The sequence below is a fragment of the Hakea prostrata genome, chromosome 1 (assembly GCF_041222555.1).
Source record: "Hakea prostrata isolate BN-2017 chromosome 1, UWA_Hpros_2, whole genome shotgun sequence".
In the NCBI taxonomy this organism is placed as follows: Eukaryota; Viridiplantae; Streptophyta; class Magnoliopsida; order Proteales; family Proteaceae; genus Hakea; species Hakea prostrata.
In genome coordinates, this window is record NC_142600.1 from 37568296 (window position 1) to 37640384 (window position 72089).

Here is a 72089-nt window from a genome sequence, read left to right on the forward strand (position 1 = left end):
GTTGTTGTCAAGAACAACTTTGGTCGATGGTATCGACCAAAAGGATCGACCAAAATTGTCCTCGGGGCAGAATAGTGGATTTTGGGGATTTTGGTCCGAAATGAGTCTTCCAGTGTTCGGATCAATCTGAAACTTGGAGGCATACTTAACAACAGTAGTAGGACACTATAAATCAAGGAATTAACCCAATCCAATGGTCTAATTAAAAAGCCCCAATTTGAGCTATCAAGTTCAAGTGATAAACATCATGGCATGAGTTGGAATTGATTGCATTGATGAGGAATAGCATGCAATAGTTAGAGGAACTAATAGAAATTCGATTGGAATCATATGGCAATGTTAAACATGAACATAATACACTCTATAGCTCAGCTTGATATCAAATGGTATGATGTTAATAGGTAAATCATGGAATACATATGCTAGGCATGAGATATGAGCATAGCCTCAATGAATAGCTAAGGAAATCATGGATTGAGCATGAGTAGGAACTTGGAGTGGTGGTTGCAAGGTTGCAGCCCCATTCCAAATGTCTCATCAGCAAGGTGACAATAGAAAAGAGTAGAAAATGGTAGGGTAGAGAGTGGAATGAGGAGTCATACCATAGTGTGGAAGATGAAGACAAGAATCAATGATAAACTAAGTGTCTTTGATGAGATACCCTTCACACTAACCAAGGAGCTGCTTTGGCAGGCTCTCCCCACGTTCCCAGGTGAGAAAAATGATTGCAAAAGGCTCAAGGCTCGAGGTCATATTAAATAGAAAAGGAATATTCAATGGAATCGTTAACTTGGCAGACTGGGATATTTTGGTCGATGGTATCGACCAAAATATTTTCAGCAGAAAACTCAGGTTTAGAACAGCAACTTCAAGTAGGGATTTGAAAGGCTATACAAGGTCAAATTGAGTGAGGTTTTCTTTCACAATTCAATCAAGTAGTCTTGTTTCGGGGAATACCTTCGGATTGTGTACAGGAGGTCATTTGGTACATTTACCATATCAATCTTCTCCGATGCGCAGACTTTCCTTAAACACTGACAATGCATTTAAGCAAGGGGTATCATTGTCAATGTCCATGGGCTCGGTCTCCGAATCATGATCATCAATTAGAATGGTCCACAAATCTCTTCTTCCACCGCTTCGGGTCTTCTGACCTGAATACAACAGTGGATCCGGGTCAGGGTCAAGGTTAGAATAGGGCTGGATATTACAGATTGGCTGCTTCAAATGAACACCAAAATCTTGAAGGAGCGAAGTTAGCCAAATTAGCTCGCAAGTGGCCATTGCCATGGCTCGGTATTCCGCCTCGGCAAAGGATCGAGAAACTGTATGTTGTTTCTTCGTCTTCCAAGAGATAGGGCTAAAACCAAGAAAAACACAGTAACTGGTGGTGGAGCGGTGAGTCATGGGACAACTAGCCCAATCAGAGTCGCAAAAAGCACGAAGTGATAAGGTGCTATTAGTTGGAAGTAAAATACCCTTGTCAGGTGAGTTGTGAAGGTATCAGAGAAGGCGAGTTGCAGCGTCCATATGTGGTTTGCGAGGTTGGTGCATAAACTGGCTAAGAATGTTGACAGTGTGCACAATATCTGGACGAGTGATGGTGAGAACCGTGAATAAATTAACCGTCCAATCAAACGATGATAAGATGCAGGTTCAGGAAGGATATCACCATCGGAGTCCGTAAGCTTGAGGTTTTGTTCCATTGGAAATGAAGTTGGGTGAGCACCAGTGAGGCCGACATCCGATAATATATCCAAAGTTTATTTTCGCTGATTGAGGAAAATACCTTTTTTCGAGCGAGCCAGTTCAAGACCAAGAAAATATTTCATGGGTCCAAGATCTTTGATATGAAATTGTTGGTGAAGGAAACTCTTTAAGGTGGAAATCGCCAAAGCGTCAGAACCAGCAATAAGGGTGTCATCCACATATACTAATACAAAGATGGTTGAATTCCCGTAGCCCTTAGAAAAGAGAAAATAATCTGCAGTCGATTGAATGAAGCCCACAATCATTAAGGCAGTGGAAAATTTGGCGAACCAATTACAAGAAGCCTGCTTTAAACCATAGAGAGATTTGTGGAGGCGGCAAACAACATTCTCCCCCTTACGATGATAACCAGGAGGTAGTCATATATACTTCTTTGTCAAGATCGCCATGTAAGAAGGCGTCATTAACGTCAAGTTGATGAAGTGACCAATTTTTTATTGAGACAAGAGCAAGCAAGACGCGTACAGTAACAAATTTGGCCACAGGAGCAAAAGTCTCATGAAAATCAACAACTTTAGTTTGGGTGTACCCCTTGGCCACCAAACGTGCTTTGTACCGTTCAATAGAACCATCAGAGTGTCGTTTAATTTTGTAGACCCATTTACAACCAATGGTTTTCTTTTGAGGTGGCAAAGGAACAAGTGACCAAGTGTTATTGGTTTCAAGAGCCTCAATCTCTGACTGCATGGCATCTTTCCAGTCAGGTGACAACATTGCTTTGGCAAAGCTAGTGGGTTCTTCAGAAGAGGAAAGAGACCTGATAAACTTAAGATGAGAAGGTAAGACCTTTTTATAAGATATAGAAGAATCAAGAGGAAAGAGTTTACCGGCATTCGAAGAAGATGATGTGGCGTGAGTAGCCGAGCATATGTAGTCCTTCAAATGGGAGGGGGGATTATGCGACCGGGCAGAGCGACGTGGCAACAACACAACTGGAGGTGGGGAAGGGTTGTGTGGTGGGGTTGGCGGGTCCAATGGTGGAGATGGGAAAACTGGGTTGGTTGGGATGGAGGAGGATTCAAAATCAGGAACTAGAACAAGGAGGGTAGGGTTAATAGATGAAGGGGAAGCCTTAAGGTGGTAAGGAAAAATATGTTTAATAAAAACAACGTCTCTAATTGTGTAAACCTTCTGAGAAGTGAGATCAAAAATTTTATAACCTTTTTGAGCAAAAGGGTACCCAATGAAATTCCTGGAGAAGCACGGGGGTCAAATTTGTGCTTGATGGTGGAATGGTTGTGTCCATAACACAAACAACCAAAAGTACGAAGATGAACATATGTGGGGGTTTTATTAAAAAGAAGTTCAAAAGGAGTTTTCTCTTTTTAAAGTTTGGTAGGCAACCTATTAATAATGTGTGTGGCCATAAGAATGCAATCACCCCAAAAATCTTGTGGAAGATTGGCCTGAAATAAAAGGGCCCGACCAACATTGAGTAGGTGCTGATGTTTGCGTTCAACAACACCATTTTGTTGTGGGGTGTCAACACAACTATGTTCATGGATAACTCCATGGTTGGAAAAAAATGAGGTTGTGGAGTGATTAAAAAATTCATGAGCATTATCAATGCGAATTTTTTGTATTTGAAAATTGAATTGAGTTTTAACCATTGCAAAAAAATCATGCAAATAAGACCAAGTGTCAGATTTAAAGTTCATTAGAAAAAACCCAAGTATAGCAAGAATAGTCATCCACAATAGTCAAAAAATATTTAACACCACATATAGAAGGAATATAATAAGGACCCCAAACATCGCAATGTATTAAATCAAAAGAAGATGAAGTGGATATGGAGCTAGATGGGAAAGGTAGCCGGGTTTGTTTTGCCAAAGGGCAAATAGTGCAAACACATTTATTAGAAAATGAAAAGCAAGAATTAAAACGTGATAAAGAATTAATAATGTTGCGAGATGGGTGGCCTAAGCGTCAATGCCACACATCAAATGAGTGGGAATGAGTGGATGAGGCTTCAATAATGGAGGGAAGCAACTCCAAATAATATAAGCCATTATGCTCTTTACCCAATCCTATCATCTTCTTCGTTGGTAAGTCCTGAAAGACACAATGATGAGGAAAAAATGTTATTGAACAATTGAGAGCTTTAGTGTGAAATCCAGCCCAAACCTAGCCAGGACACCCTATCTATTTTGGGTAAAGAAAGGTTAGTTTAATGTTACACCTTGAAGTTGGACCTTGATTTCAGTGTTCTATCTCCTTCTTCTCTCTTTTCTTCTTCGTACTGTTCTATCTTGATGTTTTGATTGTGGAGAAGGTGTTACACTACTGTAACTACCTATTCTCTAATCTCCTTATGTCTCAGAGTGAACCCCCAATCACTCTATGCATTCCTTGAAACTACATGGTGAATCTCCTCAATTCTTCACTAATTTTGATTGAAATTTGGACAGCATGACCATTCTACTATAGCTTCTTTTCTAATTAATGTTTAACATGTTTGATCTTAGCCTTTACTGCTGTTCTAATGTATTTCATCTATTCGAATCAATCCCCTTTCTTTCTAGCCATTTTAACCATTGATATAAGCATTCTAGTAAGTTTCTATTTTTGATTCCTCTCATTCTAGGATTAGTATTCTTTTGATTTTCTATTTAGTTATTCTTGCCTCTGATATGTTCTTGATATTCCATTAGAGTGAAGCCTTGTTCTCTCTAATTCTTCCCTTGAATCCATGGTGAGTTTGCTATGAAAACCATTTTGTTTCCAATTTAGAAACTCATGTTCCCAATTTATAAAGTACTGATTTTTTTTTACCATGGATGATGTCCAATTCATGCTAGATAGTCTTAGTATGTTTTTTTGAAGTTCCCTTTCGAATTTCAGATCAATCGGACTTCAAACGAAGAAGTTATGACCAAAACAGTGCATTTCTGTACTTTGCTGTCTCCATTGGTCGACTGATTGGTCGATTGGGGCCAGTAGACCAATCAATCGACCAATGAGATCTGTTTTGCAGATTTAGGTCTTTTCTTGCTCTATTTAAGTCCAATCTTGGGATTACTTCGTCTCCTCTGCCTCCTAAGCCTCTGGAAGGAGTCAGAGCTCCATTCCAATCAATTTCCTTGCATCCTTGGTTGATTTCTCACAAGACTTCAAGTAATCTTCTTCCTCTTGCATCAAAGGTATGTCTACACTCTCTTCTTCTTCTCCATCTCTGATTTTCTTTCTTTTTGGGTTGAGACAGTAGAGAAGATACTGCATTCTCTGTTGCAAGCATCCCTCTACTCATCTCTCATGATTTCCTAAGGATTAATGGCTGATGCAATGATCTTAATCATGATCATTGCAAGCTTTTGAAGGAATCATGATCTAAATCATGATCTTGTCTTCGTTCATCTTTTGATTCTTATCTTCTTAGATTTGTTTTATTGATCATATTAGTAGTCAATCGCTGTGTTTTCTTTACAAGAGTTGTAACCTATCAATCTCTAGTTCTTTCTTCTTGATCATACCATGCTTTCTTCGAAAACCATGACTGATACATTTATGGATAGTTTTGTTTCCTTATTTATGTCTTTATATTTTTGATCAATGATAGTGTTAGGTTTGTTCCTTAGCACTAGAATACTATCATGATGATTCCTTTCTTGTTTGGTGGCGATTCGAATCACAAAATTCGGATTTCGGACCAGAAATCCCTGTTTTCGTTTGTCACTGACCCTGTTGGTCGACTGATTGGTCAACTGGGTCAGTAGACCAATTAATCGACCAATGAGGACAGCAGCCTCATATTTTGTCTATTTTGGATGATCTGATTTCTTTCCTTTTAGGTATCTTTCCTAATATGTTATATATACTTGTTTAGGACTTTCTTTCCAAGTTTAGACAAGATCTTACTTGATTCCCCCAAGATCTTTTGCTAGTTATATAAGGTAAGGATATTTATTTCCTTAATTACATAGATTGCATGATTTAGTTTCCATACTGGAATCTCTTTGATTTACTTCTATAAATAGGTTCTTATATCGGCTGAATACTGATGCAACTACTTTGATTACAGTAGCATTACTTGTTTATGCTAATTAATTCATTTATGATTTACTTACCAATTATATACAAGATGGATGTTGTTATTGATTTCTTTCCATATAATAAGTTACCATATATGTGATATGATGGATTTATGTTTGTGAATGATTAACTATGGTTTGGAAAGGGGAGGTGTCCTTTTGACACTTCTGTCCTTGGACAACTACGGGAATATTATGGGATGTTTCCGGAGATGCCCTTTGGACACCTTCCTAAACTGTTGGATGACATATTTAGGGTTGTCTAGTAGTGTTTGGCTAGGATGTCCTGTTATGTCAGACCCTAAGCGGAGGGGTATTGAGACCAAATGACTCGTGGTAGCAATGGGGATTCATGGGCACTCAAGACAGGTAACCAACCCGTGAGAGGACAAGAATCACATTGTGGGGGCCATTTATTGGTAGGGTTGCATATGGATAGACTTGGGCGCATGGGTGCTCAAGACCGGTAACCAACCCGTGAGGGGACGTGAGAGCTTCCCGTTTGCCATATGTGGATAACCAATAGGGTTGATGAGTCCGTAGTTAGGGAGTATGAGGACTCTAGTGTGAAGGATACCGGAAAGGATCGCCAGGGGAGAGGAATGGACGTATCTGGAACTGAGTTTATATGACTAAGTAGATGGCTTGCATTTGGCTAGGCTTTACCCTGACATGCGCTAATACTTAGACCAATGGTGATGTGAGAGAGCGGTGACCTATACCCCCAACCATAAAATGTCCTGAGGAATGCCGGACCCACTACCAATCGGCGTTGTGTGATGAGACCTTCCCAAAGAAGTATGGTGCTATGACTTAAAGCATGTCTGCCAATAAAGACCAGAATACCTAGAGTTAGATTCATACATTCATTGTTTGTCTCATAACATATTGCATTCATGTTTTGCTTTGAAATCCAGCTATTTATGTTATTATGGATTAACTGCCTTACTGGGTTTCTTTCGAAACTCACTCCTTTTGTACCATATCTTTTGTTAGACTTCTCTACAGGTTTGGAATACTATAACGGTACATATGAGGAAGTGCAAGGTGAAGAAGAAGAAGAAGAGCCGACTGAAGATGTGGATTAAATTTCTCTTGTTTCTTCTAGACTTATCTTTTACTATACTTGTATTAGCTTAGAGCTTTACTTAGATTTCGATCTACCTTCCGCATATGTTGTGGAGTATATTTCCGCTACTCTACAGTTGTCTTTTGATTTGGTATCTTGTTATTCCGCACTCTGATATTCTTTTGTGATCATTTCTTGACTTTTATTATAAATTACTTGAACATTATGATTTGTTCTTGCTTTTTATTATGTTATTGTGCTAAATGGATATGATCGTTCCTAAACTTGATCTTTTGGGTTGTGGATCACTTCCCCGGGTAATCCAAATAGGGTACTGGCTGAGGGGATGTGACATTTAGTGATTTAACTAATGGATAATAAATTAAAACGGAATGAAGGAACATATAAGACATTATTAAGAGAGATGGAAGGGGTGGGGGAGCAAGTCCCTAAATGGGATACAGGGGTTGTTTCACCATTGGGTAATGTAATCGGAGATGTATAAGGAACCACCGTATCAGTGTTAAAGAGTTGTAACTTAGAAACCATATGAAAATTTGCCCCAGAATCAATAACCCATGGGGAAGGGGAATTACCTGCAGCATTTGCTAATGGAGTGGGATTACCCGATTCGATCAATGCCAATAATTGATGATACTACGCCGAAGTAAAGGAGGGGGCAAAATTTGTTCATGGGTTGATGGCAGCAAAGGACGAGCAGAGAGTCCAGGTGATGTTGATTTAATGTGTGTATTGTTGCTCTTGGGAGGATAACTGTGTTTCTTAAAACAACGGGGAGGATAACTGTGTTTCTTAAAACAACGGGAATCTGAATGGTCGTCCATGCCACAAAAATCACAGTGATACATAGGCTTGTTACCATTTCTAGAATGTGTACAAGGAGCAGTGGCTGTAAGGGCAAATTTATGCAATGATGGATTTGGTAACTCATGGAGGGAGCGATGACGCTCCTCTTGCAATAGAAGAGAATAAGCACAATTGTTGTTAGGCAAGGGTTCCATCAAAAGGAGTTGACTCCGAACAGAAGAATAAGAATCATTAAGGCCCATTAAAAATTCAAGTAAGCGATCTTGTCGTTGAAGATCAGTGTGTTTTGACAAAAGACCACATGTGCAGGGCGAGAACGAGTTGCATGAGTCGACTTCATCCCAAAAACCCTTGAGAACAGTATAATAAGATGCCAAAGAAGAGGTTCCTTGACGATGATTAGAAATACTACATCAGATCTCAAAAATTCGAGGAGCATTTTTTTGAGAAAAACGATCATGAAGATCATCCCAAACCTCGTGGGAAGTAGAGATGTAAAGAATGCTATTAGCAATATCAGGTGAGAGAGCATTTAGCAACCAAGAAAGGACCATGATGTTGCATCATGTCCATGCGTGAAGCTCCAAATAATCAACGGCGGGTTTAGGCAAGGAGCCATCGATAAATGCAAGCTTATGTTTGGCCTCAAGAGCCATCCACATTGCACAATTCCAAGTGGGATAATTATCGCCGCATATAACCTGCGTGACAAGTAGAGCACCAGGATTATCTGAATGGTGTAGAAAATATGGAGAAGAACCATCAAAGTTGATGGAAACAGCATTATTGGAAGCAACAACAGCTGTAGCAAGAGCATTGATAGATAGATCCATCATTGTAAAGGCAGCGGAAAGAAAACAACAGCGTAGGGATCGTTTAGTGCTCTTGAAAAAAAATTAGCATCACTTGAAAAGGTTTGGATCGTCCTAAACTGATACCATGTTAAGATGATTTTGTGTAGGAGTGATTTTGTATTACCTCTTCATGTGTATATATAATACAATCAAGTAAAGAATAAAATAAATGTAACATGCTATACATAAGGAAAGAAATTATTTGCAATGGTCATATTACCCAAGATCTCCAACGATCATATTATCTCCAACGATCATATTTTCCAAAGATCTCCAACGGTCATATTATGGCTAATAGGTAGCACTCTAGTTCACTCCCAATGGTAGATAGTGCAGCAAGTTTCTTAGAATTCCAAAATTTCGACAAAGCATACTTTCGAACACTTTCTTTTCATTTATCGTCGTCTTCTGTCTGGCTAAAGCGAAAGAATCTTTTAATTCACATGCAGAGTCTCAATGCCTTAGTTCACATGAAGTCAATCAATGAGAATTTAGCTTAGCACTGAAGCACAACTCCTATCCTAGTCAGGTTTACTTGAGCCTCGCGGCAAAGAAAAGTCTTTGATAGGTCCACTTGCCGAGTTGCAGGTTGAGCAAAAGTTTCCACGAAGCCACTGTCGTAAAAATATTTAACCCAACAAAACTGAAGAAGAATGAAGCAACGAAAATCAAGTGAAACCCTAACTGTATAGGGTACTTGTGTAGCTAGCAATGGAGGAAAATCTGGTGAAGAGAGCTTCCTCATTGGCCACACAAGCTCAATCTAAACCCAATCTTTCTTACCTCATCGATACTCAACCGGAGTATATTACCATCGCCTTTCCCGGCACCGATACTCTCAAAGAATGGTATTTTGTTGGTGAAAGCCCTTTCGGAGATGTACAGGTTGACTTGAAACTTTTCCCTTCACTGAAAAACATCGACAATGATGAAGTTGCAACCATTAATGGCAAATTTCTACCAGCAATTTCGGAATCTCTTAAAGGAAGATCTTCTGGCCGACATCGATGCTTGTCGCTTCGAGGATCTACTTAAAGACTCAAATCTCAAAACTGCGGTAGGATCCTTTTGTTTTCTCTTCCAATTAGGTTTATTGTTTTATGATCTAATTTTTAGGTGACTCGTTTCAAAATTTCAGGTACCCAAAGCTGTGAAGAAAAATAAGAGAGTGGTATTTACAGGATATTCATCTGGAAGTTCAATTGCCATATTAGCGACAGTGTTGTTTCTGCAACAAAATCGAATTCCTGCTTGGTGTGTTACGTTCGGGTCTGCCCTTGTGGGTGACAAAATCATTGGCAATGCCCTCAGACTAGAAGTTATTTTGAACATTTTGTCAATAGATATGATCTTATCCCTCGGGGCTTACTGTCTCCTGCTTTTTCTATTGAAGGTGAAGGATCTTTGCAAACCCGTCTCCCTTGCTTCGATCCAAATGAACTACAAGACATCTCTGGTCTTCAGGGAGCATCATTGTTCTTCAATAATGTCCTAAGCGATGCTTCTTCCCTTGCAAGTCGCCTCGCTTGCTCATTTATGGGGTGTACTAATTCTTTGCTGTAGACAATTGCAAGCTTCATCAAGCTCAGCCCATATAGGCCTTTCGATACTTTTTCTTTTTGCACTGAGAAAGGAAGAATATTCATTGTCAAGAACCCATATGCTATTTTACAATTACTGCTTCATAGTCTTGTGGATAATCGAAAAATAGACATAGATATTGTTCTTCGAAGTTTTCAGGATCATCTCCAATATGGAAAGACCGATTTCTCAAGCAGTTTGGGGATTGAAAATCTGGTTGATCTAGAGGATCTTCTGCTGCAACTTCCTCTATCTTCTGGAATAATCGAAACCTTCATCAATGAGCTTGGACTGGTGAGTTTTGATGTTCCTTAGTTAGTTTCCCTATTTCTTATTTATTTATTCATGTAGCTGGGGGGGTGCTAATAGCTCGCATGGTTATGGTATTTGCCAGAGTCAAAGAGCCATGTTGTGTCTAATTGCAGCAAGAGAGTCAGAAAAGAAAAAGGAGAGAAACCAAGAGAGGATTGATAACAACTGTGAGAGGATTAGACAAGGACTTTCGAAACTTTAAGAATACAAGACCAGGTGTGAGGTGGGTTAACTATGATGCCTTCAAGCAACAATTAGGAGGAGCAGACTTCGAAGCAAACGTAACAAGGCTAGAGCTTGCAGGTATTTGGGATGAGATCATCCAGATGCAAAAAAGGTATGAATGTTGGAATTTATTAATATAAATAATAAATTAAATGCCCAAGGGCAAATCTGGAAACTCACTATTAAGGCGGTTACAAAATAGGGTTATATATTTTGGTAACCACCGCATAATTGAGAGTGATTGCATTACGTAAGTTTTCTATAAACGGCGGCTCCCATCTCTCTCTCCCTCTCTCCAAGAAACACAGGAAGGAGAACCCATTGGAGGTTTCCTTCCTTTGCTTTAGATCACTCTTCCATCTTCTTTTCACACGACATTTGGGTTGTAGAAATAATTCCCTTTCCTAGTGATTGTGGAATCACCCCGGTAGAACTTTGGTGGTGGAACGAGAATGTGGATCCAGATTTACTTCCGCTGCGTATACTTCATTATTTAGGAAGCGAATCCAGGATAAGGATCTTTCCCTTGTCAATTAATTAAATTGATATACTTTGAGTATTACCTACATTGGTATCAGAGCCAGGTTCTCATGATTCTTGATTCCTCCCCATTGTTTATTTTCATTGTATGGATCCAATGAGAGGATCAAGGGTTTATGAAAACCCACGGAGAATCCAAGGTTTAATACGAAACCCATGGGAGAATTGATAGAGTTTTTGGAAACCCTTATGTTTTGGGTTCAGATCCGAATAGAAGGATCCTTGTAAATTTTCCTTATGAATTTTTGCATGAATTGATTATCAATGATAATAATTTTTGTTTAATATTTATTGCTGGATTTTTTTCATGTATTTTTTGGATGATTTTTTGGGAGAAAAAACATATTTTTCCGATTTTTGAAGAAAAAAATTTGAAAAAAAAAACCGTTTTTGGTCATTGTGGACCAAACGGACGTCCGTCTATTGTCAGACTGATCATAGTGACCCAGATGGAATTTTCGTCTGCGTAGACTGCAGTCCGTCTGGGCATAAAAGGAAGACGGACGACCATTTGGCTGCAGAAATCCAGACGGAGAGCCATCTCAGAATCCGTCTGATTTTTTGTCCAATTTTGAATGTGTTTCTATTTACTGGACATCAATGGCTCACAATCTATGTGATGTTTGAGCATTAAGGGCCTAGTGGGGCCTAGTGGGAGCTAATGAGGTAGAAGTGTTCTGTGTGAACCACCTCATAGCATTAACATGATTGCATGTTTTATTTTAGTTAAACTGTTTTAATTATGGGTCTATCAATCATGTTTCTTGCACAGAATGAAACTAGTATATAAGTCTATGTGGGTTTGCATGTGAATTTGATTGAATGTTTGTTAGCATCTCTTTTGGTTTAAATGCATATCCCGTAGGTTGACTATGCTAGTATGATTTGCTGTCGCATGAGTTGTGTTTTATGCTAGAATAGTTGAACTCATCCTTGTATGTAATGTTTCTAGAATAAATGGCTGCTACAAAGAGCATAGTTGCTGACCTTACTAAAGGAGATAAGCTGAATGAGAGGAACTATAACCTCTAGCACCAAAAGGTGCAATATCTCCTGGAAGAGCAGGATATGTTGGAAACCATAAACCAGACCATGAACTGTCACATCCACCCAGCCGGTACCCTATCTGGCATACCCGAGTCTGTGATCCACAGTCCACAAGATCCAGTAGTTAGTGAAATCATCCTCCCACATTCACAACAATATAATCAAGAACAAGACTAAATCAATGTTAACAATATTATTCAAATGAATCATAGATAAGTAACGAGATAATCATCAGAGTGCGGAAAAGATATCAATAGATATATAAATCAAAAGTAGAGTGAGGCAGAATCTCACTCCACGAGTACAGCGGAATGTAGTTCGAAAATCAAATGGGATTACAACTGATTCTAAAGATAGGAAAGAAAGATATAATCTAACTAAACTAGAGTCTTTTCTACTTTATAAAGGATGTCCTCATAAACGTAGACTTCATCGATGATGCTCAGACGCTCCCACTCCACAGTAGGGCTAATCCTGGTAATAAGAGAGACCACTCGAGGGATCCTCACAATAATCTTCATAATCGCCAACACTTTGCATATGGTACGCTTCTTCATCTTGCGCTTCCTCATATTGCGCTTCATAGCCATCAAAACCTGTAGAATAGTCTAACAAAAGATATTGTACAAAAGGAGTGAGTTTCAAAAGAGACTCAGCAAGGCAAGTTATTCCATAATAGCATAAATAACATAGTATCACAAACAAAGCATAAAGTGATATGATATGAGACAACAATGCATGTATGAGTCTAACTCTATGTATGTTGGTCTCTATAGGCAGACATGCTTTAAGTCATAGCACCATACTTCTTTGGGTAGGTCTCATCACACAATGCCGGTTGGTAGTGGGTCATTCATCCATCTTGGACAATCCATGGTTAGCGGTTAAGTCACCTCTCTCTCACATCACCGTTTGGTCTAAGTATTGGCGCATGTCAAGGTAAAGCCTAGCCCAATGCAAGTCTTCTACTTAGTCATATCAACTTAGATCCAGATACGTCCATTCCTCGCCCCTGGCGATCCTTTCCGGTATCCTTCACACTAGAGTCAGCGTATCCGACTCTCTCAAATACGGACTCATCAACCCTATAGGTCATCCACATATAGTAAACGGGAAGCTCTCATGTCCTCTCACGGGTTGGTTACCGGTCTTGAACGCCCATGAGCCCAAGTCTATCCATATGCAACTCTACCCATAAATGGTCCCCACAATGTGATTCATGTCCCCTCACGGATATAACTCACCGGTCTTGAGCACCCATGAATCCCCATTGCTACCACGGGTCGTTCGGTCTCAATACCCTTCCGATTCGGGTCTGATATAACAAGGGTATAACCTAGCCAAACACTGCTAGACAAGTCCTAGGTATGAAAACCAATAATCAGGGAAAGTGTCAAAGGGCAACATTGAAAATATCCCATACTACTCCCAATGAGGTCCAAGGACAGAAATGTCAAAAGGACATTCCCCAATCCCAAATCATAGCTAAGCAATCACAATCATAATTCAGTCATATCATCCACGACAGATATCTCATCATATGAAAGAGTAGAATAAGACAAAATTAAATAAATAAGAAAACATACATGAGTAAGTATTCATACATAATCAAGTACATAAAGTAAATAAGGAAATAAAATTATAATGTACTTGTAGCATTCATATCATAATAGAAACTAACATAACAGTAGCAAATCTAAGTAGTTCCCAAATTAGAAACTAAATCTATGCAAATCTATGTTAATATGGTAACAACTTGCCTTACCTTAAATAGATTCGATAATATTCCGGACGGACAAGAGGATGAATCCAAAGTTAGCAAATAAACCCTAGAATAGCATCACACAATCATTAGGAAGTAGTCCTAAAAGAATAAGCATGAATCGAATCAAATCGGACGAAGAAAACAGATTCTGCTGTTGCGGGTTGATTGGCTGGGTAGCATTGGCCAGTCGACCTAGGCAATCTGCCCAAGAGCAAATCCGAAAATAAAAAGGGAATCTTGATCCGAAACGTATGCTACACAAACCGGAATGCGACGATACTTGGAGGGATTGTCTAACACAGTAGTCTAAGACTAAAAAGCATAATTTAGACATCAAACCACCATTAAAACATTACTTACTAATTTAGAATCATAGTTTTTATTTTGGTAAAATCATAATTTTCATTGGAAACATGCTATGAATGAAAGAGATGAACTAGAGATGATTAGATCTCATTCTAGTACAAGAACACAGTAGATCAGAGGTATGAATAATCATAGAGAAGCATCTATAATGCTAGAATGAATCAAAATAGGAAATATTATCATAGTTTAAGAAGAAATCATAAGAATCATGTCAAGAATGGATGAGATGATCATAGTACAAGAGAATGAAAAGAGATTGTAAAGATATGACTACAAGGTTGCAGCATCTTCATCATAATCCCAGTTCAGAGATGAGAGTGATCATAGAAAGAATAAATCATTAACATAAAAGATAGATTACTAACCTTTAATTGAAGAACAAGAGAGAGAGTTTGCAAGATTGCAAGATTTGGTCTTCTTCTTCACTCTTGGAGGCTTGGAGATGGTTTCCCTTCGTTCTCTAAGTGTTATGGAGGCTAGGGATACTAAAATCACGAAGTCATGGGGTATATATAGCAAGATCTCAAAACAGAAGATTCTGTTCGAGTTCACCAACTTTGGGTCGATTGGCTGGGTAGCATTGGCCAGTCAACCCAAGCACTCGACCCAGGCTGATAGCAAAGCCAAAAATAGGGATTTGAGGGTCTTCCACTACTCGGAATCAAACGAAACTTTAAACACATATTCTATAACATACCTAGCATGGAAAAATGGCTTTAAAACATATCCCACCAAGCTCTATGGTCATCAACTAATCTTCTATTCATCAAGGTGCACTCTCTTCTCTATATCCAACACTGTCTTCAAGTATGGGGCATCATCTTCATTCTCCATAGGTTCGGAGTTGCACACTATATCTTCTGCCAATATGGCCCATAGTTGACTTTCACTTCTACTTTGGGTCGTCGGACCTACAATCAAAGAGTATCCGGGTTAAGGTTAGGGTCGGGTTTCACATTCCCCCCTCCTTAAAAGAAATTTCGTCCTCGAAATTGAAAGTATACCTGAACTTCCAAAAAGATGAGGAAACTTCTCCTTCATGTCTTCCTCCTTCTCCCAAGATGCTTCTTCAGGGGTATGGTTCTTCCACTGAATCTTCACCAAAGGGATAGTTCGATTCCTTAACTGTTTGTCCTTTCTATCCAAGATTTTAACCGGTTCTTCCTTATAAGATAAATCAGCACAAAGTCCTTCAGGTTCTTGCTGTTGTATGTGATCTGGGTTCTCAACATACTTCCGAAGCATTGAAACATGAAATACATTATGAGTCTCAGCGAGTGACGGAGGCAAAGCCAAACGGTAAGCAACTGATCCAATCCTTTCAAGAATGTCATAAGGTCCAATATAACGAGGACTAAGCTTCCCTTTAACATTAAACCTCATTACACCCTTCATAGGCAATACCTTTAGAAAAACGTTCTCACCAACTTGAAATTCCAAATCTGACCTTCTTCTATCGGCATAAGATTTTTGTCTTGACTGAGCAGTCTTAATCCTTTCTCTTATCATATCTACCATCGCACTTGTAGTTTCAATCATTTCTGGTCCTAACACTTTCCTTTCTACAGTTTCAGTCCAATACAGAGGTGTCCTACAACTGTTTCCATACAAAGCTTTAAAAGGAGCCATGCCTATTGTAGACTGATAACTATTGTTATAGGCAAACTCCACCAAAGCTAAATGTTCATCCCAATTACCACTCATATCAACAACACACGATCTAAGCATATCTTCCAAAATCTGAATTGTCCGCTCAGACTATCCATCAGACTGAGGGTGATGAGCAGTACTCAAATTCAACTGGGTTCCCAAAGCTTTCTGCAAACTATTCCAAAATCTAGAAGTAAATCTAGGGTCACGATCAGACACAATACTCACAGGCACTCCATGCAGACGAACAACATTGTCCACATAAAGCCTAGCTAACTTATCCATAGTGTGAGTGATCTTCATAGGAATAAAATGGGCTGATTTGATCAATCTATCAACAATTACCCACACAGTGTCATTACCTCTACTTGTTCGAGGCAAACTAGTCACGAAGTCCATAGTAATGTTCTCCCATTTCCAACCAGGTAAGGGTAGGGGCTGCAATAATCCAGACGGAGGTTGTCGAACAGCTTTAACACGTTGACAAGTCTCGGACTTAGCTACAAAATTTTCTACATCAGCCTTCAATCCAATCCACCAAATATGTTCTTTCAAATTCTTATACATCTTTGTACCTCCTGGATGTACGGTAAAGTTTGACTGGCGTGCTTCCTTCAAAATTTCCTTTTTAACTCCTTCAACTGCAAGCACACAAAGTCTTCCTCTAAACAATAAGGCACCATCCATAGATATACTAAAATCAGGGTCCAAATCAGAATTTAAAGAAATCTTCTCTATCTTCTCTTTCAATTCCGGATCCGAATCTTGCAAGGCAACAATTCGATCCCTAAGGGTGGATCTTGCTGTCATGGTTAAAAGCACAACATCTGAACCTTGCGAAACAACTTCCAGTTCAAAATCTGAAATTGACTTCAACAACGACTTGCTCAAAGCATTCAAATCTAGATCCTTTTTGTTACTTTTCCTATTAAGAGCGTCCGCAACAACATTTGCTTTACCAGGATGATACTGGATATCGCAATCATAATCAGAGACTAACTCCAACCATCTTCTTTGTCTAATATTTAACTCCTTTTGGGTAAAGAAATACTTTAAGCTCTTATGATCTGTGAAAATCGCAATCTTCTCACCATATAGGTAATGTCTCCAAATCTTTAGAGCAAAAACAACGGCTGCAAGTTCCAAATCATGAGTGGGATAATTCCGCTCATATACCTTCAATTGCCTTGAAGCATAAGCTATCACCTTTCCTTGTTGCATTAGAACACAACCCAAACCAATCTTAGACGCATCAGTATAGACTGTCAGACCACCAGAATCATCGGGTATTGTCAAAACCGGGGCACTTGTCAATCTATCCTTCAATTCTTGAAAATTCTTCTCACATGCGTCAGACCAAACAAACTTCTCTTCTTTCCTAGTTAGCTTAGTCATAGGAGCAGCCAACTTAGAAAAGTTCTCAATAAATCTCCTATAATAACCAGCCAAACCTAAGAAACTTCTTATTTCAGACACCGTCTTCGGTCTTTCCCACTCGGCAACTGTCTTAACTTTGTCGGGATTGACACGAATACCTTCGGCTGAAACAACATGACCAAGAAATACCACTCTTGGAAGCCAGAAATCACACTTACTAAACTTGGCATACAACTTCTTCTCTCTTAGTCTTTGCAAAGTAATACCAAGATGCTTCCGATGCTCTTCTTCGCTCTTTGAGTAAATCAAAATGTCGTCGATAAAGACAATAACGAACTTATCTAACACATCATGAAATACTCGATTCATCAAGTCCATAAACACAACAGGAGCATTAGTCAAACCGAAAGGCATAACTCTAAACTCAAAATGACCATATCTTGTCCTAAAAGCTGTCTTACAAATGTCACTAGCTTTCACCTTCAACTGATTATATCCGGATCTCAAATCAATCTTCGAGAACACTGCTGCACCTCTTAACTGGTTGAAAAGATCATCAATCCAAGGCAGCGGATACCTATTCTTAATGGTCAATTTGTTCAACTCACGGTAATCAATGCACATACGCATAGTGGGAGCTATTGAGGTAGAAGTGTTCTGTGTGAACCACCTCATAGCATTAACATGATTGCATGTTTTATTTTATTTAAATTGTTTTAATTATGGGTCTATCAATCATGTTTCTTGCACAGAATGAAACTAGTATATAAGTCTATGTGGGTTTGCATGAGAATTTGATTGAATGTTTGTTAGCATCTCTTTTGGTTTAAATGCTTATCCCGTAGGTTGACTATGCTAGTATGATTTGCTGTCGCATGAGTTGTGTTTTATGCTAGAATAGTTGAACTCATCCTTGTATGTAATGTCTCTAGAATAAATGGCTGCTACAAAGAGCATTGTTGTTGACCTTACTAAAGGAGATAAGCTGAATGAGAGGAACTATAACCTCTAGCACCAAAAGGTGCAATATCTCCTGGAAGAGTAGGATATGTTGGAAACCATAAACCCACCTGAGGAAGGTACCACTGCACAGCATCGCAGGGACCTTGAGACATACAATGCTTGGAATAGGAAAGACCGGGTAGCTAGGATTACAATCTTGAGCTCCATGAGGGATGACTTGATGCTTCGTTTTGAGAAGCATAGGACTGCAAAGTCTTTGTGGAAGGCTATGAAGTTCCAGTACGGAGGGACTTCCACCACAAGAGGCCGCCAGCTCGGACTCACCTTTGACCATTATAGGATGCGTCAGGGTCACACCATGAGGCAACATATAACCATCATGTCTAACATGATTAGTGAGTTGATCACATGTGGGTGCCAAAAGACTGATGAGGAGCAAGTCTCCGCAATCATCAAGTCATTGCCAAAGACTTGGGAGCATATGAAGATCTTCTTGACTCATGCTGATGATGTCAATACTTTTGATCAAGCTGCCAAGCACCTTGAGCTAGATGAGGTTCGGATGTTGGCCGATGCCCCTCAAACTGAAGTATTTGCTGCTGAAGCTAGCACTAGTAAGGGTGTAGGCTTCAAGCGCAAGAGAGAGAGAGCTCAACCTCAGCGGTCTAGGCAAAGTAACAGAGGTGGGAACATAAACAAGAGTGGTTTATGAGACATGGTTTTAGAGTTGTATTTGAAAATAATTCTTTGGTTTTGTATCTAGGTGATACAGTTTATGGTTATGGTTTTCTTTAGAATGGTTTCATTGTATTGGATACAATTGATTATTCATTTAATTCTAGTAGTGCTTTTGTTTGCCAAAATACTGTGTGTATTGATTCTAATTTGTGGCATACTAGACTAGACATATTGACTTAGATAGGATGAACAGGTTGGCAAGAGAAGGTCTCTTAGGCCAAGGTTCACTATCTGATTTTCCAACCTGTGAGTCATGTCTAGCAAGAAAAGCAACTAGAAAACCATTTAAAAAGGCTTTGAGAGCCTCTCTTCTTTTAGAACTTATCCATTCAGATGTGTGTGGACCCATGAATGTGCATACTAGAAAAAGATAGGCTTATTTCATCACATTCATAGATGACTATACATGGTATGGTCACATTTATCTAATTTCTCATAAGTCAGAAGCTCTAGAATGTTTTAAGAAATTCATGAGCTTAGTTGAGAATCAGTTAGATAAAATGATTAAAACTCTTAGAACGGATAGAGGTAGAGAGTATCTCTCCGATATGTTCAAAGGGTTGTGTGATGAAAAGGGGATATCTAGACATCTTACTATTCCAGGGACTCCACAGCAAAATGGGGTTACTGAGAGGAGGAATAGAACCTTGCTAGAAATGGTGAGATCCATGATGGCGCAGGAAAATCTACCCATATCTTATTGGGGAGATGCTTTGCTGACTGCGGCCTATATCCTTAACAGAGTTCCAACCAAATCGGTTCCTTCCACACCATATGAGTTGTGGACCGGAAGGAAGCCAGATTTGAGTTACTTGCGCGCATGGGGATGTGCAGCATATGTTCACTCTACTTCTCACCAATATGGAAAGCTTGGACCCAGAGGAAGAAAGTGTATCTTTGTGAGATATTCTGAACCCTCAAAGGGCCATGTCTTCATTGGACTAGATGAGAGTGAGAGGAGAACGAAACTTGAGTCTAGGGATGCAACATTCTTGGAGAATGATTTTCCATATCTTTCAGGAGTTAACAAAGAATCATCGGAATTCTTTGAGATACAAGATAGTGGTCTTATCACTCCAGGGATTCAGATTCTGGATAATGAATATGGGGTTCATCCAGAAGATCCTAGTGGGAGTGGGAGTGCAGATGTGATAGCTACCTCAGAGGGTGAGCAATCTGACATGCACTTGCGTCGTAGTGGGTGCTGTGAGATCCCACCTAACCCTAACCTTGCTATTGTACCAAATGCATACATACCATATGCATTGTTCGATTTATTCTCTGTTGTACGAATTGCCTAGTTTCGTTTGTAGAAGACTTGCATTTGGCTAGGCTTAACCCTGACATGCGCCAATACTTATACCAAATGGTGATGTGAGAGAGCGGTGACTTAAACCCCAGCCATGGAATGTCCCGAGGGATGCCGGACCCACTACCAAAAGGCGTTGTGTGATTGACCTACCCAAAGAAGTATGGTGCTATGACTTAAAGCATGTCTGCCAATAGAGACCAGCATACATAGAGTTAGATTCATACATTCATTGTTTGTCTCATACCATATTGCATTTATGTTTGTTTTGAAATCCTGCCATTTATGTTATTATGGATTTAATTGCCTTACTGGGTTTCTTTCGAAACTCACTCCTTTTGTACCATATCTTTTGTTAGACTTCTCTACAGGTTTGAAATATGATGACGGTCCATATAAGGAAAGGCAAGGTGAAGAAGATGAAGACTGAAGATGAAGAAGAGCCGACTGAAGATGTGGATTAGATTTCTCTTGTTTCTTCTAGACTTATCTTTTACTTTACTTGTATTAGCTTAGAGCTTTACTTAGATTCGATCTACCTTCCGCATATGTTGTGGAGTATATTTCCGCTATACTCTACAGTTGTCTTTTGATTTGGTATCATGTTTTCGCACTCTGATATTCTTAGTGATTCTTTTGAGATCTTTTCTTGAATTTTATTATTAACTTATTAGAATACAATGATTTGTTCTTGCTTTTGATTATGTTATTGTGCTACATGGATATGATCGTTCCTAAACTTGATCTTTAGGGCTGTGGATCACACTCTCGGGTATGCCAGTTAGGGTACTGGCTGGGAGGATGTGACAGAATGGTATCAGAGCCCTAAGTTTTCGGACAATCATAACCATAGAACACAGTAATGGAAGCTTCCTTGAGTCATAGATCCAAAAGTGACTCAAACTTTCTTAGAAGTGAATAATAGAAAACGGATTAGAAACTTGAACAAACAAAGCATAATATACCAAGCTTGAATAATACACAATAATTAAAGTTTATGACTTGTACTTGGGTTGTAGTCATGGTTAGAGTTAAGTTGTCGGTTTTAAGTTATTGGGTATGTGTATGAGTTGTGAGTTGAGTCTTCTGAAGAAAGTTGTCGTGGTGAGTCGTCTTTGCGAGTGAGTCCTTATTGTGAAGTATTGTCAAGAGTAAGTTTTCATATGAGTTCGAGTCGTGTTGTCGTCGTGTGTTGTCATGTAAGTTTGAGTCGGGAGTTGTTGTTGGGAGTAATGGTCGTGAGTAGTCGTTATGAGTTATAGGTCATAACTAAACATTAACAACTACTAATGCAACAAAAGAGACGCATAATGCACAATAACACAAGTGAACAAACTGAATCTCATTAATCACATAGGATATTCTTACAAGTCTGAAAGGAAATACATTTAAGAAAGCATAAAAGGAAACTCCTAGTACTATCTATCTAGGTGATCGACTCCGATGATCTATCTGGTCCCTCCTAGATCTGAACTCCTTCTCCAATCGTGCAAATTTCTCTCCCAAGGTATACATATAGGACTCTATCCTCTCCTGTTGAGCCTTTATCCTCTTAAGTGTGGAAGAAATCGATGACTAATGAGAAGCCACACCTGGAACCCCAGAAGTTGTATGTGATGGACCTCTAATCTCACGGAAGCGTGGTATAGGAATCTCCTCGTGTCTCGGAATCTCACCCTGATCCTGATCCTCACCTCCCTAATCATCAATAACATCCTCATCCTGAACTGGAACCCCATCATGATCATCATTGTCTCCATGCTCATCCCCATCATCATCATCATCATCACTGTCGTCGGCATCCTCATCCTCTGTGCCATCAGCCTTGACAATGTCACCCTCATCCTCTGACCTAGCTACGTCGCGAAGCCCCTATGGTGTCCCTAGTAGTGAAACTGATCGCTCTACCTCCAACCGTAGACTCAATGACAATTTTAGTGCTATTTGTTTAGGAAATTGTTCCTGAGAATCAAGCTAACCTCTCATAGCCCGAGACTTTCATCTTAGTCGTGTTAATCGATCTTCTATAGTATATTTGTGTGCCTCCATCCTTAAAACCGTCGAGCTGTAATAGTTCCCTCCTCATCTAACTGAACTTCCTGATTCTCCTCATCATCATCTTCATCCTGATCTTGAACCTCACCTGAAGTTTGGATTGTTGTCTCCTTATCCTTGTATTATCTCCGCTTGTGGTGTAGGAATAGCACTTTGATCCTCATCTCTACCTCTCCTAACCCTAAAGCATTTTCTTCGTGGTGGTTTGAAGGGAATTTGAAGAGTCAAGTTGAGTTTTGCATTACATGAGTAAAGGATGTTAAGCAATGCAATATTTGGTGAAGAGGGGCATTTTGGTAAATTTTTGGAAAAGTTTGTTTTCGATGGAAACTGCGATTTGGACATGTTAGCATGTGTATAAGAGTTGGTTTAACATGCTAAGAAGGTTTGTTTGGTAGAAGTTTATCCCAAAGCTAATCTATTCTCTCCATGATTTCTTCTTATGCCTTACATTCCCTTTGATAGGAGGATGATCTTAAATCATTCCCATGACTAATCCTTCTATCCCTTCTGTTCTAGAGTGGATCTCCATACACTCTATAACCTTGTAAATTCTCCACATGATGATTTCGAAGAGAAATCAAGTGTGATCTTCATGATTTGTTATTCCTTCTAATTGTTTCAAGACTTCAAGCTTTTCATCTCCTATTCTTCAATCAAAGATGTGTAATCTCTCCTGTGTTGTATTGATCTACTCTTGCTATGATTTATTCTTTGAGATTGAGATTATGAAGAAGATGCCGCATCCTTGCAACATATTGACCCTTGCAACCATCTCTTTTACAATCTCCTTTCATTCTTAGGGTTTTATGATCTTAATATTCTTCTTCGCCATGATCCTTGTGAAATCTTCATCGTGCCATGATCATACTTTCGATTTGATTTCAAAGCATGTTAGATTTATTCCTTGTTTTCTTACAAAAGACTTATTGTTATTTATTTCCGATGACATTGAGAGAAGAGAGTCAAGATAAAAGCAAAGTATCTCCATCTCCTTGGAAGCCAGGTACTCTCCCAATTTCGAGGACGAAATTATTTTAAGGAGGAGAGAATGTGAAATCCTGCCCAAACCTTGTTAGGACACCCTATCTGTTTCGGGTGAAGAAAGGTTAGTTTAATGTTACACCTTGAAGTTGGACCTTGATTTCAATGTTCTATCTCCTTATTCTCTCTTTTCTTCTTCTTACTATTCTATCTTGATGTTTTGATTGTGGAGAAGGTGTTACACTACTGTAACTACCTATTCTCTAATCTCCTTATGTCTCAGACTGAACCCCCAATCACTTTATTCATTCCTTGAAACCACATGGTGAATCTCCTCAATTCTTCACTGATTTTGGTTGAGTTTTGGACAGCATGATCATTCTACTGTAGCTTCTTTTCTAATTAATGTTTAACATGTTTGATCTTAGCCTTACTACTGTTCCAATGTATTTCATCTCCTTGAATCAATTCCCCTTTATTTCTAGCCATTTTAGCCTTCTATGTTGACCATTGATATAAGCATTCTAGTAAGTTTCTATTTTTGATTCCTCTCATTCTAGGATTAGTATTCTTTTGATTTTCTATTTAGTTATTCTTGCCTCTGATATGTTCTTGATATTCCATTAGAGAGAAGCCTTGTTCTCTCTAATTCTTCCCTTGAATCCATGGTGAGTTTGCTATGAGAACCATGTTGTTTCCAATTTAGAAACTCATGTTCCCAAGTAATAAAGTACTGATTTTTGGACCATGGATGATTCCCAATTCATGCTAGATAGTCTTATTATGTTTGTGTGAAGTTCCCTTTCGAATTTCGGATCAATCGGACTTCAAACGAAGAAGTTATGACCAAAACAGTGCATTATGTACCTTGCTGTCTCCATTGGTCGACTGATTGGTCGACTGGAGCCAGTAGACCAATCCAATCGACCAATGAGATCTGTTTTCCAGATTTAGGTCTTTCTTACTCTATTTAAGTCCAACCTCGGGATTACTTCGTCTCCTCTGCCTCCTAAGCCTCTGGAACAAGTTAGAACTCCATTCTAATCAATTTCCTTGCATCCTTGGTTGATCTCTCGCAAGAACTCAAGTAATCTTCTTCCTCTTGCATCAAAGGTATGTCTACACTCTCTTTTTCTTCTCCATCTCTGTTTTTCTTTCCTTTTTGGGCTGAGACAGTAGAGAAGATGCTGCATTCTCTGTTGCAAACATCTCTCTACTCGTCCCTCATGATATTCCTAAGGATTTATGGCTAATGCAATGATCTTAATCATGATCAATGCAAGCTTTTGAAGGAATCATGATCTAAATCATGATCTTGTCTTTGTTCATCGTTTGATTCAAATTCTGATCTTCTTAGATATGTTTTATTGATCATATTAGTAGTCAATCGCTGTGTTTTCTTTACAAGAGTTGTAACCTATCAATCTCTAGTTCTTTCTTCTTGATCATACCATGCTTTCTCCAAGAACCATGACTAATACATTTATGGTAAGTTTTGTTTCCTTATTTAGATTCATGTTCTTCAGTCTTAGATCTATTTTTCTTGAAGATCTATGCATGCTTTTCATGATTTCTTTATCACAATCAATGATCCATCATCCTATTGTTCTTGTCCATGATTTTTACTATGAATTCTTCAAGAACCATGATTGATCTAATTATGGTAACTTTTGTTTCCTAATTTGTAACTTGAAGACTTGATTTGATTAGTGTTTTGAAGTCCTCTATATACTAGGATACTTTCATAGTAGTTTCCCCCTTGTTTGGTACCCTTTTGAGCCACCAAATTCGGTTCTATATTCTACAAACTCTGATTTTGTAGGCCACTCTCTCGTTTGGTCGACTGAGACAGTAGACCAATCCAATCGACCAATGAGTACAGCAACTCCAGATTTGGTCTGTTTTGGATGTTTTATTATCTTTCCTTCTAGGTTTCTTTCCTAATATGATATATATACTTGTTTAGGACCTTCTTGCCAAGTCTGGGAAGATTCTCCTTGATCCTTGGAGATTCTCTTCAAGTTATATAAGGTAAGGATGGTTACTTCTATAATAGCATAGATTGTGTGATTTTAGTTTCTATATTAGAATCTTTTGGATTTGTTACCATAATTACATTCTTTTATGAATATATTACTGCTGTATTTACTTCAATTACAGTAGCATTATTTACTTGCTTTCTTTAGTTTATGAATGTCTTTATTTGTCAACTGTATATGAGATGAATCTTATTATGGTATATTTTCTATATACTGTAAATGTGTATGATATGATTGATTTGTAATTGTGATTGATTAAGTATGGTTCGGGAAGGAGAGGTGTCCTTTTGACGCTTCTGTCCTTGGACATTGAAGGGAATAGTATGGGATGTTCTCCGAAGATGCCCATTGACACCTTTCTGAATTATTGATTTTCATACCTAGGGCTGTCTAGCAGTGTTTGGCTAGGAATACCCCGTTATATCAGACCCGATTTGGAAGGGTATTGAGACCGAACGACCCGTGGTAGCAATGGGGATTCATGGGCGCTCAAGACCGGTAACCAACCCGTGAGAGGACGTGAGAGCTTCCCGTTTACCATATGTGGATGACCAATAGGGTTGATGAGTCCGTAGTCAGGGACTATGAGGACTCTAGTGTGAAGGATACCGGAAAGGATCGCTAGGGGCAAGGAATGGACGTATCTGGATCTGACTTGATGTAACTAAGTAGAAGACTTGCATTTGGCTAGGCTTAACCCTGACATGCGCCAATACTTATACCAAATGGTGATGTGAGAGAGCGGTGACTTAAACCCCAGCCATGGAATGTCCTGAGGGATGCCGGACCCACTACCAAAAGGAGTTGTGTGATGAGACCTTCCCAAAGAAGTATGGTGCTATGACTTAAAGCATGTCTGCCAATAGAGACCAGCATACATAGAGTTAGATTCATACATTCATTGTTTGTCTCATACCATATTGCATTTATGTTTGTTCTGAAATCCTGCCATTTATGTTATTATGGATTTAACTGCCTTACTGGGTTTCTTTCGAAACTCACTCCTTTTGTACCATATCTTTTGTTAGACTTCTCTACAGGTTTGAAATATGATGACGGTCCATACAAGGAAAGGCAAGGTGAAGAAGATGAAGACTGAAGATGAAGAAGAGTCGACTGAAGATGTGGATTAGATTTCTCTTGTTTCTTTTAGACTTATCTTTTACCTTACATGTATTAGCTTAGAGGTTTACTTAGATTTCGATCTACCTTCCGCATATGTTGTGGAGTATATTTCCGCTATACTCTACAGTTGTCTTTTGATTTGGTATCATGTTTTCGCACTCTGATATTCTTAGTGATTCTTTTGAGATCTTTTCTTGAATTTTATTATTAACTTATTAGAATACAATGATTTGTTCTTGCTTTTGATTTTTTATTGTGCTAAATGGATATGATCGTTCCTAAACTTGATATTTTGGGATGTGGATCACACTCTCGGGTATGCCAGTTAGGGTACCGGCTGGGAGGATGTGACAGATGCGGGCTAGTTCCTCGTCGACGTTTTGACATAGAGGATGAAGCCTACATGGTAACTCCTGAAGAGATCGACTGTGAGATAACTTCAGTCGATGAGCATGAACCGAAGAGCGTGCAGGAATCTCTTGCGGGGTCAAGCTCAAAGAAATGGTTGAAAGCAATAGAGGAAAAGTTGGAGTCGATGAAAGTTAATCATGTCTGGGACTGGGTTGACTTGCTGCCAGGCCGAAAGGCAATTGGGAACAAGTGGGTTCTCAAGATCAAGAGAAAGGCGGATGGATCTATTGAGAGATTCAAGGATCGTTTAGTGGCTAAGGGCTACACCCAACAAAAGGGCGTTGATTATGAGGAAACTTTTTCCCCTGTGGTTAGGTTTGCCTCAATCCGCCTCATACTAGCCATTGTTGCTCAGTTGGACTTGGAGCTTTATCAGATGGATGTAAAAACTGCTTTTCTCAATGGAAAACTTGAGGAAGAGATCTAAATGGATCAACCTCAAGGCTTTGAAGTAAATGGACTTGAGCGCAAAGCGTGCAAGCTTAAGAAGTTCATATATAGCTTAAAGCAAGCATCTAGACAGTGGAATGTGCGCTTCCACCAAGCTATGATGGAAAATGGGTTTTCCATGCTTGAGGAAGACCATTCTGTTTACACCAAGAGATCTAATGGTAATTATGTCATTCTGACACTGTACGTAGATGACATACTTATGGCTAGCAATAGCAAGCAGCTATTGGAAACCAATAAGAAATGGTTGTCCTCCGTATTTGATATGAAGGACATGGGTGAAGCAAGAGATTACTGGGTTTATCTCAAGAGACCTATATTGACAATGTCTTGACGAGATACCAGATGCACAAATGCAAACCAATTGATACTCCAGTGGAGAAGGGTTTGCATTTGAGCCTTGATATGGGTCCTAAGACTCCAGAGGAGAAAACCAAGATGGAAAGAGTTCCATATTCCAGTGCAGTGGGTAGCCTTATGTACGCTATGTGTACTAGGCCAAATATTTGTTATGCAGTGGGTTTGATTAGTCGGTACCAATCAAACCCAGGCATAGAGCACTGGAACGGGTAACTACATGTTGTGTTACCAAGGATCGGATTTGCGCTTAGTTGGCTATAGCGATGTCAACTGGGCTAGAGACATTGATGAGCGCAAATCAACCTCTGGATATGCTTTCTTTCTGAATGGCGGGGCCATTTTGTGGTGTAGGAAGAAGCAGACTTGTATATCCCTCTCGACCATGGAAGCAAAGTATATGGCAGGCTAAGCTGCGGTTCAAGAAGCTGTTTGGTTGAGGAGATTCCTTTAACATACTGGAATTGTGATGACATCCAAAGAGGCTGCCCTTGTCTACTGTGATAGTACGGCAGCTCTTAGTTATGTCAAGGACCCCAAGTATCATGGGAAGACCAAACATATACAGTTGAGGTATCACTTTGTTAGAGACATTATATCAAGAAAGAAAGTTGTACTTAAGCACATATCTACTAGTCAAATGGTAGCTAACCCTCTTACCAAACCTATAGCCAAGGATGTTTTTATTTCTCATGTAAAATCCTTGGGCTTGTGTAGATTGTGACTTACTTTTTTTACTAAGACTTTCTTATTATTGAGTAATATGAGTTCATTCCAGCATTTATTTTATTCACTTTCTGTGTGATTGTGTTTCTTCTAGCATAAAACAAGATATGTCAATAGGCAAGAGAATGGCTTACTCACACGAGCATTCGCCTCTGGCGCCTTGGAGGCGAGCAAAGATGAGACGGATTGTGAATGACTTTGTGTAGGTCAGTTCATAATCATGATGTCGCCTTGATTTGGAATCAAGATGAGTTTCTCTATTGTGAAGAGAATCGACATAAATGTTCCCACTATTCATGTTGCTTATAGGAGCCAGTGCGAGTACTTTATGTGGCGCTAGGGTGGCAACAATCAAGAAACTCGGGTTAGGCGCAAGAGGTTGCGACTAGACTAAGACCTGTATAGTGTTGAGATGGACATACGTTCTAATGTATATAGAATGCTCCACCATAGCACGTATATCATACTATGTGTGCTTAGCGATCATTGGAAATGAGAGGATGGATCCCTGCTCCTCTCATTGTGTGAGTCCTGGACTTTATGGTCCGTTAGTGTTCTTAGTGACTTTCGACAACATCATGAAACGAAGGGTTGATGTGGCTACTTTGGGGTGTTACCTATTGTGAAATCCGGCTCAAACCTAGCCAGGACACCCTATCTGTTTTGGGTGAAGAAAGGTTAGTCTAATGTTTGACCTTGAAGTTGGACCTTGATAACAGTGTTACTACCCTTTGAAAGCCTTAGGAAGTCATGTCAAACCTTTCCTTAGGTTAAATCTAAGGTCTCGAAGTGAAGGAAGAAGTCTTTGTGGGCCCTCTCTATAGAAGACATGGTGTGTGACCCAAAACCCATGGATATTGTTGATGGTGCTCCATACTTGGAAGCATTGTTAGTGTTTAGTAAGAAGCTGCGCATCGAAGAGGGGTGAATTATTTGAAGTACCTAATGAACTCCCGTGCTCAATCTGAAGTTATTTCTAGAAACTAGACTTCTCGATTGACTTGTAGGAGAAAACCCCATTCAATTTGACCCTGTATAGCCCTCCGAATCCCTGTTTGAACCTTGCTGTTTTGCTTGGTCGACTCCTTGGTCGACTGGGCCAGTCGACCAAGCACTCGACCAAGGGTTTGCTAAATCCAAGAAAATGCAATTTTAGGGTTTTTCCCTTATATTTAAACCCTACTTCTTCTTTCTTTGTTATGGCCGCCTCCAAAACAGTTTTTGAACGTGAGAAGACCTCTCCGAAACTCTCTCGGGTGATTTCGAAGACTCCTCTGCAGATCTGAAGCCTCTCATCTCTGATCTGACAATTCAAGGTTAGTACCTCTTCTGAATTTTAAATTATTCTTTCTTCGATCTTGTTCTTGATTGAGATCAGGAAGAAGATGCTGCAATCTTGCAACCATCCCTTCGTGATCTCCTTCGTTTCTTTGAGATCTATGATCATCGTCATGATCTTAACCCTAGCCTGTTTATTTTCTTGAAACCCTAACCTTGTATGATCTTTCTGGAAACCTTTGGTAACCTCCCATGCGAGGGAAACCTGATGGGCAATGTTTCTATTAATCTAAACTTGGTTTTCTATGATTTTCTTGTTATCATTGGCCAAGCATTCATTCCTTCTCATTCCGTGATCATAACCTTTTCATGGGAGCCATAAAGGTTGAAACCCTAGTATCTTGGGTCAAATCAAGAACCCATATTTTTACCATGACTTGATGATTTTACCTTCCCATATGATTCTAATACATCCTAGGAAGTTCCCCTTTGAATTTCGGATCAATCCAACTTCAAAAGAAGAAGTTATGACCAAATCAATTTTTACTTTTCCGTACTGACTCGATTGGTTGACTGGATCACTCGACCAAGCACTCGACCAAAGGAGGCAGTAGCTTCATTTTTCACTCGATTCGATTCGTTTGCTCTCTGATCTTTTAAGTATCTTTCCTAATGTTGTATCTATGCTTGTTAAAGGTTTATTTGCTAAGTTTGGAGTTGCTCTCTTTGATCTTTGGATTATCTTCGGCGATAATCAAGGTAAGGATAGTTATTTCATAATAACATAGATCGCATACTCTCTGGTTTCTACTTTAAGAAACTATGAGTTTGTTTACTGTTCTTGTATCTTATACTTCTGATATACTATTGTAAGTACAGTAGTACTTGTTTATGTATTCTTTTTCATTATTCAAGCTTATATGAAATGTTTATTACTGCTTGATCGGATTATGCTTTTACATTCTCTTTTATATGATGAATTGTTGGTTGTGTATGTCATGACTGATCTGAGAATGTGTTTGATTAGGTATGGTTTGGGATTGGAAAGTGTCCTTTTGACGCTTCTGTCCTTGGACATCGGAGGGAATAGTATGGGATGTTCTCCGAAGATGCCCATCGACGCTTTCCCGAATCATTGGTTGTCATACCTAGGGCTGTCTAGCAGTGTTTGGCTAGGATGTCCCCGTTATATCAGACCCGAATCGGAAGGGTATTGAGACCGAACGACCCGTGGTAGCAATGTGATTCACGGGCACTCAAGACCGGTAACCAACCCGTGAGAGGACGGGAATCATATTGTGGGGGCCATTTGTTGGAGGGTTGCATATGGGTAGACTTGGGCTCATGGGCGCTCAAGACCGGTAACCAACCCATGAGAGGACATGAGAGCTTCCCATTTACCATATGTGGATAACCAATAGGGTTGATGAGTCCGTAGTCTGGGACTATTAGGACTCTAGTGCGAAGGATACCGGAAAGGATCGTCAGGGACGAGGAATGGACGTATCTGGAACTGAGTTGATGTAACTGAGTAGATGACTTGCATTGGGCTAAGCTTAACCCTAACATGCACCAGTACTTAGACCAATGGTGATGTGAGAGAGCGGTGACTTAACCCCCAGCCATAGAATGTCCCGAGGGATGCCGGACCCACTACCAAAAGGTGTTGTGTGATTGACCTACCCAAAGAAGTACGGTGCTATGACTTAAAGCATGTCTGCCAATAGAGACCAACATACATAGAGTTTAGATGCATACATACATTATCTGTTTCATATTGCATTGCATCTTGTTATGTTCTGCCGCATGTTATTTATGTTGTTATGAGTTAACTTGCCTTACTGAGTTTCTTTCGAAACTCACTCCTTTTGTAACATATCTTTTGTTAGACTTCTCTACAGGTTCAGAATACCATGACGGTACGTACAAGGGAGCGCAAGGTGAAGAAGATGAAGAAAAGCCGACTGAAGATGTGGATTAGATTTCTTTTGTTTCTTCTAGACTTATCTATTACTTTACTTGTATTAGCTTAGAGCTTTACTTAGATTTCGATCTACCTTCCGCATATGTTGTGGAGTATATTTCTGCTGTACTCTACAGTTGTCTTTTGATTTGGTATCTTGTTAATTCGCACTCTGATATTCTTAATAATCCTTCTGAGATCTTTTCTTGAATTTTATTATTAACTTATTAGAATACAATGATTCGTTTTTGCTTTTGATTATGTTATTGTGCTAAATGGATATGATCGTTCCTAAACTTGATCTTTTGGGCTATGGATCACTTCCCTGGGTAACCCAAATAGGGTATAGGCTGGGGTGTATTTGGGTGGGATGTGACACCTATGGTCATGATAGATTCGACCTAAAGGGGCACTACCGAGAAAGGAGTCAATCCTAAGTGTAGTGATGGTCTGGGGTGAAAGGAAAGGTTTGATTCAACTGCACCCTAAAAGTGTTTGCTGGCGCCAACTGTATCTGTTACAGTAGTGAACATTTTAAGGACAAGAAGGTGGTCTCTCAAAGGTATCGAGATACCTTTAGTTTGGTTAATTTGAATAAACCTAGGACACTGTGGTACTAATACTTATTTGATATGTTTCTTTGAGTGAGTGCCATTCGGGCTTCTTGGGAAGGTTTCTAGTTTGGGGCTCACGCGTGCAGGTATATCACCGATCGCACAACCCATTTTTCCAGAATGACTTGTGGATGTTAGTGTTTGGGACACAGGTGGTCTATGTATCTGGGATACATAGCGAAGAAATCAATATATATGTATATCTGAGATACACATGTGTGTCTGGGACACAAGAGGTCTATGTATCTGGGATACATAGCAAATAAATCAATATATATGTGTATCTAGGATATACATGTGTGTCTGGGACACAAGAGGTCTATGTATCTGGGATACATAGCAAACAAATTGAATGTGTATATATGAGATATACATGTGTGTCTAGGACACATTGAGAGATTAACACTTGCCCTTGTGCAAGTGGGAGATGTTGGAATTTATTAATATAATTAATAAATTAAATGCCCATGGGCAAATCTGGAAACTCACTATTAGGACGGTAACAAAATAGGGTTATATATTTTGGTAACCACTGCATAATTGAGAGTGATTGCACTACGTAAGTTTTCTATAAACGGCGGCTCCCATCTCTCTCTCCCTCTCTCCAAGAAACGCAGCAAGGAGAACCCATTGGAGGTTTCCTTCCTTTGCTTTAGATCACTCTTCCATCTTCTTTCCACACGACATTTGTGTTGTCGAAATATTTTCCTTTCCTAGTGATTGTGGAATCACCCCAATAGAGCTTTGGTGGTGGAACATGGATCCAGATTTACTTCCGCTGCGTATACTTCATTATTTAGGAAAGCGAATCCAGGTAAGGATCTTTCCCTTGTCAATTAATTGGATTGATATACTTTGAGTATTACCTACACTATGATTTGCCTGATGGTTTTGAGGGGCACGAGGAATGGATAGAGTTGGGTACCGTGTTCCGACGCTTTGTGGAGCCTCTAGACATCACTAACTACTATCGTCATAACAGAGACGAGAATACTAAACATTACTTGTATCAAGAAAAGGGTAAATAACCAAGGCCAAAGCGTTACAGATACACACAGAGATGGCTAGAGTATGCTAAATGTAAGCCTGTGGGTTATTTCTCAGAATCTTGTTTCTGGGCTGAAGTGGAGTTGCTTTTTCGTAGTCCTGGACCCGATCAAGCAGAGAAAATACAGATTCTGGATGGAAATGTATCATGATGGTTGAAGGACGATGACAACCTGCTAGGAAGGGATGTGTTCGAGAAGACCAGCTTTGTCAATTGGCGGCAGCAACTTCTTTCTAAGCTTTGCAGCAATGCGGTTGGAATTGCTGCACTAATGGAAGAGGTGGAAAAGAAGCTAGTTGCTACTCAGGGAGAGTGACTTCAGTGCTGCTGCGCAATTAATGCGAGATTTTGATATTGACTGTCTGTTTTTCAAAAGTGTGAAAACACCGGTTGTGTTGTTATATTTGTACGTCGTGTGATGAATTTCACTAGTATGACAATGTCATGACCTATCACTACCAGGCCATCCTTCCGGTAGCTCTCGTGTCAATGTGTACTTGTACTTTCGTGTCTTTGGAATAAATAGAAGAGTTTTTTACGTTTGGGTCCTCTTAGTACAATATATTTCGTGTGGGTCCTAGTCAAACTAACATCAATTAGTGGCCATTAAGTATATTCAAATTTTAAATATGCATGGACCAAAATGCCCTTAAAGTTATTTAATACATTGTGTTATTATTATTTTTTCTTTTATATATATATATATATATATATATATATATATATATATATATTTTTAACAATATAATTAACGTTTATGACCAAATTTTTTTTAATCATATATTAACACAATGTATTAAATTACCTGAGGGGCATTTTAGTCCTTTTACATTCGAAATTAGAATATACTTAATGGTGTTAGTCTACTTGGGACCTACATGTAATATATTACATTAAAGGGATCAAACATTAGTTTATAGTTCACTAAAGAGACTCACACGTAAAAAATTTAAATAAAATTAACAAAATCCTCTAAACTATATTCTAATTTTAAAGGGTTAAAAAAAAAAAAAACAATGGTGGTATGAATAAAAATAATAAGAATAAGGGATAATTACTGTTGCCTCCTTGTATTTTGATTTTATTACTACTTTATCCCCTGTACTTTTTAAAATTACTATTCCAACCTTTAACTTTGTCAACAATTACTAATGCCCCTCTACCGTTAAGCTCCGTCAGTTTACTGATGATATGACATCTATATATTTTTTTCAAAATCCCAAAAATAACCCTGTAATTATATTTTTACTTATTTGCTCTTTTTTCAAGTTAGAATCCTATCCTTAATAGAAAAAAATTAATTTTAATTTCACTTTTCTTTTTTAAAAAGAAACCACCAAATAAAAGAAAGATGTGATTTTTTTTCTCTAAAAATAAATCACCAAATAAAGGAAAGATGTAATTAAATAGAAACTAAAATATTAAGAAATATCAAATTTAATTCAAAGTTGAAAATTGAAAATCACCTAATATATTCAGACCATTATGTATATTACCAAATTTTCTATCAATTAGATCTTATATGCTAATTTGTTTGTAAAACTTCCATCATGGTAATTATGAAAAATTTAAGTGGAATGTGAAAGTTTCAACAATCATAAGTATGTGGTCCCACCAAATTCAAAACTAATTCTAAAATATAAGATTTTAAGGATATAATTGACATACAATATAGTTTCTATAAATGAGGATAATGTCATATTTTTTACTTCTTAATTTTAAGGGCAAAATAGACATTTCATATTTTATGTAAACAGCCACTTAACACCTTTAGAAGTGAGGGGGCAATAGTAATTTCACAAAGAAGGGGGTTTGATTAGTAATAAAACCAAAGTATAAGGGGGCAATAGTAATTATCCATAAGAATAATAATGATAAAAAAAACCTTGGTGCGAAATATTCCTATATTATCATGTTTCATAATCTCAATCTGGTGGGGTAAAAATGTAAAATACCGTATCACATTTTTTAAACACGTTTGCTTAGTCTTGTGTAATTACTGTGCAGGATTATCCTATGGCCATTATGGTTGTCATGTGATCGGGGTTTAAATCCGGACCACATGGCCACCATCTAACAACCGTAGGACTCGGGCAAAACCCAACTAGGTTAATACATTTTTATCCAAAACATAGACGTCAATGCATTACGTTATACCAAACATTATACCACACATGAAAGAAAGATGACAATTAGGGTGTTAAAATCTCCATCTGCTAAGCTCCTCAGTTTGGCAAATTTGTGATCCTTTTCTAACTCAGCATATTTCAACGAAATTCGAAATGGGTACACAATCCTCTAAACCTGTTTCCTACTTTTTCTTCTTTTTTTTTTTGTATTTTTGTATTTCATTACTTATAATTTTTTTTGTCGAGCGGGTCCGATTTTGTTCTTTTAATTGACTCTTTTTCCAGTCTTTGTACGGGGTGCGGCTCTAGCGTCCATTTTGCTGACTGACTTTTGGCCTTTTCTTTAGTGCAGCAGGAAAAAGATTTCCTCACATAAAGGAAGCCAACACCAAAAGAAATTTAAAAAATAAAATGAAAAGTTCACCCTTTGGATAAAACCTGAAAGGCCAATTGGCTTTGTTTGATTTCACATGATGACTCTGTAATTGAATTTTGTATGTTAATATTAGTAGATGGGATTAGGGATTTCATGTTTACCGTGCTTCATGTGAACATTAGAGTTTTTTTGTTTTTTGATTAAAAAAAAACCAAAAGGAAAAGACGCCTTGTGTGTTGTTCGGCAAAAAAAAGAAAACAAATTTTTTAGAACCGTGTTACGTTCACTTTTCCTGAACGTTTTTTTTTAAAGCAATTAAAAAGAAAACAAATTTTTTTGAACCGTGTTACTTTCACTTTTCCAGAACGTTTTTTTTCTAAAGCAATTAAAAAATTAAAAAATTTTAAAAAAAAAAAATGACACAAAAAAGTATAAACTACTTTTGAGGTTAGAAGAGTAAGGCTTGAACCCCTAACCTTATAGTGAAGAACCACAAATTCAAACTATTAGAGTAGTACTAGTAATATGTTAGTTTGGAGTTGTTTATGATTGCATATTTATATGTTTTATATAAAATTTTGTTTTTGTGCAAATTCTGTGATCATTAGTTTTATTGCCATGTTAATTATATTATTTTAACATTCTTTGCTATGAGGATTGTGCAAACATTTAATTAGCAATGAAACCCTCCCATGGCGGTTTAGACTTTTGATTCGCTCCATTAGGTGGATGCAGAATCAATCTCTTCCAAAATAGACCATAAATTTTTTTATGGAAGAGATCCTGTTTGGTGTTACCATAATGATACATTTTATGTATGTACGCTAGAGTTAGTATTTGAGAGTAATGCAAAGTGTGGTATACCCTAGTAGTATTGTAGTAGAATTCTTTGAGATGTAATTTTAATTATTTTTTTGGAAGTCATGTAATAGGGTTGCCACCACACTGTGCATCACAATCTTGTACTGACTCGATGTGTCATTAGAAGTATCAAACTTTGGGTTCCTCTAGTGGGACCCATGTGCACCCATATGTATGGAGCAATTATGTGATAGGAGATGCCCATTCCTCCGATGTATACTTATTGGAATAATTTAAATTAGTTATTCTCAATACATTTTTTGTGGGGTTCGACATCAAACAATGTTAGATGATTGACACCACAGTATGGATTAAGGACAATTAATTTGAAAAAATTCCAATGGGTGGTGAAAAATATACTAACTATATCTTTTTCGCATTCTGGATGTAGTCTAGATGGCCTCTAAAAACGTGATCGCTGACCTTCTCATGGGTGGGAAACTTCTCGGTCATGGGAACTTTGAGAAGTGGCAACGGAAAGTCTAGTACTACCTTAATGACCAAGAAAGTATGGATCATCTTACCACAGAAATGATTGTACTGACCAATCTTCACTTGGGAAAAGAGACTACCCAGTCTCGTAGAGAAACAAATCTGTATGATGCTTGGGTTAAGAAAGACCAAAGTGTGCGATTTTTCATGCTAAGTGCCATGCAAGATGACCTACAAGGGGAATATGAGGTTTTCCCTACAGCTAAGTCCATGTGGAACTAGCTAAAGCGTGCTTTAGGTGGTACATCCACAACTAGACTGTGAGGTATGATCCTCAAGTTTGAGATGTACCGAATGGACCTCAAGCATAAAATGACTGAGCACATCAGAATTGTCAAGGAAATGGTTCACAAATTAAAAGATGTTGGACATGACCTTTCTGATGAGCAATAGATCCAGGCCTTGGTTAGGACCTTACCTGATTCCTGGGCACCAATGAAACAAGTATTTGTTCATCTTGAGAGCATCAAGACGTATGCTGATCTAGCTCAACACCTTGAGATGAAAGCGAAGCGCCTAGAGGCGACCCGCACAACTGCTCTTGTTGCTCAGGCAAGTACACGTAAGGGCAAATGGCCCAAACGTAAAGAACTTAAAAGAGGGAATCAGGAGGGTACCAGGAACTTGGCACCTAGGGAGGGAATGGTCAAACAGAAATATCGAAAGCGTGGGGGTAAGAAAGACATGTCCAAAATAATGTGCTACAACTGCCAAAAGAAGGGACAATTTGCTCGTGATTGCACTGAGTCAAAGAAGGTACCATATTTATCTTTTCCTTGTACCTTTGTGAGTACACATGTTTTGGTCACCTAAACACAATCAGATTGGATAGTTGATACAGGAGAAACCAGGAACGTCACACGGGAAAGAGGCAGTTTCATAAATTATCGCAAAGTGTCATTGGGAGTGCATAGAATTTACGTAGGAAACGACGCCAACATTGATGTTGTAAAACCCAGCCCTAACCTTGACCCGGAAACCTTGTTATTTGTAGGTCCGATGACCCGAAGTAAAGTAAGAAGTCAGCTTTGGGCCATCCCAGTAGAGGACTTGGTGTCTGGCTTTGAATCCATGAAAGTTGATGATGAGGTTCTATTTATGGAAACTGAATCCTGATGAAGATCTGATTAGTTGATGGACTTGGAGTGCTCTCTATCTTGGTTTGAAGGCATTTCTACCTATTAGGTAAGTCACTTGACTTGTGTGCAAAACCCCTTTAGGATTAGATTTGATCTGGACCTTCAATTCCCTGTTTTGGTCTTGCTGTCAGCATTGGTCGACTGATTGGTCGATTGGACCAGTCGACCAATCCACTCAACCAATGAGTGCTGTCTTTGGCAATTAGGTTGTTCTTGCTCTATTTAAGTCCAATCTCGAGTCCACTTCGTATTTGCTGCCTCCAAACTCTCTGGAACGAACCAAAGACCTCTGCAAGTCATCTCTCTTGCATCCTTGGTGTTTTCTTGACGGATCTTCGTCGAAACTCTTCTTTTTGCATCAAAAGGTATGTCTACTCTCTCTTCTTCTCCTCCATCTTTGTTTTTCTTTCCTTTTTGAGTTGAGACAGTAGAAGAGATGCTGCATTCTCTGTTGCAAACATCTCTGAACATGTTCTCATGATCATCCAAAGGATTTGAGGCTAGAACAATGATCTTAACCATGACCATTGCAAGCTTTTGAAGGAATCATGATCAAACCATGATCTAATCTTTGTTAAACTTCTAATCTGAATTCTGATCTCTTTGGATCTTCTATGTTGATCATGTTAGTAGTTAATTACTGTGTTTTCCTTCCATGATCCATAATCTATCAATTTCTAGTTGTTCTCTTCTACCTTACTATGTGTTCTTCATGATGCATGGTAGTTACATATATGGTAGGTTTTATTTCCTTATTTAGATTTATGCTTCTAAGCCTTATTCCATGAAGATCTATGTATGTTTTCATGATACCTTTACCTGAAGCAATGATCCATCCTCCTATTGTTCTTGTCTTTGTTTTCTATTTCAAATTCATCAAGATCCATGGTTGATTTAATTATGGTAACTTTTTGTTTCCTAATTTGGATCTTGATATCTTGATTGGATTAGTGTTTTGAGGTCCCCTATATGTTAGAATACTACTGATGTAGTCTACCCCTTGATTAGTACCCTTTTGAACCACCAAATTCGGATTTCATATCTTAAAACTCTGTTTTTTTAGGCTATCGTCTCGCATTGGTCGATCGATTGGTCGATCGGACTAGTCGACCAATCCACTCGACCAATGAGTACAAAGCAACTCCAGAATTGGTCTATGTTGGATGTTTTGGTATCTTTTCTGTTAGGGATCTTTCCTAATATGTTGTATATACTTGTTTAGGACCTTCTTCTCAAGTTTGCCGAGATCTTACTTGATTTCTTAGGATTCCTTTGCGAGTTATAAAAGGTAAGGATGGTTATTTCCTTAATTACATAGGTAGCATGAATCTAGTTTCTATATTTGAATATCATAGATATGATTCCTAAATTAGATTCTTACAATGATATACTACTGTTGCATAACTTTGATTACGGTAGCATTACTTATTCATATTAAATTGATTCATGTATGATTTACTTACCAATGTTATAAAAGTGATTGTAATTATTGATTTCTTTCCATATATGAAGTTACCATATATGTGATGATATGAATTGATGCATGTATATGCTTAAGTACGGTTTGGAAAGGAGAGGTGTCCTTTTGACACTTCTGTCCTTGGACTACTACGGGAATATTATGGGATGTTTCCGGAGATGCCCTCTGGACACCTTCCTAAACCGTTGGATGACATATCTAGGATTGTCTAGTAGTGTTTGGCTAGGATGTCCTGTTATGTCGGACCCTAATCGGAGGGGTATTGAGACCGAACGACCCGTGGTAGCAATGGGGATTCATGGGCGCTCAAGACCGGTAACCAACCCGTGAGAGGACAGGAATCACATTGTGGGGGCCATTTATTGGTAGGGTTGCATATGGTTAGACTTGGGCTCACGGGCGCTTAAGACCGGTAACCAACCCGTGAGAGGACGTGAGAGCTTCCCGTTTACCATATGTGGATGATCAATAGGGTTGATGAGTCCGTAGTCGGGGACTATGAGGACTCTAGTGTGAAGGATACCGGAAAGGATCGTCGGGGACGAGGAATGGAAGTATCCGGATCCGACTTGATGTAACTAAGTAGAAGACTTGCATTTGGCTAGGTTTTACCCCCGACATGCGCCGCAATTATACCAAATGGTTGTGAGAGACTGTGTTGACTTAACCCCCGCCAAGGTTTGTCCTGAGGGATGAAGGACCCATTACCAATCGGCTGCTCAAGACCGGTGAAATGATCCGTGAGAGAATCCAAGATATCTTAAATGGTTGAGGATGTGAGTGGACTTTCCTAAAGAAGTACGGTGCTATGACTTAAAGCATGTCTGCCAATAGAGACCAGCATACATAGAGTTAGATTCATTCATTCATTGCTTGTCTCATATCATATTGCATTTATGTTTGTTCTGGAATCCTGCCATTTATGTTATTATGGATTTTTAATCGCCTTTACCGAGTTTCTTTGAAACTCATTCCTTTATTGTACAATGTTGTTAGACTATCCCGCAGTCTCGAGTACTATGACGGTCCCTATGAAGAAGCGCAAGGTGAAGAGGCATATCTCCAGGAAGGTGATTGCGGTTACCACAATTACTTTGAAGATCCCGCGAGTGGTTATGCTCCGTACGATGCTTAGTCCGACCATTGAGTGGAAGCGTCCTTGTGCCATTTATGAGATTTACACTTACAAGGATGTTGTCTATAAAGTGGAGAACAATTTAGTTACCCAATGTACTAGCTACTGGGATTAGATTTTATTTAGTTGATTCTCTTTAGAGCTACTTTTCCGCTGGATGTAAAGTGGGATTTTTGCCTCACTTTACTTATCTGTTTGATACTCTGATTATATCTATTATTCTGATTCATTTATGATTCATTCTTTCTTTATTGGATCTATGATTTATCTTCCGCACTCTTGTTATGATTGTTCATGATTATGTTATTGTTTATGTGGGAGGTTGATCACTCGATACCTGATCTTCGGGCTGTGGATCACACTCTCGGGTATGCCAGATAGGGTACCGGCTGGGAGGGCGTGACAGATGTTCAAGGCATTGGATCAGTCCAACTTAGTTTACGACCGGGCCGCACGTTGATCCTCCATGATGTACTTTATGCATCAGACATAATGCATAATTTAGTTTCGATTTCATCACTTTTAAGTTTTGGATATTCTTTCAATTTTCCAACAGTGCTTTGGATTTGTTATTTGAAGGCGCCGTATGGGGCCACTGCATTCTTGACAATGGATTTTTTAAATTAGATTTGATTCCAATTATCTCTAATTCTTCTTCTTTAATTGTTGACAATAATATAGAATCTGTAAAATGGCATTCTAGATTAGGTCACATTGGGAAGGACAGGATATCACGGTTAGCTAGAGTTGGCCTTTTAGGCTCATTTGCTAAAGTAGACCTTCCCATATGTGAACCTTGTCTGGCTGGAAAGGCTCATCGGAAGCCTTTTGGAAAGGCACCCAGATAAACTCAACCGTTAGAGTTAGTACACTCTGACATTGTGGACCCATGAATGTTAAGGCAAGACATGAAGCCTCCTATTTTCTCACTTTCATAGATGATCATTCGCGATATAGTTACGTTTATTTGATCGCTCACCGTCATGAAGCATTAGATTGTTTCGAACTCTTTGTGACAGAGGTTGAGAATCAATTAGGCAGGAATTTAAAAATTCTACGAACTGACCGTGGACTCAAATATTTATCTGAACAATTTAAAGAGTTGTGTGAAGAAAAAGAAATTGTGAGGCAATTAACTATTCCTAACACTCCGGAACAAAATGGTGTAGTAGAAAGAAGGAATAGAACTCTATTGGACATGGTTAGGTCCATGATGGCACAAGCAAACCTCCCAATTAGTTTTTGGGGAGTTGCACTTGATCTAGCCTATATCCTGAATAGAGTACCATTTCAGCCAATATCATCTACACCCTATGAGCTATGGAAAGGTACTGATGCGTCCAAAATCTGCTCAGCCCTTAGATCTCCACGTGATGTCCTGCAAAACGAAAAGCGTCAGATGTGGCCCGACCGCTGGGGTCGAGAGTCCACCTCCGAAGGCTAAGTCAGTTGATGAACTTAATCACAAATGGCTCTGCTAGAAGCGCAGAGCTAAGGAATGAAGAACTGGGAAAGGTGATCTAGATAGCAGATCGCTGATAGTTTAGGTCTATCAGTATGTATCTAAACCTGAGTCTCAGATAGTATTCTTTTCGATCCCCTCACCTTGTATGGTAGTGAGGTTTATATAGAGTGTACCTTCGAATCTCCTTCGTTGGATGCACTTGAGCCTTCTTCGGGTAGTCGTTGGATCTTATCAGTGAGATCCGTTGAGCAATAGACTTCTACTAGTTTGGGCTAGTAGAGGACTCCTGAGATAACCTTTAGGTTATGCGATGTTTATCCCTTCGATAATGATTATCTGCAGCCGTCAATTCGAGTCTGCCATCATTAGGGTGATTACCCTAATCCATAAGTAGGATTAGGGCACGCTTGCAACCGAATAAGCTTTCTTCTTCAGCAAGCCATCTTCTGGATCCGGTTCGCTCGGGAGTGAATCGGTTCTCTCCGTCTCGACCGGGGTCGAGGGTCGGACCAGGTATGAACCCGGTCTGATCATAATCCCTCCGTATCACGAGCGCCCCAGACCAAGCGTTCGGTGGATCCCGAGGGCTTGGCTTTTAAATGGGTTCGTCGTCAGATGATAATCTCTGCGTGCTTCATTAAATGTCATATCACATTTAATGCGGTGGTCACTTTTCCTCGAGCGTTGTGAGTGTAAGGCCACATATCTCCTTGCAGTTGATCTGTCGTGGCTCACGTCATCCAAGCGACGGTTTCCTAACGCCTATTTCGGATTCGTGAGTTCAAACTTTCAAAACGTCTTTCAATCTTGATCGCTGATTTTGAATCAATCTCGATCGTTCAGATTCCCGAACACTCGTGCGGGAGTTTTAAAAGCGGTTCGTTGTCTTCGTAGGTTTCATTCTTCCTGTCTGGAATTTGAACCTTTGTTGTCTGCTTCGCGCCTTCCTGCTCTCAAGCTTCCGTCTCATCGAATCGGTAAGTTTCTTGGTCTTTTTCTTTTTGTAGTTTACTGAAACAAGTAATGGCAGACGATAGGGCTTCTTTAGTACCCAGTGTTGGTAATAGCAGTGATGCTTTTGCTTCTCCTGCTCCCGAACAGTCGGATAGTGATAACAAAACCCTAACTGTCCTCTGGCGCTAGTTCGCTGAAGTTTCTCAAAAGGGTTTTGAAAAAACCGAAACTTCTCCTGTCCTTCTCGAGTCTGGATCTTCCAAGATTGTCGAGTCTTCTAGGCAGCCTCAAACCTCCGGGTCCAATGGTGGACCTGGCTCTGTTCCCTCCATTTACAATGAGGAAACCCTTCTTTCAGCTGTCCAAGATTTTGATCTCCCTTCCTCATATTAGGTTAGGGCTCCCCACCCTGATGAGAGGGTTGATTCATCCCTTTCGGGTGAATTTTCTCTATATATAGATGCACTGGAAAGCGGGGTTCGCTTTCCCTTTTTTAATCCTTTGTTCTCCACAGTTCTGAATCATTGGAACATTTGTCCCGGAATGCTCCTCCCCAATAGCTGGCGTCTCATCGTCGGCTTCTTGGGTTTGTGTTTTGAGCTTGGCATTACGCCATCTCTTTCTCTCTTTGTACATTTTCATGTTCTTTCTATCTCCCATCCTCCCGGATGGGTTTTTCTGTCCAAACGCAATAAGGCTGAACTTGATTGGAGGGGCAGCATCCTTGTCAAAGGAACTTGCCCTTCTAACCACAAAAGATGGCGCGAACGATACTTTTTCTGTCGAGTGCCTCCATCAGATCTTAACTTCCCAACCACCTGGAGGAGGTGTACTTCTTCTTCCGAGAATAACCGAGGCCTTCCCTTATCCGAGAGAAGACGAGGCGGCCATCAGGAGATCAAATCCATTCCGTGGTATCAAGAGATACATGGATTTGAAGTGGAGTATAACTCCATCCTTCAGTTCTTGGGGCTTGGCTCATTGTGAGCTTCTAACCACCATCCTTTAATTTGACTCGAAGTGATATGTTTTGAATTCCGACTCTTGTCCTTCTTTTTGCAGTGCCTCCAAGAATGAACCCCGAAAGCTCACGGGTGAAGGCCGCTAGGGCCGTTGTGACAGCCGAGCAACGATCGCCCGGGGTCTTGACCGTAGATCAAGAGGCTTCTCTTCCCTCTCCCGACCCCTCTTATAGGGGTATCAGGAATATCAGGCTCTGTAGCTGATGCTTCGGGAAAGGGAAGAAACCGATGGTGGAGAGGTCTAATGTCTCTTCCTCCGCCCGAACCAAGAGGAGGCATGACACAATTGATGCTCCCTCCAATAAAAAATCCAAAGCTTCAACGGATGGTGAGGAGGTCTTCACCCCCCAGTGGACCCTGAAGCTAATCGACAGGGTTACTCGGGATCCCGAGAAAGCTGCGAATGGAGCTCCCTCGGTCTTGCTCCTTCGATCTCCAGGAGTTTGAAGCCCTGGATGACACCTCCCTTGTTAGTCAATCTACAAGGTACCGGTCTTCTTGCTTAGTTATTTTCTCATAATTCCTTATGACTTCTTCTGATATTTTCCGCCTTCCCAGGAATGCAGTGTTGAGCTTTTATCAACACATGGAAGCATTGAGCCGGGTTGGTCGCACCAGCTCCTTGCTGCAAACCTGTGAAGAGAATTTGGCGAAAGCCAATTCCGAAATAGACCAGGTGACTGCAGCCGCCGTGGAGCTGCGAGAAAAAGCATGAGGAAGAAGTGATCTCCCTCAAGGAGGCCCTCGAAGTGTCGAAGATTCGTGCCACTGCTGCCGAGAGCGAGGCCAGGAAGCAAAAAGCAGCTGCCACATTGTTTGGTGACAGGCTTGAATTCAAATGTAGGGAGCTCAAAGAACATCTGAAGTTGGCGATCCCTAGCAAGCCCGAGCATATAAAGCCAGAGCTTCGGAAGGAGTGCATTCGGAAATACCTGAACAGCGTACCTTTCTCCGAGCTGCTAGGTCTCTACAACCTTCAAGCTTATCGCACAGGGCGTAACGACGTTTGGGAGCGAATCCTTGGATCGATCCCCGCCTTCGACATCGTGCTCCTTTCCGTGAGGTGTGCCACAAAGAGGTCTTCGGGAAAGTTGGTATGGATCTCCCGGACTGGGCTCAGGAAGAAGATGATCCTTTTCCAGCTGACCCTCAATATGAGGCATACCTGGCTGACGAGCCGGCACTTCCAGAGGAGAAATCACAAGCCGAGTCTCAAGTTGCTGCTGTAGAGGACTCAGCCGATGCCATTCTTGAGGAAGGCTCTTCTCATGATTCTGAGAAAAGTCCTCCCGACCAGGGTCCCTCGGGCAACAATGAAGAAAAGGCTTAGGGAGTTGTCCTTTTGTAAAGATTTACCCTCTATTTAATGAATAGACATTTCTTTCTCATGTTGGCCTTTATATTTCCCCTTCTCCTGCCGAAATCTTGCCTTGAATATCAAAGTATTAATGATAAAACTTATCACTTAACTTTTCATTCCTCGCCGAATAATAATCTTGTAGAAATATTGTGAAGATGCGTTTCGGGAAGATGCATTAATCTTCCCCACTACTTCATTTATTGCAAAGTCCGCACGTTTCCCTTCTGCGAAGTTCAAACGTTTTCCTGCTTTTGTATACCATTCACTGTTTCCAATGAATCGGAAATACATCAATTATTTTAATGGCGGTGCGACGATTGGAGGTATCTCTGCATCAGGTGCTCGCTTCCACATGTTTCCATGTGGCATCCCTCCGACCGTTGATCTTGCTTTCTGTGGATTTCGAAGCGTCATTTCGATCTAGGTCATCGGTTGTCCTTTGCCTTCAACCGTCGTCTTAATACCTGAGGCTATTTAAAGCCTTCGTGGGTACTCTCCATCGATCCTAACTTCTGCAAGTTAGATTTGCTAAAGTGCTAAAGCGACCTTTCGTCCTTCGGCCCCTTCCGTATTCCTCGTACTCCAACAACAGCTCTATCAACTTCTGAACAAGTGAGTTTTTTGTTTACTCATCTCTTTCCCCACTTCCCCCCTGAGTAAACTGCATAGTAGTTATACTTGGGGTTTAGTTTTTGTTTTTGTCAGAAGTGATAGAAAACTAGGGTTTCCCCCTTGTTGTTTTCGTTTGTTTCTGTACTGATACGGCTTGTTTCTTTGCATAGTGGCTCTCAAGATCAACCCAAACTTTATCAGAGCAAAATCTTGCAAGAAAATCGTTCAGTTGGTGGTGGTTGGGGCCAGTGCGGTGGTTTCAGCTAGTGAATCCTCCAAGCGTAAGGCGACTCGTTGCCGGTGAATCTTCAAGTCAGATTCCCGCAGTTTCTATTGATGCCGTCCCTGCGCCTCCTTTGCCCGAAGTGATCGCTCGTCTTTCCCAGGAAGATCTTGATCACTCCGTTGCCGATGGTGCTGCCGGCGCCCCTGCTGGTGAGCCTGTTGGTGCACCCCCGAAGGAGACTCTTCGGGCATCTAAGGCAACTATGTTGGCGTCTGATGAAGGTGTGGTCCCAGCAGGTGCTGCTCCTATTTCCAACTCTAGTGCTTGTTTGGCATCATCCTCCTCTCCTTCCGAGTTGGAGGATTTTGCCACTAGGAAGCGCCGTCGGGTGACAAGTGATGCAGCTCATCCTTCTCTTGGTGTAGCTCATCCTTCTCATCCTTCGCCTGAATTAGTGTCAAACGAGTTTGATAGAGCGTTGGAATGGTGTATCGCTGCTCGAATGACTTCCGAGAGCACGGTTCTTTCCAAACTTCCGGATGAAGTCTTTACGAAGTCACCCGGTGATGTAAGTCTTTCTTCATTATCCTCTCGATTCTGAAAAATTACTTTTCTCGCTCCTCGCTAACTAGGAAGTTGTTTGCGGGAGTCTTGCTTGGTAACTTCCACAACCAAGTGGAAGCAGTTACTAGGCTCAGTAGATTGAGCAATGAAGTTTCCAGGCTTCGGGAAATCTCCGAAGCTAAAGATGGTGAGATTGCTCGCCTTCGGAATCTAGCTTGGGAGGTGGCAGGAGAAAAAAATTCAATGATTGGTCGTCTTCGGTCAGACTTGGATGATGCCGGGGAGAAGATCCGGCGATCGGAGCGAACAGTTGGAAAGTCGGAGCCAAAGGATCTGAAACGTTACCTGAAAGGCAAGCTGTCGTTCCTTTGCCCGAATCCCTTCCAACTGATGTTCGCAGAGTCTGCGTCTTCAAGTATTTACACAGTAAGCCCTTTGTTGATATGCTGAATGCTTATAACTTGCAGGCGTACCGGGATGGTGGAGAACGAAGTATGGGAATCAATATTAAGGAAGGATCCTCATTTTGATACGACTCCCTACAAGGTCGTTGTTGCCATCCCGAAGTATTTACCGACCTGGGTATTCCTCCTCCCGACTGGACCAAGGATAAGATTGATCCTCCACCTTCCGATCCAAATATTATGCAATATCTGGAAGATTCTCCTGTTTATTCTCCCCTGGAATAAGTCAATTATGACGAGCTTGTACCGAATGCGAGTTTGATCGAGGACCATACTTCTCCTGGACAAGCTGGACAAAGAGTATGAAATTGCAGAGAATTTTATGCATACCAAAATATTTTTGTAATCCTCATTTCTTCTCTTCTTTTCCTTGTATCCCCACCAATGGTTGACTCATATGTTTGTTCTAGCAAAGTCGCGTTGATCTTGTATAACTTCTCAACAGTCACCTATGATGACTTCCTTTTTTGACCGAAGATTGTATCCAGCTCTTTATAATTGTTTTGATACTGGCCTCTTTGGATCTTTTGAAGAAATAAGAAATTAACTTTATCTTGAACTTTGCTAGCCACTTGAATCGCTGTTGCATTAGGTCTTAGTTGTTTGAAACAATGCCTTTACTTAAGGATTTGCCTTTACTGGACCGAGAAATACAATAAGTCTGAGAAGGAACTCACTCGGGTTTTAAACCGATGCCTTTACTTAAGGATAATTCAAAAATTCAATAAGTCTCGAAGGAACTCACTCAGGTTTCAAACCGACGCCTTGCAAAAGGAACTCACTCGGATTTTCATCCGATGCCTCGACTTAAGAAAGTTCGAAAAATTTCCATAAGTGTTGAAGGACCCACACGAATTTTCATCCGATGCCTTATAGTTGGATCTTGTTCTTGAATGTGGTGTATGATGCCCCCCAATCAAAAGATAGTTTGTTGAAAGCCAAAAATTGCATTGATTGAGTTGAAAATGATTACATCGCGAACAAGATTGAAATCATCCTCAAGGATAAAACTTTTTGAGATGCCTAGCATTCCACGAAACGATCCAACTCTTTCTGGGGTATTGATGTTCTTCAGCCCGTAAGCTCCTCCGAACCGACCGGTTTCACAACCATATAAGGTCCTTCCCGTGAAGGGTCCAATTTTCTTTGGTGACGCGGGTCGGAAGCTAGGGTGTTTCTCAACACCAAATCTCCGGCTAAGTACCGATGATTCTTCACTCGAGTATTATAATGAGACGCTATCCTTCTTTGATAATGTTGAGTTCGTGCTATTGCCTTTGCCCGAACTTCGTCCAACAAATCAAGACTATCAAGCAGTCCTTGTTCATTTGCTTTTTCCTCGAACTCACGATCCCGTAATGTCCCCGCCATTATCTCCACTGGTGCCAATGCTTCGGATCCATATGCCAACCTGAATGGAGTTTCTCCTGTGGGTGTTCAAACCGTAGTTCTATACGCCCACAAGACATTATGAAGTTCTTCGACCCAAGAAGCTTTGTCGCCTTCGAGTCTTCTCTTTATTCCTTCCAAGTAGCGTTCGGTTAGTAACCTCTACCTGCCCGTTGCTTTGGGGGTATGCCACCGAGGACATACGATGCTCGATCATATATGTTCCACGTAATTGCTCAAATTGTGGACACGAATGAACCGAGTACCATGGTCAGTGACAATAATCTTTGGAATCCCAAAGCGATATATGATTGATTCAAGCACTAATTTCTCCACTTTTTTCTCAAGAATTGCCGCTAGTGCACCGGCTTCTACCCATTTTGTGAAGTAATCAATTGCTACTATCGATATTCCCGTCCACCCCGATGCCTTGGTAAATTTGCCCATGATATCAATTCCCCACATTGCAAAGGGAATGGGATTTAGAATTGAAGTCATAGTTTCCGCCGGGCGCTTCGATACTGTAGCATGAATTTGACAGTTACCACATCGACGAACGTACTCCATAGCAGCCTCTTGGACCTTAGGCCAATATAACCCAAGTCTCGAGAATTTTGTGAGCCGTGGCTCTCGGCCACCCATGTGAGCTCCACAAATTCCTTCATGAACCTCAGCCAAAGCTGATTTTGCTCCTTCAGGGCCTATACATCTCATAAGGGGTCCAAGCATAAGATCTTTTGTATAGTCTCCCATTCTGAATGACAAATCTAGCTGATCGAATCTTGATCAACCTTGCCTCTACTGGATCCTCAGGTAATTTGTCATCCCTTAGATACTCAATTATTGGATCCATCCAAAGAACGTTCGCTTCAATATAAGAAATTTCTTTCTCATGATAACTTGGAAAAGTTATCTCTTCAATGTAGACCGAAGGGTCTAGATTCTTTTCCTTGGCATTGGCTAGTCGGGATAGCTCATCTCGCCACTGAATTTTCATTCCTCAAAATCGAGATATCTTCAAATTCCGAAATTGGTTTTGAAATGCCCGCACTATCTCTTGATATTTCGCAAGCGTGGTTCTTTAATACCATACTCCCCCCGGACTTGGTTGACTATAAGTTGAGAGTCACTATAAATAGTAACATCTGCAATAGATAATGCTTTTGACAACTGAAGTTCTGCTATCAGAGCCTCATATTCTATTTCGTTATTACTTGCGTCAAATGCGAATCTCAAAGCATATCGAATAATAAATCTCGCTGGACTTTTCAATAGAATTCCAGCTCCTGCTCCATCTTTATTACTCGAACCATCCACATATACCTCCCAAGTGGTTGGTATAATGGGATCTTCAATGGTGGGTTCCATTGGTGCAGTAGTTTCTACTACAAAGTCGGCTAATGCTCGAGCCTTGATTGCGCTTCCGGGCTTAAAGCTCACTTGGAACTCGCTGAGTTCAACCGACCGGGACACCATCCTTCCGGACAAATCAGGTTTGTTAAGAACTTTACTAAGAGGAAAAGTTGTAAATACCTCAATTGGATGAGCCTCGAAAATATGGCCTTAGCTTCCTGGTGGCCATCATGAGAGCCGAGCACTGCTTCTCAATCTGTGAATATCTTGTCTCCGCATCTAGCAACACGTGGCTTACATAGTAAATCGGCCACTGTTTTTTATCTTTTCCCGAACAAGTACCGCACTCGACCGCCGAAAGGGACGTCGCTAGATATAGCTGTAATATTTCCCCCTTCACCGGTCCGGACAGGATCGGCGGTTGTCCAAGTGCTTCTTTTAATTCCTCGAAAGCTTTCCGGCACTCTTCAGTCCACTTTGCTTCCTTATCGCCCTTCAGGTCTTTAAGTGCCTTGAAGAAAGGCAAACATTTTTCTCCAGACTTGGAGATAAATCGATTTAAAGCAAGAACTCTCCCCTGTTAAACACTTTACATCACGAACAGTTTTGGGAGCTCTCCATATCAATCGAGCTTGTATTTTGGCAGGATTAGCCTCAATTCCCCTCTCGTGATACCATGAAGCCCAAAAATTTGCCCGAGGAGACTCCAAAGGCACACTTTTCTCGGGTTTAGCTTCATTTGATGTTTCCGAAATCTCGAGAAAACCTCACTCAAATCGGCAATATGATTTGCTTTTGTAAAGCTTTTCACTAGCATGTCGTCAACATAAGCTTCAACATTCTTTCCTATCAGCTCTTTGAAAATCTTGTTGACGGCCCTCTCGATATGTTGCTCCCGCATTCTTTAGGCCAAAAGGCATGACCTTGTAATAATAGCTCTCACGATCAGTCATGAAAATCGTATACTTCTCATCCTCCTTATTCATAAGGATCTGATTATACCCGAGTAGGCATCCATGAAACTTAAAGTTTCATATCCTGCAATCGCATCTATCAAGAGGTCAATCCGAGGCAACGGGTAGCAATCTTTTGGGCAAGCTTTGTTAAGATCCGTGTAGTCCCGTACACATCCTCCACTTCCCATTCACCTTTTTTACCATTACCACGTTGGCCAACCAAGTTGGGCACTCAATTGGTTCTATGAAACCAGAATTCTTAAGTTTTTCAACTTCGCTTCGAACGGCTTCATACTTTTCAATGGAGAAATTTCTTCTTTTCTGTATCACTGGTTTTGCCTTACGATCTATCCAGAGTTTGTGCTCTGCAATGGCCCGATCGATTCCAGGCATGTCCTCAGCAGACCATGCGAATACATCTTTATTCTGTTGAAGAAATAACTTCAACTCATCTTTAAACTCTTCCAGCTGTTCAGACCCAATATAAGTAATCTTTTTCTCATCCTCGGTACACAGCTGGATTTGCTCCAGCTTCTCCACTGGTTCAGGTCTTTGCATCTCTGTCTCTTCCCGATCATCTCGAACTTCTATAGGCAAGGCAGTTACCTTCCTCGGGCCCTCCTTGTCTTTTAAATAGGCAACATAACACCGCCGAGAGATCTTCCGGTCGAGGAGACTTGAACAATTCCCATATCAGTCGGGAATTTTATCTTCAGGTGCTTTGTCGAAACAATAGCACCTATCTTGGATAAAGATGGTCGCCCGAGGATCATATTATAAGGTGGCAGCTCCCGAACCACCAAAAAATTGATTCGGACAGTTGTTTCCTTTGGAAAACTTCCAATGGATAAATCCAACTGGACCGATCCTTCCGCCACCGATGCACGACCCCCGCAAAACCATATAGATGTGTGGATGAAGGTTTCATCAAGTCCCGATCCACCTTCAATTTTTGATACACTTCGTAGGAAATTAGGTCACCTGCAGACCTCGTATCAATCAAAACTCTATGCACTTCCCGCCATGCAATCTCTACCTTGATGACTATAGCATCATCATGAGGTAAACAAACATCTCTTTCGTCTTCCTCGCTAAAGGTGATAGAATCTTCACCATTCAGCTTCTTTCGCTTCTGCGTCTCTCCGGTTCCAACAAATTTTGATTTTGTTTTCAGACTCCGGAGTGATTCGGGCTCTGGTCCCCCGAAGATGGTAAGGATCGGTGACCGAGTAGCTTCAATCACCTCCTTGCCTTTCTTAGATTTCGGGGCCTCCCTTGATTGTTCTGAACTAACTGAACGATCCCTTTTCGGAGCAGCCGCACGTGGCTCACGTGACTCCTCCCTTCTTCTGCTAACGAAACTGGACAGATGTCCCCGAGATATCAATCTCTCAATATCCGCCTTCGTATGACGACAGTCATTAGTATAATGACCATAGTCCTTGTGGAATCGGCAATACTTTTCCTGATCCTGCTGCTCTCCGGGTTTCAAAAGAATTTTAGGCGGCCACTTTAGAATATTTTTTCTTTTGAGGATATTCAAAATATCAGCCCGAGGAGCATTCAATGGAGTGTACTCACTTTTACCGGGGGACCTTTGGCGCCAAGGCTGAGATTTTCCAACCCGATCACGAACATTTTTCTTCGGCTTCTACTTCTGCTCAGGAGCCTTCTGTTCCTTATTTGAGACTTTATTATCCCCTTGGCGCGCATCTAGAATCTCCATGACTTCAGCCCCTTCGGCATCTCTGTACCAACTCAAAGCATAAGTCGCATGCATATCCCGTAGTAATAACTCCAGGAGTTTCCGATTAGTGAGTCCCGTGAATAGAGCAGTTCTGGCTACTTGTTCATCCAAATTTTCTATCTCCATCGTCACTTTGTTGAATCTTTTCAGAAACTCTCTGATTGATTCGTTCTTTCCTTGTTTGACAGTAAACAAGGTTTCTTCCGTTTTCTTGACCCCGTATTCCACTCTAGAATCGCCCTATGAATTGGCGCGCCAATTCGTCAAAGTTTACGATCCTTCCAGAGGGGAGGTTCGAAAACCACTTTTGTCGTGCTCCGCTTAGAGATGAACCAAAAGCCCCACATAAAATTTCATCGAAATTACACGAAACCGCCATGGTCTCGTTGGTAATAGCCGATGTGAGCTGTTGGATCTCCGGGAGCCATCGAATGTTGAGAAGGTAGGCAAACGGAAGTTATGGGGAAACCGATATCCCGCAATTGGCTCGGCAAAGGGAGTCTTCCGAATGACTGAGTAAATATCCTCAGTTATTCTTCCCTTAGCCAATTGCCCTAATTTCTCATTGATGTTGGCCAATTCCTGACCAATCTGGGTCGGGTGATCTTCAGCAATATGATCACGACCTCGATTAACATGATCATCCCGTGCTACTCGGTCATCACGAACAACCCGTCCTTCCGTAGCATTCCTCTCGTCGCGAATCGCTCGATCACCACGAACGGTTCTTCTGACAGTAGGTGAGTGAGTTCTTACCCCTGTATCCAACCTTGTGTTTGAATCAGTTGTACTCTCTTGTGGTCTGTCGAACCGATCGTCTCGCCTTGGTTGATCATCGATCCTCCTAAGTCCTCGGTCTCCTTCACGGAAATTCTGATCGATATTCCGGTCTTCAGCCGCTCTCGGTCACGTGGCAATGCACGTCTCCCCGAATCGCGCCGATCGTGCTCTTGTGGTAAAACCACTCGTGCCCGGTGAGCATGCGGAGTGCTTGGCTCACCTCCAAGAGTTGAATCTTTACCTGATCCAATTGATCTTGGATTATATCAAGAGGAGGATTACGTCCTCCCTGGCCATCATCTACCTCGATAAGATTTTGGCTTTCCTGGGGAATATCTGGATTATTCACTCAAGGGATCTGAACACCGGAATTGCGTTGTGCAGCGGCTGCTGATCTAGTCACTATGGCTTTTCAAGTTGTTTCACATAGACGGCGCCAATTGATGCGTCCAAAATCTGCTCAGCCCTTAGATCTCCACGTGATGTCCTACAAAACGAAAGCGTCAGATGTGGCCCGACCGCTGGGGTCGGGAGTCCACCTCCGAATGCTAAGTCAATTGATGAACTTAATCACAAACGGCTCTGCTAGAAGCGCAGAGCTAAGGAATGAAGAACTGGGAAAGGTGATCTAGATAGCAGATCCCTGATAGTTTAGGTCTATCAGTATGTATCTGAACCTGAGTCTCAGATAGTATTCTTTTTCTTATCTCCTCACCTTGTATGGTAGTGAGGTTTATATAGAGTGTACCTTCGAATCTCCTTCGTTGGATGCACTTGAGCCTTCCTCGGGTAGTCGTTGGATCTTATCAGTTAGATCCGTTGAGTAATAGACTTCTACTAGTTTGGGCTAGTAGAGGACTCCTGAGATAACCTTTAGGTTATGCGATGATTATCCCTTCCATAATGATTATCCGCAGCCGTCAATTCGAGTCTGCCATCATTAGGGTGATTACCCTAATCCATAAGTAGGATTAGGGCACGCTTGTAGCCGAATAAGCTTTCTTCTCAGCAAGCCATCTTCCGGATCCGGTTCGCTCGGGAGCGAGTCGGATCTCTCCGTCTCGACCGGGGTCGAGGGTCGGACCAGGTATGAATCTGGTCTGATCATAATCTCTCCATATCAAGTGTCATCGGAAGATTGGTGAATGGTCAGGTGGTGTTCGCCATGGGAGGTGGTGTCACTGTCAACAACATTCTATCATGTGATTGAGAGGCATCTGGTGTGGTATTATAGAAGTTAGAAAGCATAACTTCTCGGCTGTGGAGATTCGTTGTGATTCTTTGAATGCTGTGTAGACCATTTAGGGAGAAGTTGTTGCTCCTTGGATCGTTGCTGAATTGATGGAAGAGATTCAGGTGCTATTAGAAGGGTTCCATCACTGATGGGTGATCCATAATGTCCGCGAGACCAACCGATGTGTAGATTGATTGGCGTCGATGATGCTGTCGATTGGTGAACTTAACCTTGATGTTGATGCGCTCCCTAGTCCGTTGCAATCGTTTGTTAGGGAGGAGTGGTTTGGTCACCATTTTTTTAGAAATTAGATTGATATAGTCTTTTTCTCTTTTTATATTATGTAATACTCGCCCTTGTTTCCAAAAAATAATATATATATATATATATATATATATTCATGCAATAAAGGAGTCATTCAATTTTAGAAGTGCTTGTGTTTTTCACTAATTATCTAAAGATGTCCTTGAAATTTCTCTAATCTAATATTATTCTATTGATCTTAAAAGATGGAAGCATGTGGACATCGCTAGCTCTCAAACAAAACAAAACTAGATATATAGTAGTTATTTTGTTTTGAGACTTGCTAGTGATGTGTCTTTAAGATTATTCTTTTTTTTTTTTAAATTTATTGATTCGAACATGAATACTTATTCTACAATCTTAAAATAAAAAAAGTAGAAAAATTAATTAATGCTGACTTATAGATCTAGTAATTTTTTATGGGACCTCTTTGTTGTGAGGTCTTTTTTTTTGTTGTATGTAGTGATCTTCTCTCATGAACCAAGTGAGTTGGCACATTTTTACAATAATATTTTATTTAGTCTAATTATTTAATTCGAACACATATAAATTATTATTTATTTTAAATGCATGTTCTTTGTGAAAAATATTTAGCTTATATTATCGAGATCTAGATATACCCCCACAATTTGTCTTTAGCCGAAATCTGATCCAAGTGCAAATTGTCATCAGATTTTTAATCAAATAAAATATATTGTTATTATTTAATTGAAAAATTCAGTTTTAGATCATGTTACACCCCTCTGGATTGGATAATTAATATTTACCTTCTGTAAAAAGGTTTCTGATTTAATTTTTTTGATTTAGCTTTCATTGAATAATCAAAGGAGGGAAACTATATGTTATTTGTCAGATCTCTATCTAAAAATGTAAATACAACAACTCTAAAAAAATATATGCAAATTAGCCCTAATAACTTATACTGAAGGCATCACTGGTGCAATAAAAGAGTCACCGATATTTTAATAATTTATTTGACATATTAGTGCACTATTATGTGCTACAGAGAGAGGTGCACAATAGATGACATTTTCCCATGTAAGTACAGCTAACCCCCAAACAAAACAAAACTAGATATATAGTGGCTATTTTGTTTTAAGACTTGCTAGAGACGTGGTCTTTAAATTATCCGCTTTTTTAAAATTTATTGATATGGGAAAGGGAAGCATATGAGGACTTATTCAACAATCTTAAAATTAACAAAGTAGAAAAATTAATTAATGCAAACTTGTGGATCGAGTAATATTGTTTTATGGAACTTCTTTGTTGTGAGGTCTTCTTTTTGTCCGATGTAGTGATATTCTCTCATGAGCCAACCAGGTTGGCACATTTATCTAGCAATATTTTATTTAATTCAATTATTTAATTCTAACACGTGTATATATATATATATATATATATATTTTTTTTTTTTTTAAATGCATGTTCTTTTGTGAAAAATATTTAGCTTATATTATCGAGATCTAGATATACCCCCATAATTTATCTTTAGCTTAAATCTGATCTCGTCCAAATTGTCATCAATTTTGTAATTAACTAAAATTTATTTTTATTATTATTTAATTGAGAACTTCAATTTTAGTTCATGTTACACCCCTCCGGATTGGTTAATTAATATTTACCATGTGTAAAAATGTTTTTGCTTAAATTTTTTTGACTAAGCATTCATTGAATAATTAAACTAGGAAAACTATATGTTATTTGTTAAATCTTTATTTAAAAATATAAATAGAACAACTTTAAAGAAACGTATACAAACTAGCCCTAATAACGTATACTTAACGCATCATTGGTGCAATAAAGGAGTCCATATTTTAATCATTTATTTGACATATTAGTGCATTATTGTGCGCTGCAGAGAGAGGTGCACAACAAAGGATATTTTCCCATGTAAGTGCATCTAACCCCAGACAAAACAAAACTATATATGCATATAGTAGTTATTTTGTTTTGAGACTTGCTAGCTACGTGGTCTTTAAGATTATCCACTTCTTTAAAATTTATTGATATGGGTGACGAAAGCACATGAAATCTTATTCAATGCGGACTTGTAGATCAAGTAAATTTTTTTTTATGGGATTTCTTTGTCGTGAGGTTTTCTTTTTGTCCTGTGTAGTGATATTCTCTTATGAGCCAACTGGGTTGGCACATTTATCTAGCAATATTTTATTTAATTCAATTATTTAATTCGAACATGTATAATTTTTTTGAAATGCATGTTCTTTCGTTAAAAATATTTAACTTATATTATCGAGATCAATATATACCCCCCATGATCTAAGTGCAAGTTGTCATCAGTTTTTCAAATAAAATATTATTATTATTTAATTGAGAACTTCAGTTTTAGATCATGTTACACTCCTCCGGATTGATTAATTAATATTTACATTGTATAAAAATATTTTTGTTTTAATTTTTTTACTAAGCATTCATTGAATAATTAAATTAGGGGATATATTCATTGAGTAATTTTTTTTAATGGGACTTCTTTGTCGTGAGGTCTTGTTTTTGTCGTGGGCACTGGGTTGGCACATTTATCCAGTAATATTTTATTTAGTTCAATTATTTAATTTGAACATGTATAAATTATTATTTTTTTGAAATGCATCTTTTTAATTTATTTTTATTTTCTCGATAATTAGGAATCCAACAAGTTGTCTAATTTTTAAATAAAAAAAATCAAGCTGTCTAATTTAATAGTTTTTCATAAATGATGATGAGGACGTATTATCAAAAATCAGTTATCTTAATCGCAACTTGTAAGATTGATTATATTTTGAAACATGTATTTGTAATATTTAATAATCCAGCCAAACTGTCACATTGAATAAAATGGTGATTACGATATGTTATCAGTTCCTGTCAGTTAGTTTACTAATTATATTTTGAAACATGCGTTCTCAGTATTTTGAATTCCAAGAAGTCACCAAATTTCCAATTTGAAAAAATGATGATCAGGATATGTTAACTATAATTATTATAAATAAATTGAAAAAGCTTAGCTCATTTGATTATGGCCTATTTAAATAAAATACTACCATATTTAACTTATATTATCGAGACCTAAAGATACCCCATAATTTGTCTTTAACCTAAAACTGGGTTACCAACTGCAAGCTGTCATTAATTATTAATTAATTATTACCATTATTAATAAATGAAAAGACTTGAATTTGATTCAGTTTTCAATTTTAGACTACAAGTTAAATCTCATCGAATTTATTTCAATCAATTAATATTTAATTGGATTTGGTATAGAGGCTTAACAGTTGGCTCTAGTATCATCGCTATTATGCCTTGACGTATTTTTTTTTTTTGTCATGACTCATGATATCCTCTGTATGTGTCTATGATTTGTCTTATTCCTAGAGCCCCACCTTGGTTGAATGGGGTGCACTCAAGTTTTTTTCTTTGGTGGGCTTAAGTTGTACTGAGCTTCTTTGTGTTTGATCTTTTAGTGCTTTTAAGGGAAAAATATAAAATGAAAAGTAAAGAAAATAGAAAGACCTCAATGACAAAGGAAGAAGATAACATTTAGGTTTCTATTTTACTAAAAACAATACTATAAAATTAGAAGAAATGAAGAGCAATTCAAGAATTATGAAATTATCAAATCATAACTTAATAAAATTTACTTACTAAATATAATTGTGTACAAATTTAAGAAACCATTTAAAGGTTAATTATCAATTTGGTATATGATGCGTCCAAAATCTGCTGAGCCTTTAGATCTCCTGTGGATGACCTGCAAAAACGAACGTCAGATGTGGCCCAACCGCTAGTGTCACATCCTCCCAGCCGGTACCCTAACTGGCATACCCGAGAGTGTGATCCACAGCCCCGAAGATCAGGTATCGAGTAATCAACCTCCCACATAAACAATAACATAATCATGAACAATAATAATCGATGTGCAACAGATAAACCAGAGATCCAAATAAGGAAAGAATGAATCATATATAAATCAGAGTACTAAACATAATCAGAGTGTCTAAATCAAATAAGTAAAGTGAGGCGAAATCCCACTCTACAACCAGCGGAAATGTAGTTCTAAAAGAGAAGAAACAACATGAAATCTAATCCCAATAGCAGGTACAATAGGTAACTAAATTGTTCTCAATCTTATAGACAATATCCCTATAAGTATAAATCTCATAAATGGCACAAGGGCGCTTCCACTCTATGGTCGGACTAAGCATCGTATGGAGCATAACCACTCGCGGAATCTTCAGTGTAATTGTCGTAACCGCAATCACTTTCCTGGAGATATGCCTCTTCTCCTTGCGCTTCTTCATACGAGCAAATCATGATACTCGGAACCTCGTAGAATAATGTAACAAAACATTGTACAAAAGGAATGAGTTTCAAAGAAACTCAGTAAGGCAGTTAAATCCATAATAACATAAATGGCAGGATTACAAAACAAACATAAATGCAATATGGTATGAGACAAACAATGAATGTATGAATCTAACTCTATGTATGTTGGTCTCTATTGGCAGACATGCTTTAAGTCATAGCACCGTACTTCTTTAGGAAAGTCTCATTCACTCATCATCAGTTGGTAATGGGTCCTTCATCCCTCAGGAAATTCCATGGCTGGGGGTATAGGTCACCACTCTCTCACATCACCATTGGTCTAAGTACCGGCGCATGTCAGGGTTAAAGCCTAGCCAAATGCAAGTCTTCTACTCAGTTACATCAAGTCGATCCAGATACGTCCATTCCTCGCCTCCAGCGATCCTTTCCGGTATCCTTCACACTAGAGTCCTCATAGTCCCTAACTACGGACTCATCAACCCTATTGGTTATCCACATATGGTAAACGGGAAGCTCTCACGTCCTCTCACGGGTTGGTTACCGATCTTAAGCGCCCGTGAGCCCAAGTCTAACCATATGCAACCCTACCGATAAATAGTCCCCACAATGTGATTCCTGTCCTCTCACGGGTTGGTTACCGGTCTTGAGCGCCCATGAATCCCCATTGCTACCACGGGTCATTCGGTCTCAATACCCCTCCGATTAGGGTCTGACATAACGGGACATCCTAGCCAAACACTACTAGACAGTCCTAAATATGTCATCCAACAGTTTAGGAAGGTGTCCAAAAGGCATCTCCGGAAACATCCCATAATATTCCCGTAGTAGTCCTAGGACAGAAGTGTCAAAAGGAACACCTCTCCTTTCCAAACCATACTTAAGCATACACAAGCATCAATCCATAACATCACATATATGGTAACTTCATATATGGAAAGAAATCAACAATTACATTCAACTTGTATAAAACTGGTAAGTAAATCATACATCAGTCTATTTAATATAAACAAGTAATGCTACTGATATCAAGACAGTACAACAGTAGTATAACATTGTAAGAATCTATTTAAGTAGATAAACTAACAAGATTCAAATATAGAAACTAAGATATACAATTTATGTTGTTAAGGAAGTAACCATCCTTACCTTTTATAACTTGCAAAGGAATCTTAAGAAATCAAGTAAGATCTTGACAAACTTGAGAAGAGGGTCCTAGACAAGTGTATACAACATATTAGGAAAGGTCCCTAAAAGAAAAGATATCAAAACATCCAAAACAGACCAAATCTGGAGTTGCTGTACTCATTGATCGATTGGATTGGTCTACTGTTTTAGTCGACCAATGGAGACAGTGGCCTACAAAATCAGAGTTTTAAGAATAAAGAATCGAATTTGGTGGTTCAAAAGGGTACTAAACAAGGGGTAAACTACATTGGTAGTATCCAAACATATAGAGGACTTCAAAACACTAATCGAATCAAGTTTTTCAAGTTACAAATTAGGAAACAAAAAGTTACCATAATTAGATCAATCATCGTTCTTAAAGAATTCAAAATACAAATCATAGACAAGAACAATAGGAGAATGAATCATTGATTTTGATAAAGATATCATGGAAGGCATACTTAGATCTTCAAGAAAATAGATCTAAGAACATGAATCTAAATAAGGAAACAAAACTTACCATAGATGTATCAGTCATGATTCTTGAAGAAAGCATGGTATGATAGAGGAGAAACAACTAGAGATTGATAGATCATGGATTATATAAAGAAAACACAGCGATTGACTACTAATATGATCAATATAATAGATCTAAGAACATCAGAATTTAAATCAAAGACAAACGAAGACAAGATCATGATTTAGATCATGATTCCTTCAAAAGCTTGCAATGATCATGATTACGGACATTGCTTTAGCCTTTAATCCTTAGGAAGATCATGAGAGATAAGTTCAGAGATGTTTGCAACAGAGAATGCAGCATCTCCTCTACTGTCTCAACTCAAAAAGGAAAGAAAACAAGGATGAAGAAGAAGAAGAGAGTGTAAACATACCTTTTTGTTTAAGAACACGAGTTTTGACGAAGATCCGTCAAGATAAACACCAAGAGTGCAAGGGAGATGACTTGCAGAGGTCTTTGGTTCATTCCAAAGAGTTTGGAGGCAGAAAATACGAAGTAGACTAGAGATTGGACTTAAATAGAGCAAGCAAGACCTAATTACCAAAGACAGAACCCATTGGTCGAGTGGATTGGTCGACTGGTCCAGTCGACCAATGAGTCGACCAATTAGTTCAGCAAGTTCAAAACAGGGAATTGAAGGCTCAGAACAAATCCAAACATAAAGGGGTTTTGCACACACACCAAGTGACTTACCTAATAGGTAGAAATGCCTTCAAACCATGATAGAGAACACTCCAAGCCCATCAACTAATCCGATCTTCATCAAGATTCAGTTTCCATAAATAGCACATTGTCATCAACACTCATGGATTCAAAGCCAGACAACAAGTCCTCCATTGGGATGGCCCAAAGCTCACTTCTTGCTTTACTTCGGGTTGTCGGACCTACAAACAACAGGGTTTCCGGGTCAAGGTTAGGGCTGGGTTTCACAGCTAGGACTGGGAGTCCACCTCCGAAGGCTAAGTTAGTTGATGAACTTAATCAGAAACGGCTTTGCTTGAGTACAGAGCTAAGGAATGAATAACGAGAATACGATTTAGATTGTATGTGTCCTTCTACCTTGTAGGTAGGTGATGTCTTATATAGAGTGTACCTTCGAATCTCCTTTGTTGGATGTATTTGAGCCTTCTTCGGATAGCCGTTTGATCTTAACGGATAGATCCATTGAGTGATAGATCCATACTAGGTTGGACTAGTAGATGACTCCTTTGATAATACGATCGTTATATGATAGTTATCCATATAATAGCGATAAGCACTAGCCACAAAGGCTGCTACCCGTCTCTTTGATGATTAGTCCATTCCGATCGTAGCGGATTAGGGGGTGATTGTTATTGAGTAAGTTTACTTCCTCAGCAAGCTACCTTTTGGACCCGGCCCGCTCGGAAGCGAGTTGATTCCTACATGTTTGATATGATATGGTGGTTATGTGCATGTATTTTGATTGAACAAACTTCAAAATTTTCAAAAATTTTGCCTTCTAGACCAAGAAATTGGTGGATTTTTCTCAAACGAACTTTCCTAACATGTTAATCTAAGTATTATGCACATGCTAGTATGTTCAAATTGCAATTTCGGAAAAATTGAAAAATTATGAAAATGCCCTTCTCGCTGAATTTTTCGCAAGTATACTAACATCAGTCTTCTTTTTGTCTTCTTAACAGATATTAGCATTATGCCGCCACGAGGATGCTGACGAGGATGAATAGTAGGTGCAAGGAGAGGCAGGGGTCGAGTGCCAGCTTAGCCACGAGCAGATATTATTCACTTTGATTGCTTCGATATGCCACAGGCTGAGTTTCTCTTCGAGGCCTACTTTGAGTATTGTCATATAGAGTATGGGCGGATACTCCATCTTCGACAGCTTAGGACATTTAGGACATGTCAGATGCTCGATGTCATGCGATGGATGCATCTTTTTATGGAGGATCTTCCAGTATACCCTGAGCTAGTGAGGTTGTTCTTCAACAACCTTACTTCAGTCGAGGAGGCTAGAGGTCAGGGCAGTGCTTTTAGATTGATTCTTCAGAGCAGGGTTCGGGAGACACGGATCAGGTTTCCCACTAAGACATTAGCTAAGATCCTACATGTACGGTACTATCCACATGAGTGCAGGTGTATACCTACTAGTGTTGAGGTGGACAAGTACTTATTGCCCTATGATATTCATGAGATTTGTGCTACTCTATGGGACGATGATCGGTGCTATCATCCACGGAACAATAGTCAGATGACGGTTTCGGCTCGGGTTATCGGTTGCATTGTGGGCCGAAACATTATGCCTAAGGCCGGACATCATCATTGAGTTACAGTGATGGAGGCCTTAGTGATCTACCGTATCTACATGGGGTTTGAAATTGACTTATCTTACGTCATTCAGCACACCATGTTAGACATAGTAGAGCATCCAAGAAAGAGGAACCTTTTGTCACATCCACCCAGCCGGTACCCTACCTGGCATACCCGAGTGTGTGATCCACAACCCCGAAGATCAAGTATCGAGGTAATCAACCTCCCACACAGACAATAACATAATCATGAACATAAATAATCAAGGTGCAAAGTATAAACGAGTGATCCAAATAAGGAAAGAATAAAATCAAATATCATCAGAGTACGAAGGTAACAATAATGTCAAAATCATAAAGTAAGGTGAGGCGGAAATCTCACTCTACTAACAGCGGAAAGTAGTTCCAAAAAGAGATTAAACTAGTCCCAATAACAAGTACAATGAGTAACTAAATCGTTCTCAATCTTATAGAGGACAGCTCTATAAGTATAAATCTCAAAGATGGCGCAAGGGTGCTTCCACTCTATCGTCGGACTAAGCATCGTACGCAATATAACCACCCGCGAAATTTTCAATGTAATTGTCGTAACCATAATCACCTTCTTAGAGATATGTCTCCTCTCCCTGCACTTCTTCGTACGAGCAGTCATAATACTTAGAACCTGTAGAGGAATCTAACAATACATAACACAAAAGGAATGAGTTTCAAAAGAAACCCAGTAAGGCAGTTAAATCCATAATAACATAAATAGTAGGATTTCCAAGCAAAGTAAGATGCAATGTGATATGAAACATATGATGCATTATGATTCTAACTCTATGTATGCTAGTCTCTACTGGTAGACATGCTTTAAGTCATATCACCATACTTCTTTGGGGAGGTCTCAGTCACTCATCATCAGTTGGTAATGGGTCCGGCATCCCTCGGGACATTCCATGGTTGGGGTTTAGGTCACCGCTCTCTCACATCACCATTGGTCTGAGTACTGGCGCATGTCAGGGTCAAAGCCTAGCCAAATGCAAGTCTTCTACTTAGTTACATCAACTCAAATCCAGATACGTCAATTCCTTGCCCCTGGCAATCCTTTTCGGTATCCATCACACTAGAGTCCTCATAGTCCCTGACTACGGACTCATCAACCTATTGGTTATCCACATATGGTAAACGGGAAGCTCTCACATTCCCTCACGGGTTGGTTACCGGTCTTGAGCGCCCGTGAGCCCAAGTCTATCCATATGCAACCCTACCAATGAATGTCCTCTTTCGAGTATCCACAATGTGATCCATGTCCTCTCACGGATTGGTTACCGGTCTTGAGCGCCCATGAGTCTCCATTGCTACCACGGGTCGTTCGGTCTCAATATCCCTCCGATTAGGGTCTGATATAACAGGACATCCTATTCAAACACGACTAGACAACCCTAGGTATGTCAATCAATAGTTCAGGAAGGTGTCAAGGGGCATCTCCGGAAACATCCCATAATATTCACGTTAATGTCCAAGGACAGAAGTGTCAAAAGGACACCTCCCCTTTCCAAACCATACCTAATCATTCACAACCAGGAATCAATCATATCACAAATATAGTAACTTCTTATATGGAAAGAAATCAATAACAAAATCTAACTTGTATATAATTGGTAAGTAAATCATACATGACCTAATTAGCATAAACAATTATTGCTACCGTAATTAAAGTAGTTGCATCAGTAGTAAGTCAATATAAGGATCTATTTATGGAAATAAATCGAAGAGATTCAAATATGGAAACTAAATCATGCAATCTATGTAATTAAGGAAATAACTATGATCAAAGAAGATCTTGTCTAAACTTGGAAAGAAAGTCCTAAACAAGTATATATATCTGATGCGTCCAAAATCTGCTCAGCCCTTAGATCTCCTCGTGATGTCCTGCAAAACGAAAGCGTCAGATGTGGCCCGACCGCTGGGGTCGGGAGTCCACCTCCGAAGGCTAAGTCAGTTGATGAACTTAATCACAAACGGCTCTGCTAGAAGCGCAGAGCTAAGGAATGAAGAACTGGGAAAGGTGACCTAGATAGCAGATCGCTGATAGTTTAGATCTATCAGTATGTATCTGACCCTGAGTCTCAGATAGTATTCTTTTTGATTGATCGATCCCCCCACCTTGTATGGTAGTGAGGTTTATATAGAGTGTACCTTCGAATCTCCTTCGTTGGATGCACTTGAGCCTTCTTCGGGTAGTCGTTGGATCTTATCAGTTAGATCCGTTGAGTGATAGACTTCTACTAGTTTGGGCTAGTAGAGGACTCCTGAGATAACCTTTAGGTTATGCGATGGTTATCCCTTCGATAATGATTATCCGCAGCCGTCAATTCGAGTCTGCCATCATTAGGGTAATTACCCTAATCCATAAGTAGGATTAGGGCGCGCTTGCAGCCGAATAAGCTTTCTTCTTCAGCAAGCCATCTTCCGGATCCGGTTCGCTCGGGAGCTAGTCGGTTCTCTCTGTCTCGACCGGGGTCGAGGGTTGGACCAGTTATGAACTCGGTCTGATCATAATCTCCCCGTATCACGAGCCCCCAGACCAAGCGTTCGGTCGATCCCGAGGGCTTGGTTTTTAACTGGGTTCGTCGTCAGGTGATAATCTCTGTGTGCCTCATTAAATGTCATATCACATTTAATGCGGTGGTCACTTTTCCTCGAGCGTTGTGAGCGTAAGGCCGCATATCTCCTTGCAGTTGATCTGTCGTGGCTCACGTCATCCAAGCGACGGTTTCCGAACGCCTATTTTAGATTCGTGAGTTCAAACTTTCAAAACGTCTTTCAATCTTGATCGCTGATTTTGAATCAATCTCGATCGTTCAGATTCCCGAACACTCTTGCGGGAGTTTTAAAAGCGGTTTGTTGTCTTCGTAGGTTTCATTCTTCCTGTCTGGAATTTGAACCTTTATTGTGCTTCGCGCCTTCCTGCTCTCAAGCTTCCGCCTCACTGAATCAGTAAGTTTACTGGTCTTTTTCTTTTTGTAGTTTACTGAAACAAGTAATGGCGGACGATAGGGCTTCTCCGGTTCCCAGTGTTGGTAATAGCAGTGAGGCTTTTGCTTCTCCTGCTCCCGAACAGTCAGATAGTGATAACAAAACCCTAACTGTCCTCTGGCGCGAGTTCGCTGAAGTTTCTCAAAAAGGTTTTGAAAGAAAAACCGAAACTTCTCCTGTCCTTCTCGAGTCTGGATCTTCCAAGATTGTCGAGTCTTCTAGGTAGCCTCAAAGTTCTGGGTCCGATGGTGGACCTGGCTCTGTTCCCTCCATTTACGATGAGGAAACCCTTCTTTCAGCTGTCCAAGATTTTGATTTTCCTTCCTCATATCAGGTTAGGGCTCCCCACCCTGATGAGAGGGTTGATTCATCCCTTTCGGGTGAATTTTCTCTGTATATAGATGCACTGGAAAGCGGGGTTCGCTTTCCCTTTTTTAATCCTTTGTTCTCCGCAGTTCTGAATCATTGGAACGTTTGTCTCGGAATGCTCCTCCCCAATAGCTAGCGTCTTATCGTCGACTTCTTGGGTTTGTATTTTGAACTTGGCATTACGCCATCTCTTTCTCTCTTTGTACATTTTCATGTTCTTTCTATCTCCCATTCTCCCAGATGGGTTTTTCTGTCCAAACGCAATAAGACTGAACTTGATTGGAGGGGCAGCATCCTTGTCAAAGGAACTTGCCCTTCTAACCACAAAAGATGGCGCGAACGATACTTTTTTTGTCGAGCGCCTCCATCAGATCTTAACTTCCCGACCGCCTGGAGGAGGTGTACTTCTTCTTCCGAGAATAACCGAGGCCTTCCCTTATCCAGAGAAGACGAGGCGGCCGTCAGGAAGATCAAATCCATTCCATGGTATCAAGAGATACATGGACTTGAAGTGGAGTATAACTCCATCCTTCAGTACTGGGGCTTGGCTCATTGTGAGCTTCTAACCACCATCCTTTAATTTTACTGAAGTGATATGTCTTTAATTATGACTCTTGTCATTCTTCTTTGCAGTGCCTCCAAGAATGAACCCTGAAAGCCTACGGGTGAAGGCTGCTAGGGCCGTTGTGACAGCTGAGCAACGACTGCCCAGAGCCTTGACTGTAGATCAAGAGGCTTCTCTTCCCTCCCGACCCCTCTTATAGGGGTATCAGGAATATCAGGCCTGTGGCTGATGCTTCGGGTAAAGGAAAGAAACCGATGGTGGAGAGGTCTAATGTCTCTTCCTCCGCTCAAACCAAGAGGAGGCATGACACAACTGATGCTCCCTCCAATAAAAAATCCAAAGCTTCAACGGATGGTGAGGAGGTCTTCACCCCCCAGTGGACCCCGAAGGCCGACCGACGGGTGACTCGGGATCCCGAGAAAGCTGCAGAGATGGAGCTCCCTCAGTCTTGCTCCTTCTGATCGCCAGGAATTTGAAGCCCTGGATGACACCTCCCTTGTTAGTCAATCTACAAGGTACCGGTCTTCTTGCTTAGTTATTTTTTCATAATTTCTTATGACTTTCTTCTGATATCTTCCGCCTTCCCAGGAATGCTGTGTTGAGCTTTTATCAACACATGGAAGCATTGAGCCGGGTTGGTCGCACCGGGCTCCTTGCTTTACAAACCTGTGAATAGAAATTGGCCAAGGCCAATTCTGAAATAGACCAGCTGACTGCAGCTACCGTGGAGCTGCAGAAAAAGCATGAGGAAGAAGTGATCTCCCTCAAAGAGGCCGTCGAAGCTTCGAAGATTCGTGCTACTGCTGCCGAGCGCGAGGCCAGGAAGCAAAAGGCAGCTGCCACGTTGTTTGGTGACAGGCTTGAATTCAAAAGTAGGGAGCTTGAAGAACATCTGACGTTGGCGATCCCTAGCAAGCCCGAGCATATAAAGCCAGAGCTTCTGAAGGAGTGTGTTCGGAAATACCTGAACAGTGTACCTTTCTCCGAGCTGCTAGGTATCTACAACGTTCAAGCTTATCGCCTGGGGCAGAACGACGTTTGGGAGCGAATCCTCGGATCAATCCCTGCCTTCGACACTGCTCCCTTTTGCAAGGTGTGCCATAAGGAGGTCTTCGGGAAAGTTGGTATGGATCTCCCGGACTGGGCTCAGGAAGAAGATGATCCTTTTCCAGCTGACCCTCAATATGAGGCATACCTAGCGGACGAGCCGGCACTTCCAGAGGAGAGATCACAAGCCGAGTCTCAAGTTGTTGCTGTAGAGGACTCAGCCGATGCCGTTCTTGAGGAAGGCTCTTCTCATGATTCTGAGGAAAGTCCTCCCGACCAGGGTCCCTCGGGCAACAATGAAGAAAAGGCTTAGGGAGTTGTCTTTTTGTAAAGATTTACCCTCAATTTAATGAATATACATTTCTTTTTCATGTTGGCCTTTATATTTCCCCGTCTGCTGCCGAAATCTTGCCTTGAATATCAAAGTATTAATGATAAAACTTATCACTTAACTTTTCATTCCTCGCCGAATAATAATCTTGTAGAAATATTGTAAAGATGCGTTTCGGGAAGATGCATTAATCTTCCCCACTACTTCATTTATTGCAAAGTCCGCACGTTTCCCTTCTGCGAAGTTCAAACGTTTTCCTGCTTTTGTATACCATTCACTGTTTCCAATGAATCGGAAATACATCCATTATTTTAATGGCGGTGCGACGATTGGAGGTATCTCTGCATCAGGTGCTCGCTTCCATATGTTTCCATGTGGCATCCCTCCGACCGTTGATCTTGCTTTCTGCGGATATCGAAGCGTCATTTCGATCTAGGTCGTCGGTTGTCCTTAGCCTTCAACCGTCGTCTTAATACCTGAGGCTATTTAAAGCCTTCATGGGTACTCTCCATCTATCCTGACTTCTGCAAGTTAGATTTGCTAAAGTGCTAAAGCGACCTTTCGTCCTTCGGCCTGCTTCCGTATTCCTCGTACTCCAACAACAGCTCTATCAACTTATGCACAAGTGAGTTTTTTGATTACTCATCTCTTTCCCCACTTCCCCCTTGAGTAAACTGCACAGTAGTTGTCACACCCCGCCCGCCAGGCCCGGTTACCCGCCTGACGACCCGTGGGTGTGACAGAGTGGTATCAGAGCCTTGGTTTTACAAAGTCAATAATAGTTAATACAAGTATTAGATGAGCAATCTGAGTCATAGATCCAGAAGTGACTCAAGCTGTCTTAGAGGTGAATAATAGAGAACCTTGTATTAGAATCTTGAATAAATGAAGCATAATACACAAGTTTGAATAATGCACAATAATTACAATTTATGACTTGTACTTGGGTAGTAGTCATGGGTTAAAGTTGAATTGTCAGTTATTGAGTATATGTGTCGAGTCATGAGTTGTCTTTGTGAGTGAGTTTTGTTGTGAGATATTGTTGGGAGTAAGTCGTCATATGAGTCTGAGTCATGTTGTCGTCATGTGTTGTCGTAATGAGTCTGAGTCGTGTTGTCGTCATGTGTTGTCATATGAGTCCAAGTCGGGAGTTGTTGCTTTAAGTTGTCGTTGGGAGTAATGGTTGTGAGTGGTCGTTATGAGTCATAACTAAACATTGAACAATTATTAATGCAACAAAAGAAAAGCATAATATACAATAACACAAGTGATACAAATTTAACTTCACTAATCACTTAGGTTTACAATTCTGAAAGTGAATACATCTGTGATGACATAAAATGAATTCCTATAACTGCCTGTCTAGGTAATCGTTTCTGAGAATCAAGCTGATCTTTCATAGTTTGAGACTCCTCCTCTAGTTGTGTCAGACAATCTTCTATAATGTATATGTGTGTCTCCATCCTCTCTTGTTGTGTCTTTATCCTTTCTTGTGTGGAAGTTATCGCCGACAACTAAGAAACCGCACCCGATGCCTCGAAAGTTGAATTTGATGGACCTCCCACCTCAAACTGTCGAGTTGGAATTGTTTCCTCCTCATCTTCCTAAACCTCCTAATCCTGAGTTTCATCCTGAGCTTGAACCTCATCCTAGTGCTCATTCTTTTCCTCAATATCCTCATCCTTATCATCATTACCCTCATCAATCATCATCTTTCATCCTGAGCCTAAATCTAGTATGAAGTTTTAACTGTTGTCTTCTTATCCTCGTATAATCTCTGCTTGTGTGTTCTGTGATGTAGAAGACCTTGGAAACCCTTGAATCTTTTGGGAAGCCTAGAAAACTTTTCTTCAGGTTTGTTACTAGTAGCCTTTGTTCCTATCTTTGTTCGATTTGTCACCTGTACATCTCTCGCATTCTTATCATCTGCTTTGTTTTGAATTCTTCTTTGCTATTTAAGAAGTCAGTCAAGAGTCTAGTTTCTGTACCTATTAGATCTATTTTTCGTTGTACTTTCCATTCCCTAGTAAAGATTTGGAAATCCCAATTAATCCTAACCTTGCTACTGTGCCAAATGCATACGAACCATATGCATTGTTCAATTTATTCTCTACCATATGAAGTTACCTAGTTTCGTTTGGTAGAAGTTTATCCCGAAGCTGACCTATTCTTTCTTCGATTTTTCTAGTGCCTTCTATCTCCCTTTGATAGGAGGGTAATCTTAAATCATTCCCATGACTGATCCTTCTATCCTTGTTGTTCTAAAGTGGATTTCCATATACTCTATAACCTTGTGAATTCTCCACATGATGATTTCGAAGATAAATCAAGTGTGATCTTCCTGAATAGTTATTTCCTTCTAATTGTTTCAAGACTTCAAAATTTTCATCTCCTATTCTTCAATCAAAGATTAATAATCTCTCTTGTATTGTATTGATCTACTCTTACTATGTTTTATTCTTTGTGGTTGAGGCTATGAAGAAGATGCTGCATACTTGCAACCATCTCTTCTACAACCTCCTTTCATTCTTATGGTTTTATGATCTTCATATTGATCTTCGCCATGATCCTTGTGGACTCTTCATGAAGCCATGATTTTACTTTTGATTTGATTTCAAAGCATGTTAGATTTTCTCCGATGATTTTCTTACCAAAAAAAAAAAAAAAAAAAAAAAAAACTTTTTTTTGTTATTTGTTTTCCGTTGTTTTTGGGAGAAGAAAGTCAAGATAAAAGCGATGTATCTCTATCTCTTTGGAAGCCTAGTACTCTTCGAATTTCGAGGACGAAATTATTTTAAGGGGGGGAGAATGTGACACCCAGCCCAAATCTAGCCCGAAGACCCGATCTGTTTTGGGTGAAGTCGGGTTTTATTTAATGTTGACTTTGAAGTTTGACCGTGATTTCAGTTTTTCTATCTTAGGAAGATGTCTTTGTGGGCCATCTCAGTAGA

The 72089-nt window shown here is 40.0% G+C and overlaps 1 pseudogene; it reads left to right on the top strand.

Moving 5' to 3' along the window:
• Positions 1 to 9260: 9260 nt before the first annotated feature.
• On the top strand, positions 9261 to 33788 carry LOC149028902 (protein EDS1B-like; annotated as a pseudogene).
• Positions 33789 to 72089: the final 38301 nt, after the last annotated feature.